This window comes from Helobdella robusta (assembly GCF_000326865.2).
Source record: "Helobdella robusta unplaced genomic scaffold HELROscaffold_6, whole genome shotgun sequence".
Lineage (NCBI taxonomy): Eukaryota > Metazoa > Annelida > Clitellata > Rhynchobdellida > Glossiphoniidae > Helobdella > Helobdella robusta.
In genome coordinates this window covers 62,569-125,538 of record NW_008705330.1, presented here as the reverse complement: position 1 = coordinate 125,538, position 62,970 = coordinate 62,569, and the positions used below count along the sequence as shown (strand labels likewise).

The 62,970-nt window shown below is 32.7% G+C and overlaps 5 protein-coding genes across 5 annotated transcripts; 3 read left to right on the top strand and 2 right to left on the bottom strand.

Annotated features, from left to right (window-relative positions):
- Positions 1–647: 647 nt before the first annotated feature.
- On the top strand, positions 648–4,422 carry HELRODRAFT_163938 (hypothetical protein; the record flags this gene model as incomplete). Its single annotated transcript, XM_009029029.1, has 6 exons — positions 648–779; positions 1,532–1,613; positions 2,573–2,679; positions 3,086–3,184; positions 3,449–3,533; positions 4,268–4,422. The coding sequence occupies 6 exons, from the start codon at positions 648–650 to the stop codon at positions 4,420–4,422; spliced, it is 660 nt and encodes a 219-aa protein (XP_009027277.1).
- Positions 4,423–16,329: 11,907 nt separating this feature from the next.
- Positions 16,330–36,522, top strand: HELRODRAFT_139567 (hypothetical protein; the record flags this gene model as incomplete). Its single annotated transcript, XM_009029028.1, has 7 exons — positions 16,330–16,462; positions 18,661–18,736; positions 19,821–19,946; positions 34,890–35,007; positions 35,145–35,149; positions 35,211–35,397; positions 36,181–36,522. Coding segments are annotated over 7 exons (987 nt in total), but the record flags the coding sequence as incomplete, so codon positions are not given.
- An 8,875-nt stretch (positions 36,523–45,397) lies between these two features.
- On the top strand, positions 45,398–48,314 carry HELRODRAFT_163935 (hypothetical protein; the record flags this gene model as incomplete). Its single annotated transcript, XM_009029027.1, has 4 exons — positions 45,398–45,466; positions 45,795–46,027; positions 47,479–47,543; positions 48,244–48,314. 4 exons carry the CDS (start codon positions 45,398–45,400, stop codon positions 48,312–48,314), a joined length of 438 nt encoding a protein of 145 aa, XP_009027275.1.
- A 1,850-nt stretch (positions 48,315–50,164) lies between these two features.
- HELRODRAFT_189361 (hypothetical protein) lies at positions 50,165–56,757 on the bottom strand. The gene is made up of 9 exons (XM_009029026.1): positions 56,604–56,757; positions 55,975–56,278; positions 55,718–55,856; positions 55,362–55,486; positions 55,039–55,248; positions 52,596–52,705; positions 52,230–52,375; positions 50,741–51,464; positions 50,165–50,714 (listed from the first exon to the last, which is right to left on the bottom strand). The coding sequence occupies exons 2-7, from the start codon at positions 56,239–56,241 to the stop codon at positions 52,237–52,239; spliced, it is 990 nt and encodes a 329-aa protein (XP_009027274.1). The 5' UTR covers positions 56,242–56,278; positions 56,604–56,757; the 3' UTR covers positions 50,165–50,714; positions 50,741–51,464; positions 52,230–52,236.
- Positions 56,758–58,378: 1,621 nt separating this feature from the next.
- On the bottom strand, positions 58,379–61,434 carry HELRODRAFT_185098 (hypothetical protein). Its single transcript, XM_009029025.1, has 6 exons — positions 61,145–61,434; positions 60,693–60,765; positions 60,445–60,525; positions 60,157–60,278; positions 59,516–59,619; positions 58,379–58,777 (listed from the first exon to the last, which is right to left on the bottom strand). The coding sequence occupies exons 1-6, from the start codon at positions 61,209–61,211 to the stop codon at positions 58,640–58,642; spliced, it is 585 nt and encodes a 194-aa protein (XP_009027273.1). The 5' UTR covers positions 61,212–61,434; the 3' UTR covers positions 58,379–58,639.
- Positions 61,435–62,970: the final 1,536 nt, after the last annotated feature.

Below are 62,970 nucleotides of genomic sequence, written 5' to 3'. Positions count from 1 at the left end.
CCGTTAACCTATTGTATTAATTCATACTTATTTTCTAGGATGTTTTCAGAATGCCTTAAAATCATGAAAGTTATCCCAGTTTATAAAAGTAGACAATCAGACATTATGGAATCCATGGCTTAGTCTGGAATTGGTGTCAGAATTATCTAAGAAACTGATATCAATATGTTATCAACAAAAATATCAAATCTAACCTGCTACCTGTCAGTTGTGGAGTTCCTCAGGGATCCATACTGGGAACCTCGTTCTTTAACGTATTCACTAATAATTTGTTATGTATGCAGATTGCAGATGATACTACAATACTGGCGAGTGGTAAGTCAAACTTTGAGGTGGAAAATCTTTTAAACTCTGAACTTGTTCATGTGTCTTTTTGGCTGAATCGTAACTTTTTAAAACTGGATATTTCAAAAACTAATGTTATTTTATTTGGACCCAAGACCGTAAATAAATTACAATTTTTTTCAATAATTTATAATAATTTGTCATAAATAGAGTTGAGTTTATCAAATTTCGAGGTGTTATTTTTACAATAACTTAAACTGGAAAGACCACATTTTATCAAAAAAAAAAAATATCGGCTGAATAAAGAACCAACAAGATTTTTGTGACGGAATTTGTTTGGTTTTTTTAATTAAAAAAAGTAAATGAGCAGCGTTTACGTTCAAAGGTTTCAAAAAATTCAACGGGCTGAATTGAAGATTAATGACGAAGAAAGTGCAAAACAAACTCGAATATGGTTGAGAAATGCCGCTGAAACTTACTTTTATCTAAAAATGGTTTGTTCTCTTTCAACAAGTTTTTTTTTGTTTCATTTTTTTATTTCAAGAGTTTCAAAAAATGTTACAGCATCACCGCGATTGCATTGCACTTACTAAACAAAATAAATGTTTGTAACAAAAAAACTGTACTGATTGTAACTCAACTAACAAAATCCTTTGTTCGGTGCTTATCCTTTCGAAGTTAGTGAATGGTGACCATTGATTTCCACAAAATATTTTTTGAGTTTTTGTAGTATCGGATACGTAAAACCATCCATTAAAAACCACAGAGTCTCTGCCGACCACAGTTTTGATTAATTTCACAATTCATCTTCAAAATATTTTAATTTGCATGTATTATCAATTTCTAAAATGACTCGCTCGTGTTTTCGCTAGTGCGGTCATTAATGTAACAACTAATAAATTAAAGATCGCAATATTTTTAATATTTTCTGAATTTAATCTTATAATGATGAGTTGTCAAAATGATTAGAAACGTATTCAATAGTATATTTGAAGGGACGATGTAGTAAATGGTGAATGACAGCAGAACATAAACAACCCGACATCACCTGTCTGCTGAATCATGCCGGATCATTCAATTATTACTGCCATGCACAAATCATATAACGTCAAATTGAAAAGCAGACATAAATACCCCCATTATTGAAATTCATACAAAGGCGTATAGACATACAAAATAAGATTGACAGAACATAAATTGGTAATACATTTAACACACACATACACACACCCACTTCATATATCAGTGCATTTTATTATGCAGTAGAGATGATCATGTATGTATGAAGTTGGGAGTCGTCGTGAACTCGCCATCTCTTTTAAAGCAAGGTAACAGGACCGATCCTCAATTTTCCTCGAATTCAAAATTCAAATGATCAGTTACGTCAGTTGCATACTTTTCTGACGATAGATATATCTTTGCAAGGAAACATTTTAATCATTGTTTATATGTATATATATATATAATATATAATATATATATATATATATATATATATATATATATATATATATATATTCAGAATAGCAATGTTTACAAGAGACAGTTTGATGGGGCTTGGTCCTCGATACCTTCAACAGCTGATCGTGCCTGTCCCTACGCTGCCGGGGGGCGAAAACTCAGATCCTCTGCCAAAAAGAAACTCGTTGTTCTTAGGTTCAGGACAGAAAATTATGGACGGCGTCGTTTCTCCGTGGCTGCAGCGGAGGTTTTGGAATAAACTGCCCGATGATGTCGTTGATAGTATGGATGAAAGAGATATGTTCCGAAAACGACTTAAACATCACTTTTTTGACCGGCAGCTTCTCGAACGGCGCCTCTGAGTTTTACATAGAGGGGCGCTATAAAAATTCTCCATGCCATGCCATATATATATATTAGGGTGGGTCGAATTTTTTTATTTTTCCTGTACACGAACAAAAAGTTGTCTTGGCATCAGTACAGTATGAAAATAATATTTAAAGATTTTTTATGAAACGTTTAGGGGTCCCAACTTTTGATTAAAGTCTTACCTTATTTGGTGTATTTTAACCATTTCTTTGGTACAATCTAAATACGTACCAACTATAAATCATTGACTAAAATGCATTGGCAAATGGCTTAGCACCTAACTACAAGTGCTAAAAAAGAAATAGAGTAAATTTTATAACGTTATTTGCATGTGACGTCACCAACATTAACAACAAACCATGTGCTGGATTTTTTAGAAACAAGCAAAATATCTAATATATTATTTTGTAATTTTATTTTCTTCTTTGCAATAATAGATCTAATAATTCAATAATAGACCATTACAGTGGTTGGTATGCCTTCCACACTGTAACGAGCTGCCATTTAGAAGGTTTTTGGCAGGCGTGGATTTTGCTCGAACTACAGGACCTTCCACATCGACAGGTACAATTAGCTCAGCTCTAGATCCAAATGTGATATGATCCAAATGAATTGCCTGTCGTTAATTATTTGCCAATTACTGGTAAGGTGACTGATTGTGATGAAGCTGTCAAGAAGGATCTTAGCACAGACCAACTGTAGTTTTTGAAAGCATGTCTAGCAGTACAGCGTGGACGTCAGGCTTCTAGAGATATTGATTTTCTCGAGAAGAGTTTACCTGGAAATTTAAGTCATGCTCGATGGTTGACGAAAGCCAACAGGATTTTGCGTCTTTACTTGTCTAGAGAAGTGGCATCTGAACCTCTCAGAAGAGTAACGCATTTCATTTTGAACTTTTACGGACCCTCTTGGTCCAAAATTAAATTCTTCTTGCCGAAATGGTGCTAACAACTTCTTTTACTTAGTTCAGTTGTTTCGGGAACTTGATGCTTTAGATCAGGCTGTGGTTCGTCCTGTTCTCAAAAATAACTGCTACTTTGCGCATGCTGAAAACATTTTTTTAGCTGCAGTTAGTGATAGTGATATGGAAATTCGTCGTTTTTCAGTAGAACAAATAATAAGAGCAAGAGAGAAGCAGACTAATAGTAACATACCGGTTCGCGTCTTTGATAAGAAGGATATAACATTAAATCTGGCTGCGACATCGTTCATTAACATGATTGACTGAGACCAGAGTAATGTTACGTCTCCTCCGATGCTATCACACCTTTCAAATGATCAACTTACTTACACACATCCAATACTACTGCCCGATGTTCCATGTCATTCACAGGCAGTAGAGAGAACAATTAAAGACGTTAGCGCTGCCAGATGTAAAGTTTATGGGAGAAAGTCCCGTCATGGCATGGTGTTACAGAGTAAGAAATCCAGATTAGAGATACCAAAAATAGACAGCAAGAAAGATTTTATTAACAGTTTTATAAACAACTTTGTATTGTTGCTGTTTAACATTGATTCGTTACAGTTTACATTCTTTTTAATTTGTAATACATTGCAATACATTACACTAACATTGGGTATTTATGTAGTCTTTCTAGTCAGAGTTGGGACCTGTAGACACTGTCCATAAAATAAAAAGTGAGGTTTTTTCAAACGAGTACATTAAAAAGCAACTTTTTAGACATGTACAGGATCTCCAACTTAATATTTTTTACATTTCGACTCACCTTAATATATATATATATATATATATATATAAACCTCTACTGAAAACAGCCTTGATGGCCGTGTCATTGACATCTATGAAATGTTGTAGGAAAATTGAGAACTGGAAACTTCTGAAGTGAACGGATGATTGAAACATTCACCAACCTACACAGCACATCCCACACCACACACTTGCAAAAAGAGAAATGACTTTTTAAATTGTTCCACGAACATTTTTTGGTGAATATTTTTAATCAGAGGCGAATGTGGAAGAAGAAAATTTTTTACCCATCAATCTCTGTTTTTTGACGGTAAAATTTTATGAGATAGATTAACTTTGTTTTTCATATTTTTGCTTAATAATGAAAAACCAGCCTTACAAACACTCAAATTACAAGCGCTCATACGAGAAGTGACTCATCATACACATCTGCAATCAAAACAGTTAGCTCAGCGCTGGACATTATTTTAAAAAGTTCACCGGAAATGAATTTTGTTTTGGAAAATCCGGAAATGTGTGTGGGTTTAGCCGCCGCAACGTATTGTGACCATACTGAATTTAGTGACAACAAAAAATTATCCTCTTTGAAAAATAGTTGATTAAAAAAATTTTAATTTTATTTTCATTCAAAGTATTGAGTTTTTTTCGTTTTTCCTCTGAACAATTTTGATTTTTAAAATAAAAATTAAATTAAAAAAATTGAATTAAATGGAAATGAAAATTATTAAATTTGTGAAAAAGGTATATAGTGTATATGGAAAGCTTGAAATGTCATTATCATGTTTGTTTGTGGTTTTGGTGGAAGGTGTTACGTTTGAAGAAACAAAATCAGAAGAAGCAAGCATTGAAATAAATTTCTTGCCTGGCAACACATTATTTTCATCGCTATTTTTGTCATCATGTCCATTCTTCGCCATGTTTCCAACAGAACTCCACGTCAGCCATCATCAATCTACTCTCTCTTTCTCTCCCTTTCTTTCTCTCTCACTTTTTCTTTTTTTCTTTTTGTTTGCTTAATTTTTTGTGGTGTGAAAACGAATCTTTTACAAATGAAATTAACAGCCCACTTTTCAGTTGCAGCAAGTTTTAGCAGTTTTTCATAACAACGACAATGCAATAAGAAGTATTCTCATGCATTCATTCACGCTTAATGTGAATCGATTTTGAATGTTGTTCACGATGTGTTGAGAGTTGAGATTATTTTCACTACAACTTTCAGCATGAAACCCATAAATATTGTAATGTTGTTTGTATCCAACTTGTACGTAAAAAAACTGCACAACTAAAATTCAATTAAAAAATATAAAAATAAATAAAAATATGAATTAGAATAGAACATGTATTTTGCAATATTTTTGACACAGGTGTAAAAATAATTGTGGCCCGCGCACTCGTTAGGTACGCATCATTCGAGATGCACATGTAGGTACACGCCGCTGCCAACCGCTGCAACATTTGTGGGCACGGGGCATGTCAGTGGGATTTCCTAATTTGATTTTTTGTAAAACTATTGGAGGGGCAAAAATGTTTGCATGTAAATTTTATTCAAATAATTTCCGAGAAAACCGTTTATGATTAGTGTTGTGCTTGCCCACCTTCTTCGTTATTATTTTTATTTCGTTGATTTGATTTGAATAACCAAATGCGGATGTGACATGCAACTCCGTAGGCAGGCAGGTGCACTGTTGTGATTTGCAACGAATCACGCAAATTAATTTAAATTTTGGTAAATAAAAACATTATTAATATTTAAATAATCAATACGATATTAAATAACCACAGAAAGACAAAGTTCAATGTTATTGCAATTCTAGCATCGAACGGCCTGATAGTGTAACGGTTAAAGGTGCAAATCCTGTTATGTTGAGTCCTGCTTTGCAATGACCAGGTTCGAATGCAAACAAAATTTCATGCAATGAGTGTGATGCGTGGTTGAGCATGATTTCTTGCATGTTGTGCCGGGTTGTGCATGTCACTGATATGTCTAAATGATAAAGAAAAAAAATTTTTTTTTTGCTTGCGTTGTTGTTGTCGTCGTCGTCGTTGTTGTTTTCCTTCTTCTTTTTCTTCTTTTTTTCTTCTTCTTCTTTTTCTTCTTCTTTTTCTTAAAAACGTGTTTCATTGCAACAACTGCCATTTTCAGTTTGCATGACACTTTATTTCAAATCTTCCAACATCTATTTTTTCTATACAACTTTACATTGTAACCGCTGCAAATCAATTACCATTACCACATAATCACTACGGTGACAACATATTCATCAAAATAATCACCAGCATTATCATCTTCATCCTCATTGTTACCATTATCCTCATGATCATCGTCGTAGTCGTCATCATCAACATCGTCGTCATGGATGCGTTAATGTATCTAACAAATGAAAATTTATTTTCAAACGAGTAGGTATTCAGAGCAAAACCAAACAATCTCTCCTTCCTTTTTTTCATTTCTTCATTATCTCCGTCCATCCATCCATCCATCCATTCATCCATCCTGTCGATTCTTCAATATTTTGTAATTTGAGAGCTCAGCACAAGCGGACGCAGATTGCGAGGTGAATTCCTCCGCAGCACAAACGCGGTTTGTGTGGTGTTGGTGGTGTTGAGATACAATTGAATACAATTAGGGAAGAGATGATCCAACACACCCTACCTCGACGTCTGGAAACAGTGGCGGCGACATGTGCCACAATGAAAAATGAACTGCACACTGCTGCCTGTCCTTTCTAAAAATTTTATGCATTCAAAAAAGCATTTCAGCTCACCTGTATCGAGCGTTGTTGCCGCCTGTGATTTGAATTCGTTACATTGCCTCCTGCTTTGAATGAGTCATTTGAAATCATTTCCACCTAAACTGAAGTATTTCAGAAATGAATATGTCAGGATGGGATATTAACTTTTGCTTTGCAATTTCAAAGAATATTTACAAGTTGAATCGTTTACAAGTTTCAAAGCAACATAAACCAATTTTAAATTTTAGTTAATATTTTGAAAAGTTTCAATAAAAACTAAATGTTTAAAATAGCAAAAATAATTAATAAATTTGAAAATGAATTTTAAATTCCATTCAAAATTCTGCCTACAAGAAATTTTTAGCTGCAAGCCTAGGATAGAAAGTCAATGAAAAAGTCAGTCGAGCCAGTCGTCTGCACGTCTGAATTGTCTGAATTACAAAGACGAACGTGTGGAAGAATAAGCGCGCGTGTGGCTGCTGTCCTGTTTGCATGCTGCTCCGTGCCACACGCGTCCTTTCACAATCCTTTCAACGTTTGAATGAAAAATTTCAAAAGTTCAATAAGCTGCTTGGTTGACTTTTTCACATTTCAGTATTTCAACATTTTTTATAAAAAAAATGGTTTTTCAACATTTTTTATTAAAAATGGTTTTAGAAATTCAAAAAGATTTTGCCTACGCCTGCAGAGGAACGAGAGGAAGCGAGGCATGTTATTTAAAAAAGTCAGTTGAGGTAGTAAAATATTTCGTTCACGGCAGCGATTAAATTTTTTATATTCAGCCATGTCTGCATGGCTCAAGTATCTTAAACATTTTTTAAACAACAAAGTTGACATTCAAAACAATTAAACAGACACAATTGGAAAAAAGTTTGGATAAAATATAAATAGGCGAATTTGAGCTTTGAAATTAAAATAAAGTAAGAGTGAACGCAAATGAATTTTTTAATTCTTACTCGAATGAAGAACAATCTGTACTGAATTTAACAAAACTTCACTGACAAACCGATTCGTTTATTTATCAACTGGACAGAATTTTATTTACTTGTTTGAAACAGTCAGCATGTTTAAGAACAAGGGAACATTTTTTCATTAATTCCCTCCTAAGATTTACAATCGAATGAACCATAAAAGTTTCATCGCACATTCGCTCCCCTCATCATAAAATAATTTACGAAAAACTTGAAGAGTTCAGTTAAGAAGAATTGCAATTTGATTGACGTCATCATGTTTTTAATATTTAACAATGATGAAAAAAGTTAAAATTATTGTCATTAATAATTTACGGAGCGTGGATTCAAAATACTTCCGATGATGGTGATAATGATCATCATCATCCTTGTGGATTCCAACGTGACTGTTGACTCCAATGCTATCATTATCATCACCAACATTGCGTGTTGTGGGTGATGATGATGATGACCTTTTTTGAATTCAAATTCAGTCATCTCAGCTGCAGAAACAAGCGCCTCAACCGCCACTCCACCCACCACACCACCCACCACACCACCCACCACTCCACCCACCACACCATCCACCACTCCACCCACCCCTCTCTATCAACTTTATCATCCAATCAGCATAATCAACATTTTCATTATCATCACACAGAATCATCACATTCAGCGATCAGCGTCATCATCATCATCACGTACAACATCATCATCCTTGCCTCTTGCACTATCATAAAACGCTAGAAAGCAATTTTAAATTCATCATAAGCCAAACCACAAACAAAATCAATCTCGTCTCCATCATCATCATTAACGTCAGCCTCATCGTCGTCGTCGTCATTATCATCATCGTCTTCATTAACATCATCATCATCTTTACCAGCATGAATATAATCTTCTCCTTCTTCTTCTTCTTCTTCTTCATCATCATCAATCTCATCATCTTCATCATCATTATCATCATTGCCATTACGGTTTCTATGCGCACAATGAGATGAATATTTTACTATCAATCCTGCCACCCCCGTTAAAAATACACGTAACCAGGGCAACAATTATTAATTAACTAATTAATTAATTAGTTAATTAATTAGTTAATTTATTTATTTGTCATCGACATTTTGATGATATGCTGTTAAAATCAAGCATCTAAACAGAATTTTAGGAAAACATTTTGTAAACTTAACTTGAGGAAGTTACTTCTTTTCACCTGATCTATTAATATGACGCTGTGCTTCAAAACTTCATTAACTAACACAGCTAAGTTTGTTCTTTCGGCAGAAAGTCTTCAACCTCAATTAACATTTTAAAAATTTTGTGACAGGTTGTTGCTGTAACTGTATTGAATGCTAACAGACGTGCACAAATAATTGATCCACCTCTGTTAAACACAAACTTCCGGTCAGCTCTGTAGCTGATGATGAGGAGATTTCCAGGAAGGAAGGAAAGCAGCAAGCAGCTGATGACTTTCCAGCGGAGAAACAACGCGGTTTGAAGATTTCAAAGAGAGAGGCAGGCAACGCCTCATTATAATTAAGTTTGTGAATTTCAGAAAATCAGTTTTGAATGTCAAAATCTGAAATCATTCAGATTAGATTCACTTGGCGAATGAATGTGTGATGCCAAATCAAATGATACTCTCGACATATTTTGTAAAATAAAAACGGAAAAATTTTAAAATTTGAAGTTTGTAGAACCCTTAGTTAAAATCATAAACTACATTTGCATAACATTTTATGCACACGTTAACATTCAGTAGCAGCAGACATTATTATTACATACAAAATTACTTATATATAAAACAATTACACACATATATCAGACATACATACGCGCGCCTGCAAACACACATCTACACGCACGCACGCACGTACACACACACGCACATACGATTTAAAGACAAATGGTGCATCAATGTTTTCAAGATAAGCAGATTATACAAGCATTCTTTTTAATTTTTGTAATATGTACATTTTAACAAAATTTTCAAGAGTTGATCCATATTTCCTGAAACAGAATAAGCGCACATCCGAGCAAACGATTGGAATTAGAAGGTAACGTAAAAGTGAAACAATTTCGTGACTCTCCACGCTCGTTTGTTGATGACACCAACATGCTTCAAAGCCTTTATGCAGACGATGATGAGGATGATGGGGTAATTGCGATGATGATGATGTAGAAATGTGTGATGATGCTCTAAAATAAGATGGTAGTGTAGTTACAATGATGTGAAAATAACAAAACTGCGGTGATCGTTGTTTGAGCCAGGAATCTGCTGTGGAGAATGTTTGGAGGTTTCATGACTGTTGGGGCCGATGTTTTGCTTCGTCATGTAATAATTTTTTATAGTTACTGTGAACAAAGGTTAACTATCACTTTTAAAAGCAAATTTAAACACAAATAATCACAAAACTCTACTTGGCATGTTGCTGCAGCTTTCGAGCTCCCCCAAACACGTTGCTATGTCGTTATGAGGGTGGGGGTGGCGAGGTGATAACGATAATAAAACGAGGGTTGTTGATGTGTCCATAAAATTATGATTATGAACTTTTCATTGCTCTCTCATGCTGGCATCCCGTGTCTATTTAAATTTTTACAAAGTAGTCAAGGAAAATGAAATAATATTCAAGCCATCGTTGTATTTATGGAGGACATTTCGTCGGAATTATTTTATCGCAAAAATAAAATAATAATTAAGTGGATCATTAAGTTACGCAAATATTATTCTCTCTTAATTTTAGTCAAAAATAATCGGTAATCATAATATTTAACTAGAATTTTATTGTAAATTATTATTGCATATTGAGAATAAAATGTTTGAAAGGAAATTTCATTAGATTTAATTCTTTTTAAAAAGTATTTGTGAATGTTTATTTTTCTATAAATTACTTTATATACTTATAACTTATTTCATCCTACTTGGAATTTTTTTAGCGGTTCTAGGACAAATATTCCTTTCAAAAATTCCTTCGGAAAAACCCAGACAAAATATTCCCTGAGCTAAAAATACTCCCCAGACAATAACCTCCGGACGAAAATTCTAAGGTCAAACTACAATTTAATAGTCTGAAAGTATTATGCATCCAACAACGGGAAAATACATTCGAGCACTTTAAAATACACGTAAGATCTTGAAAGAACATTCATAAGATTGCCATTATTTGCTCAAAAACTTTCAAGATGCGAATTGTTTTACTGCGAGAAAAATTGGTTTATCGACGGAAATAATATTTGTTTGAGTACATCAGCTTTCGTAGATAGATTGCTGGAGGTGAATTTTTCTTGATAATTCTATTTTTTTATAAAGGAAAAATGAATTGAAGCTGACGAATGAGGGTTGTCAATAAAAGCTTCCAATTTGCAACATTAAATAACATTTTTTTACATGAAATGTTGAATAGAATATTGTATTAATGTCTTGTTATTTTTCCAAGATAAGATGGATCAAGCGGAACTTTGTAACTACAACTTTTGACAACGAATTAGTTCAGACGGTCAGAATGGCATGTTTCAAGCCGTAGTTATCCCACGCTGACCTGGTTCGAATCTTGTCAGCACAAACTCCAAAACTCGGACAAGCCTTGGGTAGGTAATGCGGTGCTATGATGTACAAGTGCATGCAAATGTGCATGTCCGTTGTTGAGATGGAAGTACGTAGTACACATTCTTGACGACATTTGCACAAAACTGTTGTAACTGTTGTTTCCTGGAAATGTGATGAGACCCATCTTGTGCTGAACGTTGGTGCCAATGCGATGGTTATTTTACATTTGTAAATAATGGCCTTTCTACTGTGAGATTTACAAAAATGCAAATATCATCAAAAGCTCTAAACTTCAAATGTTATATGATGAAATGTTGTCTTAAATATTTACAACAAATTGACTACATAGACTATAAAACAAGACACACCCAAAAACAGAAAGAGAGAAAAAACGTGGGGGAAAAAGAAAGAGAAAACGGGGGAAAAAGTGAGAGAGAGAAAGAGAGAGAGAGAGAGAGAGAGAGAGAGAGAGAGAAGATGATTAGAGTTGAGATGATTGGTATGAAGTTGCCCAGATCGAACGCTGATTTTTTATTAATAATTATTTCATTAATAATACGCCGACTCAAGAACGTACGTGATGAGCAAAATGCTGCCTGAATTTCCTCCTGTGCATCTTTGTAATGCGGTTGTGGTTGCGCTTGCAGTTGCATGCACGACTGCTTCATACATCTAAAAAAAAGCTTCCCAGTCATCAGAGCGTTTCATGGCAACATAAATTAGTACATATCCGACGCATCAATCAATTCTTTGCAGTATAACTAAAGGTGCTTTTTTACAAACTTATTAAAAATAAAATTTTGACAAAAAACTTTTGATTTTTGTAACTTAGTTATCAATAATTTAAACTTTTGTTTAATTTCGACATAATTTAATGCAACAAAACCACATAGCAGTAACATAGATGAGATTCCACCTCTAAACATTCAATCAATTTACTAAACTATCTTGAATTTAAAAAATCTTAATTGGTTTTTTTAGCGGGAGTAATAAATAGATAGCGCGTATGTACATGCTTAACTTAACAATTTGTAATCTGAAGTGGAGGGAGGTGAGCTGAATGGTGATTAACGATCGGATGCTTGGAAATGAACTCCATCATAACTCCTGCCATCCTGACTGCAACAAACATCATCATCATCCCTATCGCCATCTTCGACAACTGCCCGTCAACGAAGGCGGGGTTATCTCTAAAGACTTCCTGCTCTTCTGTACGAGCAAAACATGACGAGGCTGAGTTTTTTCAAGAATTTTCAAAATCATTCTTTAAAATTTTTTTGGTATTCTATAAAAATTGGTTCTCATTTGAAGTATAGTAAACATATAAATAATATTTACAACCATTTTTAAAATTTTCAATCGTACAATATTAAGCATTATACTTAAGAGCAACGCCAAACGCAAATTTTTTCATTTGATTTTAATAGTGATCAAATAGAGAAAATAGCTTCAAAATAAAAATGTTGGACGAATATTTGTAAAAAAATAAATTTTAAAAAAGTTGAAAAAACATCAAAAATGACAAGAAAGTGGCAGAGTTAAGCTGAACACGGAAGATTCAGCCACACATATAAGCATGTAAGTTCCAACTAATGTAATAACGTTATTATCTATCATTCAAATAACCGCCATTATGATGTCGTTGTTCTCAAACAGAAAGACTCTAAAAACATTTTTTGGATAGCAGACATTTTAAAATTGTTCCTTTATAAACAACTGCCATTATCAATACATTTTTAAAGGCGCTTTATTTCATAATATTAAAAAATTCCACTCAAACATGTCTCGTTTTCAACGTTCTTCCATTCTTTTTACGTGCATGTCTTTCCGCCACGTTCCATTTGACAACTTTGCCTCTTTTTGACTTTACGAGCTCACCTGGAGTAATTATGTGATAAAAAACGTAAAATTTGAAAATGTGGTGTTTTTTTAATAAAATGCTTTAGCGAGTAAATTACAAATATTTACAAAAAAGTGGCGAGTTAAAATTTCTGATGACGAAGCAATTAATTAACAGAATTAATTAATAAAAGTAAATATTAAATGGAGACAAAAAATTTCAAGGATAAATAAATAATTTTTAATGGAAAGGAGTGTTTTTTTTTTATTTTTTCAAAGAGTATTGTTAATAAAATTGGTATTCTGTATTTTCAGGCGATCACATGTTTCAAATAATTTAAATTTAATTTAATTTGTACCTCAAATTGCTGAGAATGAAGAAATGAATTATTCAATGGGGCTGGCTAAACATTTTTTTTCATTTGTTTTATCATGAAAATTTTCAATATTTGTATTCTATTTTTCATAAAAATTAGTTTCTAAACAATTTTTTTCCACAAATATTATAAGAAGTAGAAAGTTAAAATTCACAGCCAACACAATTATTTGAAAGTCACAAATGGAACAAAAATCATTAAAAAAATAATATCACCGAGCGTGCAAACATCATCCACACACGCTGGACTGTGGAAGAAAACAGGAAACCGAGAGAGAAAAGAGTTTAATTAATCATAATATCAGAGTAACACGTTCGATAAACCCCGCACGTTCCTCCTTAATACCAACCTCACCACTCTCCACATTGAATAAAAAATCCAGTTAAGCTAATAAAAATTAAGGTGGGAAAGTTTGTATAAAATTAAGCAGTCAATAAAAATCAATTATCATTTTCATCTAATAATTAAGTATAATTCGCCGATGTATTTTTAATTTAGTTTCAACGCTTTTGGTGAATAATTACAAATATTCATATTTAAATATAATAAAATAAGCAGAAAAACTCACACTCACACCAAAAGCTTTAATAATTCATAATTCGCGCGCACACACACCAACAAACTCATATCAACTCGCTCTTACCAAGTCACACTCCACAATGAGAACAAATCTATAAACACCCGAAATGTGACTTTTGTTGGAAAAATTTTTTGCTCTTTTCAAACCGACAAATCTAACAGCATTAAAAAAGAAAGATTGTTTTACATAAAGTTTACAAAGTTATAATTTGTTTTATAAAGTTCTGCTTTACCAGTTAATAAATTTTATCCAATTTCACAATTTCATTCAAGGTTCAATTTGCAGCTTCATTTGGTTCGACCTTTGCGAGCATAATTAATTTTTATTGTTTCTCATTTCATATGCTGGGCGTCCATTTTTGTGGTGGAATCTGTAGAAATTAACTCCAAGAGTTTTAAGCGTCGGCTGAAATTGTCGGCATGGAAGGTGAAGATCTGATGATTGCAGAGAAATTTGCATTGGAACAAAACAAACAGAAATACAGAGTTGTCGTTTAACCAAACAACCTCACCTCAGATTCCTAAACGGAGGAAATTTCACAAAAATGTTGCTTCAACTGTTGGACCGACTCCCTTCAAACAGTTACTTCCAACACGAAATTATTTCAAATTTTGAAAAATCTTCACAATTTCAATGAACATTTGAAACTACACAAGTAGATGTGTAACGACCAGCGTACAATGTGATAATTTCTCTTTTTTAATTATAAACATTGGAAACAAAAACATGGCATTAAATATTTAAAACATTGTTGTTGTTGTAGTTTTTGTAATAATAGTAGTTGTCTTTGATGTTGTTGTTGTTGTTGTTGTTATCATCATGTTGTCGAGCACATTCTGTTAGGAAATAAATATAAATTGGTTTAAGATGCATAAACATCAGTTTGCTCTTTATTTGCACATTCGTCAATATTAATTTTGTAGCTGCAGGCTGATTGTTGATGTCATGCTGAGGCAGGTTGATGTTCGCGTGCTGTATGACATTTATTTATTTAAACCTATCCAGAAGTGGTTACATTGCAAAGATGTTTTCAAACAATTGAGCAATCAATTACTTCAATTTGTGTAGCGGCGAACTTTCAGTGTATAAGCGCGCGTTTTGATATTTGGCTGCTGGGCAACGTGCACATTAACAAAAATTTAAACATGCCATATGTTGTATAACCTTTGCTAGAGAACCTAGAGAACCAGGCCACAGCCCTGCAGGTTTTCTTGCTCTAATCGTTGGGCCACACATTCTTACGTTTTAAATTAAAAGAAAGATTGTTTTACCTGGTCTCAATTTAATTTTATATTTGCCTTTTATTTTGCATTTTGTAAGCATGAATTTATTTCGAAAGATGACCGGTGGTTATTTGGAACTGCTGCCTGCAATCGTTACAGATGATTTTGATGGTTTCATCATTCAATGGAGTTATATTACATTGAAACGCACATTTTTCTGAAAAAAATTCAGTTATTTTTTCCAAAAAAGATCGATTGCGCATTTCTTTTTCATATGAATGCCAAAATGATTTATGACAAAATATATTAGCAACTGTTTTTAGTGATTAAGTTTCGTTTAAAGATCGTGGCAAGAATGTATATTGTGGATTACTTTCAGTTAGTATCCTGTAAATAAATTATCAAATTGCAACGACCAACTTCAACTTTTTCCAATCAGCACTCAAGCGGAGATCAAACAAAATGAAAACAGCATGGAATGATCGCAGTGACGTCATCCATCCTCTCATCAAGCTCTTTGACGTGTGTTGACTTGAACATGCCCGCAAGAGCATAAACAACAGAGTTTTCATGAACAACAGCATGAACAAGATGTCGAGAACGTTGGCGCTTATGAAAACATCACGAAAACTACAAACATATCGAAATTTCTAAACTGGTGCAAATTATATAATGCGATTTTTCAACGCTTTCAACAATTTTGAAAATTATACCTCTACTGCAACTTGACAAAAAAATTAAAAAGTTGCAGAAAAAATGAATAAAATAAACAAACAAGCTGTTTTATTGCAAGAATAAAACATGAAAAGCAGCATAAAAATTAAACTGTTGAAAAATAATAAATCATCTGGACTATTAAACTTCATTTGAACTTCACTCGCGTTCATTCAAATTGTTTCTTCAAGTGGAAAGAAGCAATGAAAGGAAAAGTCTATTCAACGCATTCATTCAATTTACTTTACGTACATTTTATAGGGAAAATTATTTGGAAACGTTTTTCTTAATTTTTATACAAATATGTGAAGAATAAAATTTATGGCGAAACTAAATGGATACGAATTCGACAATGCAACAATTTGAATACCTCATTCAACCAGCATCACCATCTTTCCCAGAATTGTCATCGTTGTCTCCAACCTTTCCAACGTCACCTGCATCATCATCTACATCGTCATCATCCTCCTCTCCCTCACACCACTACATGACTGCCCAGAGTTCTACCATTTATTCTTCATTCCTATTCTCTCCACGCTATCCGAACACTGCCTCGCTCATATGTGTGGCCATCATTCTGACGGTCATTGTGGTTGTCATGGTGCTCGGAAACTTGCTGGTCATCATTTCACTGGCCAGGTTTAAACATCTCAGGACTGTCTCCAACTCGCTCATCGGTTAGATCAAATGTTCATTCTCATAATTTATGAGTATTTGAAACATAAATGATTATCATTTTTGAATAGGACGTATGATAACAATAGAAAATGAACACACCATAGTGCTTCAAGTGAAACAAAACACACCAAAATCTAAAAACAAAACGTAAAACTAACATACAAAAGCGTTCAGTAATTTTCAAATGTTAGCAACCCTACCATATTCACGCACAATTGATACTATAGATCCGCAATTGATAACTTACTGTATGTTTTTTTCTCTTCTTTTCTCTCTCTCCCTTTCTCTCTTTCTTTCTCTCTCTCTCTCTCTCTTTCTTTCTCTCTCTCTCTCTTTCTCTCTCTCTCTCTCTCTCTCTCTCTCTCTCTCTCTCTCTCTTTCTCTATCGTACAGAACACGCGCTTAAACTCAGTGTATGCATTGTAAGAGGCTGTACTAGACATCCGACAAGAAAGCATGCAAGACATTAGTGCATGTGAGAATTTCAAATTTTAAAAAATTTGTGAAAAACTTGTCTTCTCGTAAAATGTTCAAAAATAAACCAACTTGTTCACGTTCTCTAACACAACGATGACTTATTTTCAATGCAACAATGAAAAGTTCAAACATTAATATTAAAAAAGAAAGTAAATGAAATGAATTTATTACGTGAATATGCAGCGGCATATAAATGGGGCGGTCTACAATTTTCCGCTTCAAAGGTTATTTTTTTTAATGAGTTCTTAAAATGTGGACAAGTTCAGCATTGTAATTAAGTATTTATTTCTCTTGTTTTGTTTCTTTGTTCAAAAAAGTTTTAAATTTTGTTTTTTAAACCGTCAGTTATTTTCTTACATCTAGCAGTTTTTAGCAATATAACAATATTTGAGTTTTCTAACCAATGTTTTTGAACAAGAGTATAATTATTAAGCAAGAAATTGTTTTCCATCACAGTCGGCAGAACCATTAGCTTCCATTAATTGATTGGGACGGTATCCAACGGTGTAATGATGTGGGACCATGGGCCATACGCACCGCTGTTCAAAGACGCCCTGAACCTGCGTGCACATAGAAGAGATTTGTTTTTGGTCCTTTGTTAAGAAAGATTGAGCACAGAGAATTGTTTCACCTCGACAGGCAACTCATTTCAAACCCTTGGTAGGGCATGATGGCGTTTGGGAATGTGGTAAGGAGTTTGCCAACGATCCGCGAATCATTTTGACGCCTTTATGGCGGGATTTGAGGTAGCGTAAAAGGTTAGAACAAAAATTGTGAAAATGATTTGATTAAAAACAGGAATCCAGTGAAAAATTGGAGTGAGAAGGAACCTTGAAACGAGAATTTCAGCAACTGCTAACGTGTTTCGACAAGCAGTTTATTTTTTTTATGATTCTGTCTAGTGACTTGAACATTTTTTTTCTTTTTTTTAATTTTTCTAGTGCGATATACAACAGAAATATAACTTCATTTGCAAGTTACGTGTGTTATAAGTGCAAGTAAATATATATAGTAATCAAATTCACCTTTTACACTAACAAATTGTTATGATTTATCTCTTGGCTAGTTATCAACTTTTCTTTAAAAATGAGAAAACATAATAAAAGCAAGTAAGAAGTGAAAATAATATCTTCATGCAAATATACAAAACATAATAAAAGAAAGTAAGTAGTGATAATAATATCTTTATGCAAATATACAAAATATAATAAAAACAAGTAAGAAGTGATAATAATATCTTCACGAGATGAACTCACCAAAAAACTGCCTTCCCCGATATAAGCTCCTGCCAGCAATAGGAAACAATTAGAAGAACATTTAGGAAAGCAAACAAATTCCCCCACGTCAGCCATCCATTTTTAAGGAATGGAACGTTGCACTAATGAGCAACAATTTGCAACAGGCAAGTCAGATGAATCTTTCTAGCATGTTTGATTTACGCAGAAGAAAATGTAAATTTCAGTTGAACTGAAGTTAGTGCTGGTAACAAAAAAGCATCCCCGTGCGGAATGTTATTACAAATTGAGCATGAAGAACAGATGCATAACTGAATAGTAAGAAGACACCCCGGCGATAATATCAATTCAAACGTAGACGTTATCTTTGAGAAGTTTTTGGATATTAATTGAAAAAAAAAATGAAAAAAACAATTTTGTAAAATTTGTTGTAATAATTTTGTAAAATTTTGTTTAATTAAAAACTTTGAATGAAAAATAAACAGGAAACTTGGCTGCCAGCGACTTCCTCCTGGCCATCACCGTTCTGCCATTCTCTTCTGTCAACGAATGCCTCGGAAGGTTGGTGCCTGTGCATTACAACGTCCTTCACATCGCACGCAACACCTCCTTAGTGCTAGCCATTTCTACAACTTTTATATCACGTTTTTGTAATTTTAAATAAAATGTTCTGGTAAGGTGTGGTTTTACAGTTTCCAGCTTTTGAATTTTAAATATATTTGAGACGATTCTCGGAAAGATACATTTTCACTTCATCATACCCCTTATCAGTTTGAAAAATGTTTACGGCTGTTACGATATCATGTGTGTGCGTGCGTGTGTGTCTGTGTTTGTGCGTGTGTGTGTGCGTGTGTGTGTGTGTGGCTGTAATTGTACGTGTGTGTTGTTTATATTTTATAAAGTTTTGTAACATTCATCCGAATTTAACGAAAAAAATTGTTGAGCCGTTATATTAAGAGTCGTCATTACTTTTTATGGTGTTAAAATGTTTTTTTTCTCTTTTCATCAATTTTTATATTGTTCAATTATTTTACTTAACAACAACTAACCATCAAACAAGAAGCGAACTGAACGCTGCTCAGTAAAACCAGCCAGCCAATCAAACGTGAATGGAGAATCCAAAAAAGTTATTTGCAAATAAAGAAATTAGTAAAAGTATGCAAAGTAAACAAGCAGCTGAACCGCCATAAACTGCCATCCTCATTTGTCAATTTCTTTACTTACGCTCGACTGAAACTTATATACTTATAACTTTTTTATTTGTATTTTTATATGAAAAAAACCTTTTCTTCAGTCAGTCTGAAAGAAATTGTCTTATAATACGAAATAGTTTTCACAAAGTCCACCTCTCAATCAATTAAACGTCTTCCTTACTCTGGATGGATATGGAATGCCACAGGTTCAATAGAGACCTCAGTATGAACTACACAGCACACGTCTGCTCTCAAAACAAATATGAGAAAGAAACAATGTAACTGACAGACAATAGTTATTCGGTTAATAAATCACAAGTTGGACATAAAACACGATTTGATAGCGTTTAAACATGTCAGAAAACATGCGTGACAGCATAAAATGTGTACCTATTTGGGTACCTATATTTGAAAAGCTGGGAACTGACATTGATTTCAATTCTTTGTTTCAGGTGGGTTTTTGGCAGAATAACGTGCAACTTCTGGTTGATGGCGGACGTGATGTACTGCACTGCCTCCATCTGGAACATCTGCGTCATTGCCCTTGACAGGTACACGGCCACCCTCTTCCCTCTCTGGTTCGTTTCTTCTTCCAAGTCTCGTTTTTTATTTATTTATTAGTTTTATTTAAATTTTTTTAATTGTTTCATTTTAAGTCTTATTTATTTACTTTTTAGATACTATTTTCTAATTTTTCACCCCATCTGTGTATAATTTGATAAAACTTAAAACCTTCTAACCATTTCATTTTTATAGATTCATATTATTGCCAAATTATATATTTCATATTTAGATATTTTTAAAAATTAATTTTATTCAAATTAAACATTAATTCGAACAAAATTAATTCAATAAACATGTTTAATTTTATGTGTACGACCTGGACTATTGCATTTTTGCGGTCCACCGATTTACCGCGTTGATGTTTTGAAGGCGATGAAACTTTCGCACGCTTTCATGCATCTTGTTTTCATTGAAATCACAGCTGCACCTTGGCAGAAAATTGTTTAAGTTTGTTAACTTTTATTCATTTGAGCTAGAACAAACTTTTCTTTTTTTCATTGCATTTAACCAGTTATTTAATCAAGTAGGTGAGTCGAGTAGGTTTAGCATGCGTTTGACATGCCAGTTTTAAAGGCCAATTAACAGAGTACGGCCAAATAGTGGATCAAGTATTCGGCCATTCGGTTTTTGTTCAAATTTACTACTCATTGTGTCATCAGTTTATGATCATTTGTGCTTGCATGAGCAGCACTTTAACTCTCTAAATCATGCAAAAAAAACTTTGCAAGTTATCACTATTACAATTTGTTTATTTTTATAAAATTATGTTTAGTCTATAAAATTTGAAATAGTTTCAACCTTTTAACTTATAATAAAAAATTTTAAATAATTTTGAAATTTTTTATTATATATTATATATATATATAAATATATAAATGTATAAATATATATATATATATATATATATTATTGATCAATCAATCAATCAATCAACCTATCTATTTAATTTATTGCCTCATAATTTATGTTTAACGGTGCTCTCTGATAAATTTTATATTTAGATATGGTTAATATTTCCTTCGAGCTAAGCGAGTGAATGTGAAGTAGTTAGAGAAGAAGATTGTAAGATTCAGAAAAAGGATTGGAGTAGGTTATGATGCAAAACTTTATTTTCCTAAACGCCGATTCATCTTGGGATGAATACTGAAATGAATACTGAAATGATTGTGCCACTGGTTAAGGGAAAGAGACAAGAATGCCACTTGAGAACTGTTATAAAACACATTAAAAGTAAAAAGCCAGGCCCAAGTGAAATAATGTACGGCCTGTCAAACCTATAAACTGTATAGATTGGAGGCCTCGTAAACAACGCAACTCCGCCCTGCGTTCGTTTGTACACTGTACAGAAGCTGCTGACATTTTTAAAATGCTTCAATTGTTTCCAGTTTGAACGTTGCTGATAATGAAAATCAAATCTGGTGATGCATTATTTTGGAACATTAGTGTGGGGTAAGTTATGAATCGCGGTCAGTTGTTTAATAAAATTTTAAATATAATTTGTATTGAGATTTTACAAAGTTTTTAATGTTTATTTGGGAACAAGTATTCATTTTTTTTTTGTTTTCAAATAAACCCTCGGTTCTGTTGTGAAGATAGAAAACATAATGACTTTACATAACCATGAAAAAAATGCTAATAAATCATGAGAATGGATGAAAAGTTGTTTGCTGCCTTCGACTAATGACTTTTTCGATACTTTTTCATTTATGGATGTGAGCAGGTCCCTCGTTTAATTGATTGACGCATGGCATGACTGAAACTACTTCACCTCGCAGATCGTAATTATTTTAAAAATATCACATCCATTAAGAAACACTAGGTGAACATTTTTATACAAATTAATTATTAAAATAAAGTTCTTAAACTATATATATCTTTAGTATTCATTAAAGTTCATGAAAAAATATTTAGAATGATACAAATTCGGCCAGTTAGTGGGCTCAAAAGGATTTCCAACCTGATTAATTTGTATGGGATTAGATATATACAGTTATTTTAAACATTTAACATTTTTAATTAGTTTTATTATTAATATTAATATCTATGTTTAAATTTAATTTATTATTATTACTACTTCTTTGCTTTACTTTTCCCTTTCTCTTTTTACGTTAGTACAAATTATTTCTATTCGTTTTAAATTGTCCGATTTATAATCCGACAACAAAAGCGAAATAATATTAAATCGAATATCCCTCAACAAATTACCGAAAATGATTGGAAAATGTTAAGCAAGAATGTTCACAGCGTAACGAAATTGAAACAATACAATTACTACTAATTTTAAATATAATAGTAACAACAACATCAATAATAATAATAACATCAACAATAATAATAACAATAGTAAAAAGAGCAATTCATTTGAATTAAAAAGTTTTTCCTACTATGAATAGAAATGTTTTTATTGCTTTTGAATTATTAGATTCATGTATAATTATGCATATATAAGTACAAATATGAATATATATATAGCAACTAAATATATATATTTAATTATCTATTTATTCATTCATTCATCCATTTACTTTTTTATTCAACAATATATATATATATATATATACATATATATATTGTACGTTATAAAATTGATTTTTGTATATCACAAACAAAGTAAAACTGGTTACAATAGCAAACATTCAGAGACCAGCAATCACACATACAACTTATCTCTCGTAGAATACAGCCAGTGGTGGCGGATCTAGACAACTTTGAAGGGGAAGGGGCCAAAAATATGGAAATCTTTAAATTTTCGCGGGGGAAACCAAGAGTTGCGGTAGTGTGGCTGAAGAACTTTTATTGCTTATCAAGTTCAATTTTTGGCCGATTTCACACATAAAACGGTCCTTCTTCGGACTTTAATTAAAAATATGCTCACAACGTGGGGGGGAGGCAGTGGTCTTCTCGGCCCCAATAGATCCGCCACTAAATACAACAGCCCATTCAATTGTATTGTGCTTCCACCAGCACTAACACATATTTTGAGAGTAGGTTGAATCAAGTAACTTATTGATCCTCATGGGAATACTAACAGATTTAATTGGAATACAAAATGCCTCCTTCATGAGCTATAAAATTATCTGAATTATATTTACAGGATTTGTTTTATAAAGTTTAAATTTAAAATATTTATAGATAATATATTTGTTGTTCACCAAGATTTTCTTGGTGCAGAAAATAGTTTAATATTTTCTACACCATAAAGTACTATTCTTATTATTCAAAATATTCCAAATATTAAACAATATTCACCGTCCTCACTCAGAACTTTTCAGTGATTTGCCACTTCACGGCTGACGTTCAACTGAACTCGACGACTTGTTGAAGCAGTGATGCGTTCAAACATTTATAACCGACAATACAAACAACGTATGTCACACCATCTCCGTGTTACATGCTTGAAACACTAAAAAATATGTTAATTAAATAATAACAAAAACAATAAATAAATAGATCAGTTATATAACATAACATTTTAAAACGTAAATAATAACGACAATATTCATCATAACTATAATTACAATAATAATAATAATAATATGACGAAAATAGCAATGTTTAACTCCAACAGACCACCATTTTCATAGAATTGTGGGGGAATGATTACTTTTAGGAACTTGTCGTTCCAAATATAGTTCTCGAGTTGACGTCTTTTGATAGTTTGATGTGAACTGACGAACATTGCGCGGAGGGACAGCTTGTACAGTTACGAATATTGATGTTGCAGAATGGCAGACAGATAGTGAGATATGAAAATTAAAAGCAGTTCAAAAATTTGTATCGAGTGATTTTTGTTCATTTGGAAAGATGAAGATGAAGTAGCTATAAAAATGTAAGTAAAATTCGTCATCACCAGAAAAACATGCAAACCATCTCACGCAATTATTGAAGAATGTGTGAAAGTAATTTGGTGCGAAGTGCATCGAAATAATTAAAATGTGCAGGTGAAAACTTAAAATAAAATCAGATTTTAAAATATTGAAAATGTAACGTGAAAGTAAGGTTATACGAATTAAAAATACCCGAAAAAACAGAATTTAAATGGAGTAGGTGGAGAATTTTTCAAAAGAAATATCATAACATACCTATAACACAATGAAATTAATGCTGAAAAAAATCAAAATATACATTCAAGTGAAGGAAATGTGAGGCTTAAGAAAATGGCCAATTTAAAAAAATTTGTTATTGCGTTTATGTCGATATTTTAATAATAATAATAATTATTATTATTATAACAAGCATCAGAAGCCCTGATAAGGTTCCTGTCTTATGATTTTGAGCATTCAATTGTTAGGTGCATAAAAAACATGTTTACCTGCTGTTATTAAAGATCTGTCAGTCAAACCACGTCTGCAAAATGCGGCTTTTAAAGTTTGAAAGTTCAATACTAATTCATTCTTCATCTGTCAAACAGGTTTCATAAAACAAAAGCCAGTTAGTCTACTGGGGCTGTTGGGATTTTATAAAATTGTCAATGAAACATTTTCCGTTTTTCCAATGTGCATTGACTGCTGCTGAATTAGACGCGCGTGCGTGCGTGTGTGTGTGCGTGCGTGCATGTGTGTTCATGTATAAGTAAGCTAGACGTGCAAGTTATATACCAATCAATAATAGTTTCTTCATAACTTTACATAATGTAGTTGGCCTTCATCATTAAATAGATGGCGAAAGGATTGCAACAGCAATGACCTCAATTATGAATTTATTGCCTCTATCTCTCATGACAACATAGCTGTGAACTCTTCTATCTAATCACAATTCAAATTATTTGTCCTCTACTTTATTAGTTTGCTTCTTACAAATCGATTCCATTAGAAAACTCTCTATTATTTATTCCACCAATTTAATTCAGCCTTCATTCTTCGGGGATTTGACAATAAGTTAATATTTCTTTCTGAATTATTCAGAGATATCAAATGCGCCTCAATGAACAAGAACGTGAATCTAACGGTTAACACATGCGTTTGTGAAATTGTACAATTTTTTGTGGTAATAATGATCGATTTCATTCGCATTCAAACCCGGTCACAGCAACTCATAACTTACTATTGTCACGTTGCCGTCCATGTAATGCCTTGTTATAAATAAATATTTACATATACGTTAGAAACTTTCCATGGTGAGGCAGTGGAGCCCCCGAAGAATAAAAAAAATGTTTAGCAAATTTCTGTATAAAATTAATATTGTATTTTATACTTATGATTAATTCAATATCTCTGATAAAACGTTAATATAATCTTTGATTTGTTTTATGTATAACTGCTCTAAATTGTATTCTCTTCTATGATTCATAATTTTATAGTTTTTGGTTCTTACGGTTAGATTCGTTTTTCATTTATATTTCGTTATTGTCGGCGTCGGTTAGATTGAAGCCTTTTATGCATAGAAAAAGATCGATTTTCAGAGATTGAAAGTGCCGAAATTATAACAACACGAAAGCATGTATTCAACGGTATATAACTACTAACAATGATTGTTCGGTTTAATTTAACTAAAAACTAAGCAAACTATTTTAGTTGCAATTTTGTTTATAGCCCCAATCTAATTTTTTGAACCCGGGTCTTCACAGTCTAGCTACGCCACTGTGGATGTGGAGGGGCCTGGGCTTTTTATCCTCAAACTATGCCTCGGTGCTATGCCTTAAATACTGTTGTCAGGATATTTTCCTTTCTACCAAATTAAAATATTTATTACATTTATTTTTTTCATTTATCTTCAACTATTTTCTATTAAGTTATAACTTGTTAATTGTTCTCACTTTGAATCACTTTCTGTACAACAGAGGACCCATCACACATTGTCTGCACAGGCCTTCAGGTAAGCTAAATGGAACGTGACATGCACAGGGCATTCCTTTTTCTATGAAGAGTTTTGGGGTTTGGTCTAGGTTGCGTTTGAACCAAGACAGTGCGTCACTCTTTTCGTTAATAAATGACGCAATACATGATCCTCTACATTCTGAGCTGACTGGCATTCAATTTTCGAAATTGCTGATTTCAATTAAATTTACTTTTCATTGCCATATAGACAATCTTTTTTTATAAATTTTTTTATTTTTGAAAAAAAAAATATTAAAAAAATTAAAAAATATGAAAATTAACGTTTTTGGAAATTAAAAATTTTTTGATTTGTTTGATCAATTTTGAATTTGAATATAATTTATATTTTTATTTATATATTTATATTTTACTTTTAAATATAAGTTAATAACAACATTGTTTTATTTTTATTTTAACAGATCAAGTGACTGATCTATATTGTTTTGTATATAAAATTAAAAAACTAACTTGTTTAAATAATTTTTGGAAAAAAATATGTTGTTGTTATTCAAAAACTACTTAACCTGGCAAGTGTGAATGATTGAATGTTAAATCAAACAATATTATCTTAAAAAAAAACTTAACGTAGAACCGCCTCGTAAACAACACCAATGTATGAAGAATCTGATATTTGTCTCTTCCGTGTGCACCTTGGTTTACTAAATTTTATTTAATACCACTTGTTACTAACACCTCACATTTTATTTTTTGTTTCATCTTTGTTAGTTAGTTATTTTGTTTATATATTTTTGTTCTGTTCATCCGTTGTTTGTCCTTATAAACGTTGAAGTTTTGTATTTGTATAACGTGTTGTTGATAATAGCGCATGTTTTAAATTCTCAACGCTTGCATCGTGTTCAATCAGGCTGAAATCTGGTTTAAGAAAAAATATTTAAAAAATCATATCCCGACTGTAAGTTTATTTCTGCTCGTTTTTTTGACTGAAATTTTTGTTGTCAAAATAATTTTTACTTCGACAAATTGATTGATTTATATGAATAAAAAAAATCATTGGATCACTTATTGAATGTTGTTAGGTTTCCTCCTTTCGATAAATTAGATGCCGTCCGTTTTTATCACAAATTGTTGCCCAATAAAAGTTGTTTCAGCTCAGTTAGGCTGTCATACATCAGCATCTTGCAAAGCACGCTCCATTCAACTCAGCACGGAACAACAATTTGATCACTCTTTATCGGCCTACTTCTCTAATTCCTAATTTACTAATCTTTCCGTCTTGTTTCATTCTCTTCGACGCGATTGGTTTATAGATGGTCTATTAGTGTTTTAAGTAAATTATAACTTGCTCGGCATAACAATGATTTGAATGCATTTACCATTGCCGCGTTATTAGGATCTTATTTTGGTTTAATTGTCGTTTCCATTTAAATGACTGTCAAAACACTTCAATCATAATTTATAAATTTTACGCTAAATGCATTAAAACGTTCTAATTTTTAATTTTTGTTCAAATTTCTATTGCTAATACGTGACCATCCGCTCTTTGTTGAAAGTGTAACTTAGATTTAAAAAATTGGTTCATGATATTATTATTGATAATTTTTCCTCGTATTTAAAGTTACATATTTCAATCAAATATTATCATATATTAGGCAGAAAGCTTCATTTCATAATGTGATGCATTGCTGATAAGTGTTTCTTATTTCCCCTATGTATAGTTTATCATTTTATCATTTGGTTTGATGTTGCTAGGATAAACTTTATTGAGTTTTGTGTTTCTCAGCTTTTTTAAGTAAACTAAAAATTATATTAATCAATGATAGAATCGAACGAAAAAGTTGTGAATATTTTCCTCAATGAAAAGCTTTTGACTAACACAGCCAAGACTAATACGATCAAAAGTGTCAAAATCAACAGCGTTTCTTGTGCCACAATCCTTGACTAAACTACATTGGACATTTGAAATATATCAGATCTGATTTGGCTGTTATAATTAGAATTCTAAAGAAAAGTTTTGTAAGTTTTGACTGATGCTGATTGTTCGATGAAGTTCACAGTCGGTTGCATTATGTTTTTTGGGCAATGCAATAAATATTTATTTGGATAAATCTACATAAATTTTGATGCTGTTATTTATCTAATTCAAAATTTATGTTACTTTTTCAATGTCAAATTCATCAAGGCATTTAATATCTTTAACACTTTCTCAATCGAACTCGGCGCTTTATTTGATTTCGTTTTGAAAAGAGCGGCACGAACTTCAGATCAAAGTATTTTTGGTCTTTCTACGTCTATTTTTGTTAGGAAGATTTTTATCACGGATATCATCGAAAAGATTGTCAATGTATTCAGCTCTATCTTTCAAGTACTTTTTTTACTCTAAGATTACTTTACCGAATTTAACTTTCATGCATCCAAAAATGCATCAAAAATTTCAGTGATTTTTTTTGATGTTTTATACATTACATTTGTATTACTGTTTTTCATCTTTTGAATGATTTCGCAATTTGTCATTTAACCATTTCTTTTTTGTCTCTAAGCACATTTTTTTGATTGTTTTAATCAGCTTTTCACTTTCCTTCATTCACTCATCAGAGAGACGATGCCATCTGTTATCTATTTCTGACCTCTTTTTTGCTCTTTCACAGGAATGACCTCCCTTGCTGATTCTGTGAGGGCATCTCAAAATATTCATATTTAGATTTAATTACTTTTTCCGTCATTAACTGAAAACGATTCCGTGCTTCAATTTACAAAATTTTCGTAATGCATTATTTAATTTTTCATATCACAATTATTTAAACATGAATTACATACACTTCTTCAAGCTCAATAATTTTGTTATTCGTTACAAATTTGTTAGATTTTTTTCAAAATATATTTGCATTGATCTATTCCCCCGCACGCAACAGTATTCCATTGTCATATAACATGATTTCATTTCCAAATTTTTGTTTGAAAACTTTATCTCAGAAATATGCAAAGATCAAAAATAAAATAATAATAAAGATTTAAGGTGGACTCATTTGTTTTCAGAATTAGTCATCAGTTAGAAATTAAAGTTACCACAAAAACTGGAACAACACTCCAATAACTTTTATATTCAGATTTTAAAACAAATTAGTTAAGTCATCCGTACCATATTCTAATTATTTTTTTATTTATGAAACAAAATTTTAAAAAATGTTTTAATGGAATGTTTTTGATAACGTCGACTTTTCACTTGCAATTTTAGTTTAAATATTTTTCCCAATAGATTGCCACATATTGTTTATTTGTCTGTTTAATTGCCAATCACGTTGTTTCATCATCACGCCAATGCAATGCAATAAGTTAATTAAGCGCTACGTAAATTTGTTACGATGTAAACACGTCACAGTCATATCCTCGTAACGTGATCATTCCGCAGCGGTCATTGGCACCACCGTCATAGATATAAAGATATCTTCACAGACGAACGAGGGAGGTAATGAGATGACGTTATGACATCATCAGTCTGCAGTAGTGACGCCGACACGTACAAACATCGCAGCACCATCAGCCAGAAGGAACGTGACCTAATCCGATGTAACGGTGGATAACTCATCTACCTTCAGTACATGTTGTTGGCCTAGCAAATTTTAAACATTCCACGTTTGATTTCACGTTTTGTTGTTGCTTCTGTTTACAACTTTAAAAGTTCCACATTCCAGAAAAGAAGAACTTGATAAATGGATAAAATATAAATGGATCAGGGAGGCCATGTGCTCTCTTTCTATTCTTCATCCTAGCATCCTGGTCACGCAAAACTACTTAAGAAAGATGAATTATTACTTTGTAACCTATTTAAATATAGGTAATATTATAACTATGACAAAACTGTTGTGATATGCGGTTGAAAAAAAAGTTTCGGCAATAATATTAAAAGCCACGAAGGCTCCGTGTTAAACACTGCTAGATCTCTATTACGGGAACAATATAATTTTCGTTTATCTGAAATCAAACTGAAACATTCTGTTTTCATTAATTTGTTGATCTTCACTAAGTTAAAAATTTTCGTTCATCTGAATAGTAATTTGGTTATAATTTCTATTTTTTCAGCCTGATTGATTTTCGATGGGCTGCTGTCTTATGTTCTTTGATAGTTTTGTTGTTGTTGGAACTTTGGAGTGTTCCTGTATGGAGTGTTTGGCTTGATATTTTGTGATATATATTTTGCTGGATATATTCGAGTGTTGAATCAGAAAAACTTGTTTTCTTGTTTTTTACTGATTTTGTTGAAGCTTATGATTATTTAATTTGTTGGCAGTGGGTTCGTTTCAATAAGTAGTTATAAAATGGAGCAAGCGATTCCTGCTTGCAATTGAGGAAATCAGATAATAAGAATGGGGAATTATTAACAAATATTCATAAAGTTGTTTTTGATTTTATTTTTTAAAATCATTTGTTTTTATCTATGCTTGTTCTTTTATAAGCAAATTTCATTCAAGCTCATCTTGTTTATTTAGCAAAATCTTTCACTAATCATCCATCAACCAGCCTGCATCCGTTATGTACAGAAACCATTCTGTTAGTTTAACAAATTGAATCAAAAATTTGTTGCTGGTTTTTGCGGTACTTTAAATATTCTTACAATATTTCCAGCGTTTTTGAAATTGATAATTTTTGAGAACTAATTTTATTAACAATGACTGGCCCCGTGTTACTTATAACGGATGTTGGGGTGTTCTAGAAATAAATGTTAAATAATGGAACAAAAATCAGCAACATCATCATCATTATATTAATAACAGCACAATTTCTACAACCACATCACAACAACAATGTAACAACACAAAAATAACAACAAAGTTAAGTCGATGTATGACAAATTGAGCTTCTGAGCTCCCCAGAGATATATGCTGACCTATACAACCTTAATAACCCAACAAATCAGTTCTGCAAAATGATTTGTTCACCGTTTCCTTACGATGAAATTCTCTGATGACTATTTTTTCTATAATAAAAGAATATTCAAAATATCTAGAACATTGGGAGTTTTTTTAAACTTCATTCAATAAACTAATGTAATGATTCTCTTTGAAGTAAAATTTTAGTAATTTACGACCATCAATCACACTTTTTCTACTTTTTGCTTTTTTGAAAAACAACCAAATTTATCCATTTTGAAAAAATTATGTATGGAAACCATGGAATTATTTGAAAAAATGGATTAATATCTTGTTTTAATGAAAAATATTTTAGAGGAATAAGGATGACCCAATGGCAGACGGAAATCATCAACGGAAATTGGGTAATCTTAACAAAGGGTCTCAATTTTTAAAAATCGTCAACAAATTCATACTTTTAGAAACTTTAATGAAATTTCTTCTGCAATAACTATTCTAGCACGATGCAATCTATAAAACAACATAAATTGTCAACAAATATTTTATTCTATCTCAATGAAATGTAACCGTTTGATGAGAAAATAGTATATAAAATTCTTATGTTTGTGCACAGCAGCAACCACAGTAGCTTTGCAAACAAGTTCTTAACGTTGCAATTGTAATATTGAAAAACTAATGTTAGTGTGATAACGAGGCTAATATTGTCTTGTTTAAAAACAGTTAAATTTGCATAAAAATAATGCAACTTGTAATTGAGTTTTTGATTCACATGAATCATTGTGTGAGGTAAAATGCTTCTAAAAAAAAGTAATCAGTGACAATGAGGGAACGAGAGAGGTTAGGGAATGTCTTATTGGGAATGGGAGGAAAACTTGAATTCACCACTGAAAAACAGGGTAAATGGGGAAAATGGAAACCGTTAATTGGAATAGAAAGGAATTGGGGCCAATTTGCCACTCCAGTCACCGTGAACTGTAGCTGAAACTTCCTTTAGCAGCCAAAATGTAGTCATGTCCGTGCGCCTATGCATGTTCGTCTGCCTGTATAACTCTTCGTTGTTTTCGTGTTCATGTTGCTTTGTGTTTATTTACATTCTAAATTTCGGTGAGTAGTGTACGTGAGTTTCTAATTCGAGTATAAATGGTAAGTAATGTTCAATGAATGTTGAACAATCGCTCCACTGACTTCTCTTAATTACATTGTACGTGACATTTATTTCATGTCTATTATTTCGTTTTATAAAGATTTTACAAAATTAAAATTTTTTTCCAATTGTTTTTGCGATGTAATTATCCAAAAACAAGCATAGATCTCATAGAAAATTTTCTTACTACTACTTAAACTTTCTATATTGAAGATTTAATGTATTAAACTTTCTGCGGAGAGGCTCACCCGAACAAATATGAAGAGTAGATGAAAAATTCTCCTGAAATATCATGCACTTTTGTTACTCAGTGTTTGCTTTCTTAATGAGCAAGAAAGAGAACAGCAACACAGGCGGAAACGTGGAAAGAGACGGACGGCGATGCTGGCGCCAACGTGCATAATGTGAATATTTAAGTAAATACAACTCTAGGGCAGATATAAATGTGTAAATAAAATGATCATTGGATGCGTTTCTCTATTACATTACACACACACACAAATTACGCGCGCACACACACACACTACTTGTTTACAAAATATTTATCTTTTATTAGGAAGGCACTATTTTGAAGAGTTTGTTCTGTAGTTTACTGGGATGGATCGGTGTAATTATCGCTGCTAGCATTAAGTGTGTCTAACATTGAGAGCTTATTATGCTTCAGCGTCATGCTCGATTGAAAGTCAATCAATGAAAGCAATTTAAAAAAGCATTAAAAGCCGTTCAAATTAACAACTCTCACCTAAAATTTAACTTTAAGAAAGAAAGAATAATAATATTACTAATAATAATAGTAATAACAATAATATTATTATTATTGATGTTGTTGTTTTTAATATTAATATTTGCCATAAACGTGCCAAAGTTTTCAGCGTGTTGAGCGGTGGCAGGCAGAATGTAGGCAGGTGGGCAGAGTACTTGCTGGCTGGTTGCTTCCACATCTTGCCTGTTCATGAACATTTTCAATGTATGACTATGAAGACATTTCGTACAATTAAAATAGAAGTTTAAACTTTTATGTGAATTGTCTGCTGCTGTTTTCAAATTTTCCGAAGGTAATACTTAAAATTGTATAAGCATAAAAATATAAGTTTTTGTAAGTAAGAGATGATGTAAGCGTTTTCTATACAAAAAGTTAACGGGTGAGTTTTAATAGATCGAAAGTTGATGTGGTCGGATTATGGGTCATAAATGAGTGTGCATGAAGATGAGGAGTGATGGATGGATGGATGGATGGATGGATGGATGGATGGATGGATGGATGGATGGATGGATGGATGGATGGATGGATGGATGGATGGATGGATGGATGGATGGAAGGATGGATGGATGGATGGATGGATGGATGGATGGATGGATGGAAGGAGGGAGGAAGGATACAAGTGCATAAGAGATGTTTAGCATCATCATTTATTTATTAATTCATTCATTCATTCTTTTATCCATTCATTTATCCATTTATTTATTTACTCATTTTTCCATCTGTCATTCATTCATTTATTCATTTATCCATTCTTCCATTTATTCATTCATTCATCTATTTATTCATTCATTTGTTCGTTCATACATTCATCCATTCATTTGTTTATTTATAATCTGTCTTACATGATGTTGCCGACATAACATAAGTCATTAAAAGAAAGTATAAAATGAAAACAATCTACAAAGGATTGCGATTGGAATGAAAAAAAGTCATTTTGAAATAGTTAAAAAAGCTAACGCTTTGATGATAAATCAACCTTTTATTTGATGGTTAATGTTAATAATTGATAGTTTCAACCAAAACAAATTTAATTGACGTGATTGATTGGAGACTTTCTCTGAATAAAAACCTTTGCACATAGATGATCATGTGATTAGTACAGGTATCAACAACCATGTATCCATATATATCCATATATGTATATGTATATCTACGTAGTTATATGTATCAAAGTTTGCAAACAAATGCGTAATATGGGATTGGAAGAGAGTGGATGAGTTTACTTCAATTGCATTCTCGGTCGGGATATTGACCGCAAAATGGTTTAATTATAGAGTAAATAATTCAATGAATTTCAATGGTCTTTTTATAAAAGTTTGTCGTAAAAATTGAAATGGTTTCTATGAACAATCTAAGAAGAACATTCGGGTGTTGTGGTTGGTGTTGTGTAAATTTGAGTTATTAGTCATTTGTTTCATGTGTTGAACTTATTGAATTAACACAAACTCATCAGTTATAATGAATGTTTAACGAAAACACCATTGGAAATATTTGGTAATATGCTGCTCTATTGAGTCTCCATGACCCCCCACAGCAGCAACTCGTTCCCCACTCACTCCTCACCAATGATTCTGTAGTTGCTAGAGGTTCAATGCCTAAGCATGGATGCGTGTTCGTGGAAAAATCAATTATGCAGGTACAAGCTTCCAAATGTTTTCAAATGAAACTCATGTACGACCTTTTCGAAATTTTGCGATTTCAGATCGACTTGCTTAAAAAGCCGATTTGACGCCATTAATTTATTTTATAAAATGTACAGGTTCAATTTGAAATTATGTGTTTAGAATGTAGAGGAAGAATAAAACATTGATAGATACTTAAAATGTGGGTTGAATGACTGAAAGAAATTTTTATTTAGAGTTGTTTTCCCAAACTTACCAAACAGATTCGCAATTATTACTACTCTTCTTATGTGGATGGGTCACTTCAGGTGTTCCATCTTTGGAATTGTGTAAATTTTAACCATGTTTTTAACGTTGTTAATTTTATGAGTTTTCATGGCGTTGAGTGCACTGATGAAAAAGATAGACCATCACGAGTGGAGAGGATGTCTGTTGGTGGTGTTGGTGGTCAGGGAGAACCAATAAAGCAGCATGTTGCAGAATATTTCCATTGGTGTTTTCATTTAACATTCACTATACACATTCATTATGACGGATGAGTTTGTGTTAGTTCAAAAAATTCGCCACGTGAAACGTATATGATTAATAACTCAAACTCACACAACGCCAACCACATCATCCTAATGTCCTTCTTAGATTTTTTTACAAAATCATTTGTAATATTAATATGCAAATTAATAAACATAAATTTTAATTTAAAAATTTATTAATATTTCATTAACAAAAAACAACACAGCACTTATAAAAATGCAACAACATCAAATGAAACTTGTTATTCACCCGAAGGTACCGTGAGAGGCGTTCGAACAAGCAAGCCTGTTTGTATGTGGGAGCCATCTGGATGATTGCCGTCGTCACGTGCGCACCTCCCCTCTTCGGCTGGAACGACCTCTCAAAGAACTACGTGAAACAACCGCTGAACTTGAACGACGATGACGTGAAACACAAATCTGAAAATATTTTCCTAGACATGAAAGTGAATTACAGCTTATTGAATGCGGGTCTGCAGAACATCACTGAAATATTGTTTGCACGAGATAGCAGGGGTCAGGTCGAACATTTAATGGTGAACCCAATAAACGGCTCTTTCGATTTCACTGGCAACAGCCTGGACAATTTGACTGGCCACATATACGTCTGCCTTCTCTTCGACACACCCAGTTACGTCATCTATTCTGCTTGCGTCAGTTTCTACATCCCCTTCCTGCTCACTGTTTTGTTGTACGTTCAAATCTTCATTGTCCTCAGAAAACGTTTGAAATTAATAAGAGAGAAGAACTCCAAACGCAAGGCGGTGACGGCCAGCGGTAGCAACAAAAATAACTACTTCGCCAGCGGACAGGAGTGTGGCGCAAAGTCATGTAACGAAAACAACAAGCTGCACAATCACAACGCTGAACAGAATGTAAAAATTAATAACATTTCTAAATTTAAAGTTGAGACCGTGTTAGCATCATCGTCAACTGATGACCAGGCAGCGGACGATGTGAATGATGAAATGTCCAAACCTAATCAACAGCAACATTTTTCTCAACGACGTATTCAGCAACAACAACCCTCTCAACATCATGTTCATGTTCAACCGCAGCATGATGTTGTTGACATCGTTCAACCAGAAGTTGAACGATGTCAACAACAACAACAACAGTTTCATTTTACATTCCTTCAAAGCGATGCACCAAAAAACGAGCCAATTGTTGCTACACCAGCCAACATTCTCAGCAAGGAGAAATTAAAATTGTTGCCGCTGACTGAAATGAACGACGTTGTACCTCGCGAGAACGATGCACGAGAGCAACAAACATTTTTGTTGGAAGCACCAACAACTAAGATCCAGACGTTGAATGATTGTCGCCTGAGCAACAACAATCCAAGCAGCACCAGCAACCTATCAATTCTCAGTTTAAACAGCGATACAAACAAACCGCTTGACAACACAAAAAATAATAATAACAATAACGTTGAAAATAACAATGGTGGTTATAATCAAAATAAGAACACCGGCGGCAACAACCCTACAACAATTTCCACGTTACCAACTGACAACCTGCAGCTGCCGGACCCCCAGAACAGGAAGGTCGGCATGATGGCCTGGGTCCAGCGAAGACCCACCAAATTAAATCTCACTGGTGCCCCGAAAGTCATTTCAAACATCAGAATCGACAAAAGACAGAGAGCCGACAAGAGAGAGATTCGAGCGACAATTCGAATGGCAGTGGTCATCGCGGCATTCTGCACCATGTGGATTGGCTTCTTCACGTTGTACCTGATCGAAGGAGTCTGCAAAGCATGCATTGTGCCGAAGACTGTTGGAGCGTTTGTCTTCTGGCTAGGCTACACGAATTCTGCCATCAATCCTATTCTCTACGCTATTTTCAACGTGGAATTCAGAAAAGCGTTTAAGAAGGTGTTGGGAATAAAGGACAAGAGGAAAAGAAGAAGATGACCAGTTTGTCGGGCGCCGATTGTTTTTTTTGGAGGGAATGAATATTCAATGTTTAAAGTTAACTTCTGTGCAATGACTTTAAATGGTTTCATTTTTTTGACAATTTCTGATGAAAGTTTTAGTAATGAATTTGTCAATTTTTAAAAATTACTTCCAACAATGATGTGACAATAAGTATCAAAAAACAATCAAGTGGTATTATTAAACTTTAATTATAGTCAAACAATTTAAGATTATTCATCCACATTCACTCCAAAATAATAAGTTGAACATCAGATTAAATCTCAAAAAGTCAATTTGTGGCATTGATGTTTTTCAGCTGTGTTAAAATTAATTAAACTGCGCGCGTACATTCATTTGTTTTTCAACAAGTTCAACGGGGCGTACAACACATGCCACGTCCACAAAATGTTACTTTTACAACAAACCTTGCAAGCATTAATTATTTCAATTCCATGATTTTAGAAATTATTCAGTTGAGTTGCAGCGCTAATAAAATATGTTTATTGTAGACCTGTCTGCTTACGAAATTGCAAACAAAGCGAGCGTACAAGTGCGACAGCTTCTCATCATTCTGCGAACATTCACACGCACCACCGTCATCATCATCTCCTTTCTGTAATATCAACACGGCTTCAGGTATGCAACAAACAGTCACTGGTTACATCAATTATTTAAATGGAATTAAAAAGTGCACGTACATAAAATATGCAAGTGAACCGTTATTTATTTTAAATGTTGCATTATGCATACGCACTTTAACACGGTCGGCCACACACATGTGATATTTTGTCAAAGTCAGTTAAGTATTTGTGCGAATCGTTTGAACAGTTTTTTGAAATGTAAAAAGGATGAACAAAAACGTTCGGTAGTCAGAGCGTGGATGTCATTCATGCGGAATAATTATTGATCCCCGCTGTCTCCATTCCTACTTGCGTTTTTGTCCGACCATTCTAACAATAGTTAGTAGCGCAAAAATATTTTTCATTACTTGCCATTGTTACGCTGCGATCCCACACACGTTCAAACTCACTCATGAATGCTTCGCCACACACGCACACAAACACACAAATACACACGTTTTTGTTATCTATATATTTAAGTATTGTACATACATGGGCGCGTATATATATATATATATGTATATATATATGTATATATATATATATATATGTATATATATATATATATATATATGGTGGGTACGCTAACTGTGTTGTATATATTATACACTTTATAGTTATCTTTACAATAAATATGCACGTTGGCGCATATGTGTGTGTGATGTGTGTGTGAGTGACGGAATGGGAGTGAGAGAGAGAGAGAGAGAGAGAGAGAGAGAGAGGATGTGTATATAACTTTTATAATTGTTTTCAAACTGACCGTTTTTGCTTACAAGACCAAAAAACATTGATGTCTACATCAGCTGACTAATTAATTAAACACGTTTTTATTTTTCGTTTGTTTATTGAATGTATCTTCTTGAAATGCTGTGTTATATTTTTAATGGTTTCATTGTTCGATGTTCCAATGAAGTAACAAGTGCAACATGTTGGTGTTATTTTCTGAAATTTTCTGTTCCCAGCAGAGCTGAAAAAGTCGAAAGTATCTGGCCAAAATTGGAGAGGTAGTTATCAAGGTTGCAAGTGCTGTTATCACCTAACCCTAACTTCAACCATAAAATTAAGATTAATCATAATTACAAGCCAACCAATGTCGATCCTAGATTTGCAAGAATTGAACATCGAGGTAATAAATTGAAATTTTTTGTTCACAAAGAGGGCCACCACATCCGAGCTGGAGTGAAAAAAAAGATGGAACATCTAGTTTAAATGCTCCTACACTCTCCATCAGATGGCGATTTTTGTCAGGGTATATGTATTATATATATGTCACATTATATACAAAATTAAATTTAGGTACCACGAAACCCTCCTACAAATTATATAAAATAGGTTAATGGCGTCAAATCGGCTTTTTAAGCAAGTCGATCTGAAATCGCAAAATTTCGAAAAGGTCATATATGAGTTTCATTTGAAAAAATTTGGAAGCTTGTACCTGCATAATTGATTTTTCCACGAACACGCATCCATGCTTACATGAATGACGACATCTTCACACAATCACAAACTCACTTGCATGTTGTGGCCATGATGCAGATTTGCGAAATGGAAAACTTCCAGTGAATGACTGTGAATGACTTGCCAGTTTTTATGGTGTGTCGGTTAAGGTTGAATAAATCCTATTCTAGGTTTCTACGCATAATTATAAAAAAAGTGTTGATAGAGAGTACGAATTGTTTTTATACAATGTGACCAATGTGTATTAAACATCGAGATTGCTCGTGCAACAGCCATGAAACGTTCCCTAACAAAATGCACTCGGTCTGACCACGCACTCCCATGTTAACGGAAGATTGCCGAATGTTATAAATATTTAATCGCGCTCACATACACTTGTGTGACTTGAATGCACTGACATACAATCACAGTGATCCATGTGTGCTTCCCAATCTGCTGCGGGAACGTGTGTGCGCTATTTATTCAGATCCATCAGATCGTGATCGTCCGCTTCTGCGGCGTGTGTCTGCAAACGTATTGAAAACAAAAACATTGGCATGCAATTAATGGCGGCAAGAATAATGCAAACAAGGAAGGATGAACGCAGATCGTGGCATCATAGATGACCAATAAAAGCAACATAACACCACCTTACTGCTGCTTCTTTCACGTTCATTTGGTTTGCTTGTTTATTTGGTTCGTTTGTTCGTCGTTCGTTCGTTCGTTCGTGCAGAACACATCTGCAATAATGTGGGACCTGTCAGAAAACTTCATTAACGCTCGCAGCGTCACTGTCGTAATGCCAGGGAGCTTGCTGGAAAACACGAATAATTGCGAAGCGAAACGTAAAAATGTACACCATTCAATGGAACAAAGTATGGAAAGCTACGTTGAACTATTTTTAACAAACTAATAATTTTTAATGTTATTATGTGCCAGCTGAGACATGATGGAACTTAAAAAATAATTGACACTAACATAGAAAGGAAGCTGACGCAGTGAATGGAAGCCGAAAGTTGCACGCGAGTATTCATACATTTCCTGCGACGTGCCGATTGACATTGATTATCATTGTACAACATTGTTCGCGCAGGATTTTTATTGCAGTGTCATTGCAAAGATATTATTGCCTCCAAAATAAAACATTCTTCTGGAAATATATGATAATCCAAAAACGAAACATAACTTTTATACAGAAAATAAATTTGTAACACTACATAAAAAATAAAACATAATACTATGAACATTATGTGAGAAATGTGGCTCTGTGAGAAAATGCATTGTAGGCAGAACGTTGTCGTCCTCGCGACCAATCGGCAGCAGTGTTGAATGTTTCAGACGGTGAATGAATTGACGGCATTTTTGGTTTTAACTTCTTATTGCGTATGATTATATTTCCCTTACAGTCCTCAACTTCTTTCAGTTCAGTTTGCAAACAAAAATGTTGCAGTATCTCATACTCTGTGGAAAAAATGCTGTTCAGTTCCTCTCGTAAATTTTAAAGTTCTTAAAAGTAATTTAAAACAACATTCTGTCATTGTTTGTTAAAAATATTATTTAAAATTGCAGTAATTAGCAGTGTATAACTGAAAAGTTTCAACCAACCATCTCCCATGGCAAAAGTTTTTTGTCAATTAATTTTTAAAAGTTTAAGAGCTATTGCTATATTTAGTTGCAAGAATTTTACTGAGAATTTAAATTTTTTCATTTAAAATATCATAAAACAAAACAATTTATTTTTTCATTCTTCTCACTTTTTTGATTGTAAATAAAAAACTTTTAAATAATTATTTCCTTTTTTTCAACTTTTATTTCAATCAATTATTTTTTGGACAAATCAAAATTTTAATCGGAAAGCAGTCTGTCTTTTATTTATATTTTTGTTGCTAATGATATTTAAAAAAAAGTGCAACTCGATACTAGAGCTAAGACATTCAGGAGGTGAAGCCAGTGTGAACCAAAACCTAAACCTTTTATGACCAGGGAGATATGATGCTGCTGAAACCATCAAACAACACAACACAATTTATTTTGCATTCCAATATTGTTTTGTTGTCAATTTCACCAAACGCCCTATCATTCACTTATTAAATTTTCTTTTCATTTACATAATTGATGCATTTATATGAAATGATTTAGTCAATCATCAACGAATTTATCAAGGCACTTGTTATCTTGTTATAAAATAGTCCAAAGACAGTTACCAATTCAGAGTTCATCTGTGTATCCATGAATATATTAATTCATGCGCTAATTCATTCATTCATTCATTCATTCATTCATTCACTCATTCATTCACTCATCAATTCATTCGTTCATTTATTTCTTTAATCAACATTTATAACATCTATCTATTTACACATCCATTCATCTATCCATGCGCTCATGCATCCATCCATGTGCTCTTCTATCTATTCACCATTGCATCAATGCATCCATCCATGTGCTCTTCTATTTATTCACCATTGCATCAATGCATCCATCCATTAGTCCATTCATGCGTTTATCCATCTAGCCATCCATTCGTGAGCCCATTTATTCATCCATGCGTCAATCCATTTATGCAAGCATGCATCCATCTATCTATCCATGCATCAATTAATCTATCTGGTTCATTCATCCATTCATCCATCCATGTTTTTATCCATCCATCCATCCAGCCAACCAACTTTCCATCCACTCATGCGCCCATTCATCCAACAATCCAAGCATGCACCTATCAGCGCGTCCATCCATCTACTTATCTGCTTATCGAACAACTTAGTGACAGGCACATCTGCCCGGACAGTCACGTGTTCGCTGCTCCCACCAGCCACGGCAGCAGGCCTTTTCAATTGATTTTTCTTCTTCAAGGAATTCTTTCGAATTACGGAGCGGTTAGGAGGAGAATGGATTGTTCTAGTAACATTGGGCATTTGTTAGATCTGCTGCGTTAGGAATCATCTGCATTTGTTTTTGTTTTCTTCATTTTTTCAGTATTAATTATTTTTTTAGAAAAAAAAACTTGAAAAATGTTTTTTACGAATAAAGCACATCCGCAGATACTTTAAAATTTAAAATTAAGTAAAAATTATCTAGCTATTTATTTAATTTTATTTATTCAATATTATATTTGTTTATCCGTTCAATTCACTCCTAAAACCAGTTCTCAGAGGATAATTAAATAAACACAAAAAATTTGAATAAACATTGCACTACAGACAGATCATGACAATACAATTGTAACAAACCGCGCACACACACACACCACACACACACACAAACCAGCCCATGACACAAAAAAAAAGAAAAGAAAGGGATTAACACACACACACACACACAAATATATATAAATATATATATAATAATTCCTAATCCTAAAGATGTTTTCTTTGCAATTTCTGTATTATGTCCTTTCCAACTCGTGTTGCTGGAAACTACTACACCCAAAAAACTTGATAGATGTTACATTTGGTGTCAAAACGCCATTTAAATAAACTTCAATATTGTGTAGATTGTAACAATTTTGGACCAAATAATAAGCATTTCGTCTTTGAAGTGTTAACGCTTAAACCATTTAAAAACATCCACAAAGAAACAGTTTCTAACTCCGCATTTTGTAGATCAACCCAATTAGCTAATGATTTTTCAGTAAATAAAATTGTCGTGTCACCTGCGTATGAGATAAACTTTAACATGTTAGATGAAGCAGTTTGATCGTTAATGGGCAAATTAAACAATAAGAGTCCCAGGATTGATCCTTGCGTTACTCCGTTTGCGACTGATGACAGTGAGGACCTGCAACCACCCAGTGAGGCATATTGTGTTCTTCCAAGCAGATGACTTGAGAACCAGTCGCATAAAACACCCCTAACGCCTGCACTGTACAGTTTATATAATAATAAGTCGAAAACACCTGTAGCAAAAGCACCAGAGTTGATATTTTCCACAACCACTTGACATAAATTTAAATCTGCTAATTCAGTTGAGCTATCTTTGCGAAAACCAAGTTGATTTTGACAAATTATATAATTATCGTTGAAAAAAATTGTTTAACGTGTATGGACAAAGTTTTCAATAATTTTAGAAAGAGTGGATACTAAGGAGATCGGTCGGTAGTTTGATAAATTATATATATATATGTGTGTGTGTGTGTGTGTGTGTGTGAGTGTGTGTGTGTGTGTGTTTGTGTGTGTACAAATAAAAAAAACGTAATATTGTATCAATATATTCAAATATATTCATAAAAGTTTATAAGTTTATGTAAGTCAAATCGTGGAAATGTATATAAAAAAAACGAAACAGGCAAGCTTTGAGCGGCAGAACAGAACATCTGTGAAAGCAAGCATTGAGCAAACAACATCCCGCAAGAATTCATATGTAAGGAATTGTTGTAAATCAAGCATACCAATACAACCTCGCTACAATGTGATGAAAAACATATCGAAATCAACGAAAATGTCACAAAAAATTCCGCTTTAGTCCTCTCTTTCTAATAAAGTGAACATCAAGAGCGGCGTGCTTCTGAAAACTGCAGAAATTTACTGCACCGAAACGTTCCAGCCGACACAATGTGTGAAATTGAATTTAACGAACATCGTAATTCACGCAATGAAGCAGGCACATTAATGAGAAATAAGAGCTGACGCAGGGCGAAACGTGGAGAGAGATGGTGAGAAACAATTACATTAGTTGGCAGGTCAGAGTTCAACATGAAACTCCATGAAACATTTCGTATGCATGAAGTTGGTGAACGCTTGTAATACTTGGTTGCTCTTTTGAAAGTTTTATTTTGCAGATTCTCAAAACATTTCCAAAATCAATTTATTAAGTCAGTTCATTTTGATTGTTTATTTTTTGTTTATCCGTTATTTTTCCATCTTAACGCAGAATTTGGGAGAACAGCAAATAGTTTTAAATATTTAACATTCAATAAACTGGACATTTAAAAAAACAAAATTTTTAATTAAAAGAAATATCCCAGATAGCAATTTTCTTTTTCAGCTCGTTTTAATTTTTGCGTGCGTGCTTCAAGCTGCAAATATAAAAAACATGAAAAATTGACAGGCCTCGCAATCTTCAGTCATTCTATTTTAATTTTTCGCTGACAGCTTTTTCAAATTTGTAATTCCGTCATCATCATCCGTTATCAACATCGACATTTTTATGCCAAATTCAACTTATGAGAATCCTATATTTTTATTTATTTTAAAGTTTATTGCAATGTTTAGCCCTGAATAACAACTGCATTTACTTTTTCAAGTTTTTATTTGTAAAAAATATTAAAAGGCAAAAAACTGTTTCTGTTATTTTTGAACAAAAGCTCAACGATTGAAAGTTGTATTGTATTTGTTATGATGAGATTATGTATTTGCCCAAATGTGCTGCATATTTTCAATGGCATCATACAAAAAATTTATGTAACATGTTTACATTGCAACATTTAACACCCAGCAACCTAGCGCACAAATTAAGTTGCAAACGTCAAGAGATATGTAAAATCTAAATATCTCTAATTTCTACGACCAGCGGAAAGTAAGCCTAATGATGATCGTCAACAGCAGTTCCAAGCCATAAATATGCAACACTGAATCGCAGTCATCTTCACCTCCAGTTAACAATCCGTCCCGTCACAATTGCTACCCAACAATTTAATGGTACACCACCACCAGCACACAGGAGCAACCACCTTCATACAGGCCACAACATCCTGCGATAACAAATGTCCAATTTGAACAAACGTTGTTAACCGCCTCCGGCTCCCGATTCTGAAATCATTTTTATACTTTCATTATAACTCTTCAGAAAGTACCAGATACTCTACACAAGCCGTTTTTGCAAATTTTATTTAAAATTAGTAAAGTGTAACTTCTTCTTTGTTGATATAATAAGTAAACGTAATATATTATATTATATTATTATTATAAGGCCTGGGCACTAGTCCTTTGCCCCAACTAAAAAAAATATAATAGTATGGAAAGAACGATTTCAAAATGAAACAACTAGGATAAAATATTAAGATAAAAATTATTTTTCAATTTTTCACCGATGCAAAATAACTATACAATACCTATCTAAAAACATATCTATATTAACGTTTAATAAATACTAAAAAATAGTGATTAATTTTATGTAGTTCTGTTTTGAACTGGAACCACTAACTTTAACACTTTACCATTTACAGATTTAGTGATTTATTTGATGAATTGCTATGAAAAATGTCTGAATTCATTAATTAACCTTCAATTTCCGTTGAGCGCATTTTCGAAACACATTTATATTGGTCAAAATAAGTCAAATTGAACAGATTACAAATGTGTTTTTGCTTGAAATCAATGGAAATTCATCAAATCGTATTCTCAACTTGATACTAACGATGGTATTACAAATAATTAACAATAAAGATAAAATATAAAAAGTACGGACAATCACTGAACACTTGCAGAAAATTCCAGAATGTTGCAATAAATCGCCACATTTTCGTTGATTAGCAGACTGTACCTTTTAAAGGTAGGTCACCACTGAAGCAGTACATTCTATACACTCACACAAGTGGCTAGTGGTGTAAGTACAAACTGTTTTTGCTAGCAGATATTAGTGGTCTTACACATTACATTGCCGTATAAAAAGTGAGATTGAACTCTAACCATATTTCAAACACCTTGGTACATCGGCTAACATATTGTTCATGAGTCAGCAAAAATTCTGCGCCATTCAATAAGCCATTTAGTATTTTAAGCTGGTTTGCTAACCAGCCTCTAATAACTGAGCTTAATAATTATTGCAAATATTCATTATAAACATGAACAATGCAGTTAAATTGCATCAACCACAAAAAACGATTAGTGATAAAACATTATAATGAGAAAAAGTTGTGGGTCAGATAAAAAGGATGCACCAATGGGATAACTTTTAGGGTTTTAAAATTGTTTGACAACCATTCTGTTATAATAGGAACCAAATTTACAACGTCAAAACTAGCTAAAGATGTTTGAAAGTGGAATCGGAAAGAAAAAAAGAAAATAAATGTTACATGCCCAGACGCAATAAATAAATACAACAAATTCCTGTATGGAATCGATACACTCAATTCATTAAACTCATATTATCAAGTTTTTTCAAATAAAAAAATACTGTCTGTTTTTTTATGTTACTGACATTGCCAACGTCTCCTCACGGCTGCTGTACTTATTACGAATTCCACAGATGCCAATGATAGCCTTCAGCGCCAGTTTTGAAGGTCTTTGTAAGCTTAAAACATGTATCAAGCAAAAAAATGGAAGGCTGCCATTTAAATGGAGTATTAAATTCAAACCTCGCGACGTCGTAGGTCTTGAAGCAGTTCATGCAAAAAGCACTGATGGCATCTGCCTGAAAGGCAGCGTTTTAAAATGCCGAATTGCAGAGAAGTTTCCCAAGTACAATGCTCAACATGCAAAGTACATTTATGCTTGAGACAAAATGCTAACTGCTTCACAAGTTTTCTGAGTGCATGAAGTTGTAAAATCTAAAAACTAGCTCATAGTGTGTTAAATATATAATAGGAATCAAATTGTTGTGACTAAATTATAATACATGCAGTTTTGAGATTATAATAGTTGTTGAAAACAAAACAAGAAACTATTCAGAGAAATGAAAAACAAAGGAAATTGTTGAATGACAAATGAAGTAACAAAAAACGTAATCACAACGAATAATAAAGCAGTGTTTGTCTACCCAATCTAAGATTTTAGTAGAGAACGAATTTGTGTCTCGCACTTTTGGCCGAAACAGAAACTGTTCAATAACATTAAAATTATGGAACAGTTAACATGCTATAGAACTTTTTTTAACTTTAACTTTTAGTTATGATGCGATATTACAAAATCAAATGGCAAGTTTTTTCATGAAAGGAATTTTTAAACAATAAATAACAAATCAAGATTAATAATAGAGAAATGAACCTGAAAATGAAGTGATGTTGAAGCTGGTTTCAATTTATTGATTTTACTAAAAAATTAATACAAAGTAAGATGTAAGTTTACGAAACATTACAAACTTTATAAAAAAAAATTAGCAATAAATAAAACAGATGAAATAAACGCGCCATGTAGAAAATAAAAGTAGAAAACGACGCTCCTTGAATGAGCACATACTGACCATAGAACCTTTTGCATATTCATGCATTGCCTATATCTGCATAAACTTTTTACACGTGCGTAAATATTTATTTTTGTACGAACTGTTTTGACGTGAAGTAAATTTCTCTGAAATATCGGTAAATTTCTGTTTTCAACAAAATGCATTTTATAAAATTAATGTTTATAAGTTAACAAGTTATTTTATTTTTGGAAATATTGAACGTGCAATTATAAGTTCAACAAATTGAATTTAAACAAATAAAAAATATTATGATCAACACAATAAAGAAGATAAGTGTAGCGGTTTATTTTTAATAACTCACAATTATTTAAGTAAGCCCGGGAGCGTTGGCAGGGCCAAAATCAAAACACTACACGAAATGTACAATTCCCTACCTCAGTGAAGTTAACGGATTCAACCAACCATTAAGCACTTTATAATGCCCATAAAAAAATTTTGTTATGGATTTATACATTAAAAACTCAATCGCTAATATAGTTACTTGCAAATATTTAACGAGAACAATTCCTGCCGACTTAGCAGCGAGGTAAATGAAAGGTTGGATTCCTTACACAGCATACTGTAAGCGTAATTATTGTTGTTTCTGACCGAGAATGTTTTAGTGAATTTGTAATTTACTTTTTCTTAGATTCTCAATGCTGTGGTAAGGGATCTGTAATGAATATGTTGGGAGAAGACTGCAAAAAAGGCTTCTTTTCAAATCTTTAAACATCATAGTTTAATTTTAATAACCATAACCTGAATTTAGCTCTTCCAAACAGAATCTAGTGTCTGTGACTGGTTTGATTGTTCAAGTTTTCTTCCATGCTTCAGGTCAGTAGCGTTTGTCTGATTTGGACTTGTTGGTCGTAAAAACGAGTTAGTCAAAACAATTAACTTGATGCCATTGAGAACTTTAAAAGTGCAACAACACAAAAAAATGCTTCTGAACATTTGTGAATCTAGACAACTTTGACAGAGGGGGCTACAACTTTGAAAATGTTCAAATTTTTACGGGAGGCCATAATTTTCACGGCGAAGCCAAAATTTTTGGTAGTGTAGCTAAAGACCATTTATTTGCTTATCACGCCCAATTTTGGGTTAATTTTCTACCGAAAACAGTCCTTTTTCTGACTTTTATTAAAAAACTGCTTTTCTAGATCCGCCACTGCTTTTATTTAGATATACGACTGTCGCTACTGAATGCTCCTTCCTTAAATTTGTTTTACATTTCTCGTGTGTTTTCCGTTGTTTACTGGTGACTATTTTTAGACAAAAATAGATTATGTACATTTTTGAAAATTAAGACGAAGGTGCCGACATGCTTTGCAGTCTTTGACGACAGTACCATCGGCGAGCCACTTATGTCAATAATTTTTTGATTGTTATTTTCATAAATAATCTGTAAACTGTTCCAGTTGAATTTTTAAGGCAAATGTTATTAAGGAGTTTATTAAAAGAGAAAGAAAGCATAAAGTAGTCTTCGGCATTGCGGACACTTTTATTTCATCACGTGATAACTTTCAAAATTAAGGGAAGTTTGTTGGAAGAGAAGATGAAAAGTTTTGGAGGGTAGGGGGTGAGGTGGGTGGACACAGCACTTAAGCGTCGCATAATAAATCGGTTAAGCCATGAATACTCAACAACGGAGCGATTTAAACTTAAAGTTTACGACTAATATCACATAGCGGTAAAATTTAAGAAAAAAATTTAGCGAAATTTCTGCGATTTTTTCAAACCATTGGTATTTGGAGGATAAGATTTCCAAAAAGATATTAATTTTCTACAGTTAAAACACATTTAGATATCCCAACAAAATAGAAATAATTACAAAAAACGTGCGTATCCAATGCTGAAGATTTTAAAAACCATCATCGCCGGTCTTCCACTTTGTATCTGCATGCTATTTAAAGTAAATTTGATGCACGAGACAGAGAGTTACACGGAAACAATTCTATGTGCAAAACGATTTATTACCGATAATTTAACAGTGATGATCCGCCGCTGATAGCAATGCATGCAAATTAATTTCAATGAATGAAACGACAAAGTGTTAATATCAAATTTTAATTCGCATTGGTCATCTTCCATTCAAGAAATTAGTACAATTATAACGGGGTTATGTTGCGTTTACCTTCAAATAACTGACGAGACTAAATGGAAATACAAGTCAATGTTGGATGTTTCTAAAATAGAAGAAATGAACGGAATATATGGCATTTTTCACGCACAAATGAAATCAACAGGAATCATCTGATGTTATATAATACAATCGTTCTTTGGATTAGCATATTATATATAAATTAAAAAAACTGATACTTAATAATTAGATAAACTACATTGTCTGAACCACTTTAAGATTTGAGATGATTGATCAATGAACAAATTTAAAATTATAATCAAGGTTATAAACAATTGATTGTAATTAAACTACAAAAACGTTTAGAATCATAAAAAAAATAAATGATCGAATGAATGAAAGAGTGAATGAATAGACAATCAATCAAAAAACGAACAAATGATGAACACACGACAATACTGATCACGTAAGTAACTTGATACAATTTTTTCAATTATTACAAAAACTTCTTTGAACGTCATCATCGAATATTCTGGTGCCAAAGTTAAAATAAATGTAATGAACAACCAAAAAATCTGAAAAAAATGAAACATTTGGGTCCAGCTTTAATACGTTAATATAAACAATAACGTGCGTTTGTTGTACAATTATGTTGCATTTTTATATTATATTATTATATATATATATATTCTATCATGCTTAAAATAAATAAAATTTTGGTTTTGAACTCAAGAAACTTGACGATGAAATGATTTACGATCTACCGTTAGAAAAATCGAAAAACTAAACAGGAAGCATGCTGTGATTTTCATCAATAATTGCATTTCTTACAGTCTTAATTCAATATACATATATAAGGAAAGTTATATATTAATATAATATATATACATATATTATATATAATATACACATATATTGGAAAACCATATTTTATACAGTATTGTATAAATTCTACCGAATTGTTGGCATTAATCAGTTTAAAGTTTGTTCTTTCAACTTTCCTTACTAAAATTTTCTGGAAATTGTTCAATTTATTGAAAATAAAAATATTATCCAAGTTCGTCATGGAAATGTAATGAAACTGTTGTTATCCAAATTCATCATGCAGATTGGCCTTATTTCGATTTTTCACAAATCATCTTCAGTGCAGGTTTGGTTTAAATATATTATATATATATCATATATATATTTAATTACTTATGTGTAGACAGAATGAATAAATTCAACATAACATTAAAGATAATTTATTAGCGAACATTATGTTAGCTGCGTCAGTCCGAGCATCGTTCACACGTGAGCAGCTCATCAAATGTTCGCCTCATAACAAAATTTATATATTAAATATGAAAACTTTAAAAAAAGAGCCTGAACATTTAATTCAAATTCGTTATTTTGTTTTTCAAAATCAGCGAAAAATAAAATAAAATATGAAACCAAAATAATAAAAAATTTGCACATATGGTCGATCATCAACGAAACTGTCATATATTAATAACAATACATAAAGATCATATCAGATTGAAATACAAACATTCATGGACGTATCAAAAGTAAAATGTGAGAAACATGATGAGTTTATTTATTTATAAATCTTTCGTATTGTCAGTTAACAAAACACTGATAAAATAGATGAAAATTTCAAAAAAAAAAACTCCCTAGAGAAGTTGAAATGAAGATTCAGCCCATGCTCACTGCGGATAACATAGCAGCACTGATTGGCACGCAACACCACACAACAACGTTACCTCAACTCAGACTGCTTCCTTAAATTACAGAGATATAGAGATGATCAGTGGAATAGACTTAATCACTTGGTGTGGGTGGATGTGTTGTAAAACAATGGAAACACGATTATTTCAACAGTTCGTTCGGGCAATAATTAATAGTATTATGTATTATTATCATTCGAACATCATCATCATCATCATTCAATCATTATCATCATCATCATTCAATCATTATCATCATCATCATCATTCAATCATTATCATCATCATCATTCAATCATCATCATCATTCAATTCTCATGAGAGCAATAAAATGAATAACTTGTCAAAACCCTTTTAGAAGTGATGTCAAGAAACTGAACACAAATGAAATAAAAACATTCATACAAAAAAATTTGAACATCATACAATCTATGCAATTTCAATTTGATACAAACTATGCTGATTGGAGGCTTGAGATATTTCTTCTTCACTTCTTCAAACACATTTAATCAAAAAAAAAACTTCAAAATTATTCACCAAAAATTCAAAAATATTTGCCAAAAGCAACTGATGACTGACTATATCTCTAACGTTCAAGTTTGAAAAAATTACAAATTTGAAAAACTTACAAAACCGTGTAAAAAACAAACAAACAAAAATACAAAAGAATATCAGAGAGGGCTCCGTTTGAAATATGAGGACTGCGATGATGATGATGATGTTGACGATGATGAGAACGACGATGATGATGGTGGTGGTGGTGATGATGTTACTCTGGCAATGCTGTGTCGTCGGTCTGTTGACAAACTTTGAGTGAGATGATGATGCGGTGACGAAGGGAATGACGATGACGATGACGTCATCACTCTGTTGGGGCCTCCCTTCGCTGATGCTGATATTGATGTCCGCGATGACAGAGAAGATGACGATGGTGACGATTTTAATGAGGTTAACAAATTTCGGAAACTGAAAAGTGAATAAATAAAAAAAGTGAATCGATTTAAAAAAAAAAATGAATATAACTAGATGAAAAATTAAACAAAATTAATTAAAAACAGCAAAAAGGTAAACTTAAAACTGTAAACTAAAAAAAAACAATGAATTTTAAATGCTTGTCAAAGAAAATAAACAATTAAAAATAAAAAGTCGCGAAGAACTATGGAGCCAGAAAATACTGATGTGTATAATGGATATAACATGAAGCATGTCTTAAGTCGCTGAACATTTATCAGTTAGGATGAATTGATATTCTTATTCGCCTTATTTGGGGTTATCATCATCACAGATACTTTTGCCATTGGACAGGTTGTTGCTATTATTAATACTATTATTATTGTTGTCGTTGCTGTTGTTTTTGTTGTTGTTATGTTCCTTTCTTTGTTCGAGAATGGTAATGAAGTGAGTGAACCTTAAAGATAGCAGAGAGAAGAATTAATTGGTTGACGGCAATAATTGTCATCCAACCAATCAGAAGATCATGCAAAACGTCCAGTATATGATTGAGTACAGTACAATGTTAAATTTGCATATTGAAATAAAATGGAATGTTTAAAGAAACCTGTATCACAAACAAATGAATGGTCATTGAATGGCCAGTGGGTGGTCAATGATGGTCAGTGAACGGTCAGTGAATGGTCCGTTGGTAGTCAGTGAATAGTCAGTGGTTGGTCAGTAAATGGTTAGCGGGTTGCCAGTAAATAGTCAGTGAATGGTCAGTGGATGGTCACTTACAATCTCCTTATGCCGGACTGCTTCTTGAACCTCTCTGGGAACAACTTCTCATCAGGCTCCCTGTTGATTGGACCCTGCACTGGAGCATCGTCATCATGACCATCGTCGTCGTCGTTGGTGGTGGTGGTAGATGTGTCGTTGTTTTCGTTTGATCTTTTTGTTGTCGTTAGTTGTTGTCACATTAATCAATTAAATAATAACTTTACAGCAACGACAATGAACAAGAGATATAACAAAACGCACCAACAAACTACACACAAATGTTTGACAAATTTTGAAAACATGTAGAAAATTATAAAAATATTTATATGACGTAGAGACGTGCATGTAGAAATGTGAAGATGACGTAGCAATGAGCCGACCAACCTCTGAAGTTTGAGGAGGTGAAGTTCTTCTTGGAGGGCGTGCACCTTAATTATCAGGTCGTCTCTCTCTCTCACCACTGACTCATACTCAAATACACTCATCCTCTCCAACTGTCAGCATAAAAAATTTCATAAAATCTTCATCAATAACACTGAACAAAAAAAAACTTTTTTGCGGATATCTTGGCACACAGTAATCTATCAAAGTAAATTTAAACATGCTGATTTCAAATATTCAAACCGTTTTTTTCTATCAGGTCCGTTTTGGAAATAACTCAAATTTTGAATTTTGAATTTTACACATAATAGATTTATTATTCACGCAAAACTTTTATTCAAATGATATTTTAACATGAGTTTTTAATATAAACCTGAACATGGCTTTGAATACTAAAATAATAATACTTATATGATAATAGAAATTTAATTCTAAGTCTAATTTATGTAAAAGTTTGTTAAACTTGTTTATGGTGTAAATTTCTAGGCTGTGGACATTCTCTTGTATTGATGAATTGACAAATCATGTGGAAGGATCCAACGACAGTCTACCAACATTGCTGCCCTCCATCAATTTGATAGCGTGACTCCACCAAAATGCCTTGGTGGAAGCGCTCGCCATGTTCGTCACTTATCGCACCTAGATTTTCTGGGAAGAAGTCTAGATGGAAATGGAGCGAATGAATTTTCAGAGACAAATTATACCCAAGATCTTTGCAGGCACTAATGCATTTTTTTACAATATCCACTAAGTTGGCACTTTTCTTATTTCTAAGAAAATTAAATACAACTGCCTCTTTTATTTGGACTAAGCAAAATCTTCAGTGTTCATCAGCTATCATTTCTCTTATTTGTGGGCCGATGAATACACCCTCTTTTACCTTGGCATAACTAAATCCTGGAAACATGTTGTGCAAGTACTGAAATGCATCTCTAATTTTTTGACAAAATTTTTCATAAACCCAACTTTATATGAAGTGGTGGCATAAGAAATTGTCAAGGTCAACCAACGGTGGATGTTGAACATTTTTATGAGCAGAATAGCCGACTGGTATAGATGCATATGTTTCCATTATGCAACGATACTGCCTTCAATTTTAACAAGTCTTTGACAAGTCGATGAACAGTCGCCATTCTTTAACAATATGTTTACCTCCCAGATGCGACATAAGGCCATCCACATCTGTGCAGAAGCAAATACTATCGCTCATTTTAAAGTACTGAACAAGAATTTTATGCCTGCGACGAAATTCACTGTTGCTGTATTCGGACCAAGGAAGTTAAACTCCTTCAAACGTGAACCAAGCAGCTCTGCTTGGGCTTTTGTTAGTGACCTCTTACAAGATCACAAAGTTCAGCATAGTTAATCAAATGATGTTCATCTGTGGCACCATTGTCTGAATCACCGGCAGAAAACGAAACATCACTTCTTTCATGCATATCTTCCTCAATGGTGAAGGTGGCAGGCAATTTGCGGTATTGGACAAGCTACAGGTTATGTGCAATTGATTTTGAAGCAGACGGAACGTCTGGATATCCAACAGATAAACGAATTTTGTATTTAATTCTGCTAACCATTTCCAAACAGAAATAACAATCTGTTAAGTGATTGCTTTGTTCACGCCATACCATAGGTACTCCAAATGCTATGCGATTGTTTCTCTTTGCATTCCTGACCCAACCACGCAGGCTGCATGAACACATCAAACAAATGAACTTTCGTGTCCAAGACTTACCACTATCTACCTTTGAATCTAAACACAATTCGTATGCTTTTTTTAGTAACGGCGTGAAATCTTCCGATGAGAGTTGTCTGTCACAAGACCGCACACATAGCAAAACCGATCAGGTGAATTTGCACATCCTCTGGTCGCCATATTTTTAAAAAAATAACCAGAATATCTAATCCAAGTTATATATTGCAGTTCACAAACTTATCTGCACACTGATTTGAATTAGCATGGGTTATAAAATATGACGTCATCAAATCAGACATCATCTCTTAAAAAATAATTCATCTGATAATACAAAACTCACGTATTACAAATAAATTGTTACACATTCTTATATATTATATATACATATTAATAGAAAATTCTTAAGTAATTTATATAAACATATATAGGGATTATAAAAATACACTCATGACGATAAATAAAATTTAATAAAATGATCATGTACTAGTCAACAGTCTTCTTCTTCAAGCAAACTTAATTTTACAATATCTCAACAATTTGACATGATAGAGCAAAACGGTTTTCAAATTTGAAATCATCATAAAATTCTGTTTATGAAACAATCAATGACATTTAAGATATCTACAACTTGTTTTTTTAGTGTAATTCCATAAAGGACAGGACAAAACATTAGAAGACATTCAGAAAACTTCAATAAAGCTCAGACATGCAATAATTTGATGCTAGCAAGTAATGCTCATGAACACAAACTTCAGCTTGTTGTTCACTGTTCCAACCGACAGATTCCTCAAGTCTCTTCATTTTCTCCTGTAACATCTTCACGAACCTGTCCCGCTCGTTCAGCTGCGACAAGAGAAGAGACTTTTCGAAGATGGTGTTCTGTGCTATCTTCTCCATCTGTGATGTCTTGCGGTTGCAATCACTGTTCTGACGAAACAGATGTCTCACCTTTGACTCCAACTTTCAGGAACATTTAAAACATGAACAATATTGTTTGGAAACATTTTAGAAAAAATTTGTTCAAAAACATCAGAATACAAAAAATGAAATATAATTTGAATTAAAACTTGTACCATTTCAGCATTGCTTGTCTGTTCGTCCAAATTTTTATCCAAGTTTTTTAATTCATCACGCTGCTTCTGAATTATCAGTTTCAAATTCTCAATTTCTCCTTGCAACTCTGCTTGCTCATCAACCACTGAAGTGAATTTTATTTTAAAAGTTTTAAGCAACAGCAGCAGACATTCTCAGCCCATTTCGTCATTTAAACACAAGAACATTTGAAAGTCAAATTTGTTTTGTTTTAAATCTGTAACCATATTAGACATTTAATGGCTTGAAGACCTCTTCTCAAAAATTGTTCAAAAAAAATCTTATAATATTTTCAAAAAACAACCAATTACATTATTAACACAAAAACTCAACCAACACTCAATATGTAAAGACTCGTTGATTTTATTTTGAACAATAATAGAATTCAGTCTCTGGTTTTCTTCTTGCAACTTGTTGATAAGATCCTGCTGATTCTGTGCATCTTTTTTCCATCTTTCCTCAATTTGTTCTAGCTCCTATAAGATGTTTATAAGCAATAATTATTTATATTGTTATTTTCAAATTTTTAAACAAATCAAAATTTAAAATTCAAGTTTTTAAAAGTTTAAACTTAAAAAAAATTAGGTATAAAACCATTTCATATTTCAATTTTTCTTCAGCTTTCAATTTTTTTTCCATTTGCAGACGTTCAACTGTAAACTTTAATTCAGAAACTTCTGCATTTTCACATTCCAGCCTGGCAGTCATTTCTTCAAGACATTCGAGAGCCCTGATAACTGGTGGCATGAGTTCGATGACGTAGTCCATTCCAGACTTGTCTATCATTTTCTCAAACTGGTTACCAATTTTGGCTGCCATTTCGTAGACATCCACGGTGGTCAGGTTGGTCACTGAGGCCATAGAACCATCCGGCCTCAGAATAAAAGTCAGATTGAAACTAAGAAGTTTTTAATAATTTAATAATTTAATTTAACTTTTATTTAAATTTTAACATTTTATTTTTAAACTTGGCAACTTGACTTGATGCTTTTATTTCATAAGTTGCTAAGAATATGACAATTTGAGTTTTTATCAAATTTATACAAAATACACACAAACAAAATATAAATAAAATACTAACTAATAAATAACTGATTACTGAACTAAACTGAAGTTTAAAAAATTAAAATTTATTTTATTTTTATCTTTGATAAGCATATGGTTATCAATATGATTATCATTATGATTATCATTATCATTATAATCATTGCAACTCAACTTACCTTCTTTTTTTACTTTAAGTTTCAATTTAATATACTTTCAGCATTAAATTTGACACGCTGATTTTAAATTTTTGCTAGAAATAAAAAACTACTTTATCAAATTTTAAAAAGTAAAAATTAAATAAAATAATCCCAAAAAAATAAAATAACAAATTAAGTAAATCACATCGCCAGCATTGGTCATACGGAGATTTTTTTCTAAACATAAACATAAACAAATGTCTGGAAATGGACGGGTTCCCGTATAATTATATAAATATTATTTTATTTATTTTATTTTAATTGTTATTTTAAATATTCTTAGACATATACCATATTATATATAAAATATATAGTTTGGTTGCACACAGTTGTACTTTTCACTAAACTTTCTTACACATCAGCACATCCCAAATTCCTACAACGTTAGACTCAGTGTACCTTTGGTGGGCCAGACTTTCCATGAAGACAGTAACAACGTTACTTATCTTGACAAAAAAACTGCATGTAAACGAAGGCACGGTACGTCTACAACCACTTGCAAAGTTTGATATCGTATATGGTGATCGTGAGAGAACTTCAGTTGCTAATGATGGAAGAGCTTGTAAAGCTTGTTGATGAAAGTGGAAGTTTTTTGATAAAAGCGATCGGGAGAAAGAGTTGGGTCGTTTACGACGACAGCAGATAATTTCAAATGAATCTAAAGTTGTGACAATTATAAAAAATCAAAAATTTGGAAAACGTTATTATTTTACGCCTAACAATTAAATTGATAATAATAATTGAATAAATAAAAATTACTATTGTTACAGGTGGTACATGCAAAGTGGGGTGATAGTTTCATGTACATACAATATGTTACTTAACATTCGTGCTACTTAAAATAAAACTCAGGATATACTATAATAATTGTAAGACATCACAATTGGTCTTTAAGAACAATTGAGCTCCTAAGATGATTCTACTTTAAAGAGTAATCATGTAATATATGAATTTAAATGCCCTATTGACCAATGTGCGAGTCGACAACATTTGTATATTGGTGTTACGACCACTTCACCATCAAGACGTCTCAAAGCATACACAAAGAAGAGTCATCAAATCTCACTTGCAATCAACACATGCAACACCAATAACCTGCCAAATTCTTGACAACAACACAAAAATAATTTTTCAAAATACCAACACAATACATTTAAAAATTGCAGAAACTGCCCTAATCACATAACTAGAATAAGCCCTAATATATATCATAAAAACCCCAAATAAACATCTAACAAAGAATGATAACATCATTACCAACTCGACGCTTTAATACTTACTTCAATAACAATTAAGAACAAAGGAATGATAACAACAAAAATGAAGAATACGACACTAACTAATAAACTTTTCTAAAGAACTTTGCTTTATTTAAAGAAACTATATAAACAAAATTTGCATCAATCCCATCCATCATTCCCAATTCTCGTCAAGTGACTCATCCCTACTCTTGAAATCCCCGTTATCGAAAATCTTAACTTGCCAATTTCATGGAAATGTCTATTCTAGTTTTCTACTGTGTAATATGTTCAATTGCAACTGACATATGCTCAAGGCGCAACAACAAAGACGCATGTTAAATCAACGCGCCACCACAATGCCTCCTGACGTGGCACTCCACACTCTGCTGAACCAAGTTTCAGTAAACAGCTTCACTTCAAGGTATTATTAATTCAAGCATTTCTAAATAAAATGGTTACGTTCAACAATTCCTTACAAATATTACATTTCGGTTTTCAAATGAAAATGTTTTTCACATAAATATTTTATTTTACCAAAAGTATTAAGATTAAAAATAATTGTTACAAAATATTACCAAAGATATGCCAATCGTCATTGTACAAAATATAAAAATTAATTTATAATGAAAATAATTGTTTCAAAAAAAGGGCAATAAACGTTCATTCAAGTTGCAAACGAATTTCACGAGCACGCTTTTGAAAAAAATCAAAATTAAGCAAATTTTATAATTCAAAGTTGAAAAACTTTTTAAACAAATTTAGCCTTAAAAAAAGTTATGTAAGTAGAAATCTCAGACTGAATTTTTCTTCAATAGGTATATGCTGGACCATTTGAACGAACTCCTCGTAGCTGACCATGCCGTCTTCGTCCTCGTCCACTTCCAGGATTGCCCTCTCTACGATGCTGCACAGCTGCAATTTTTCGGAAATAATTAAGAAAACATTAATCATAACAAAAAAAATTATGTTATAATTACTAACGCAAATTCTCTCTCTCTCTCTCTTTCTCTCTTTTATTTATTGCCATTTAACCATGTAGATAGTTATAGTTTGAAATTTTATTTGTCACATGTATTGTTGAATATTACAATTCATTTTAAGTTTAACAGTAAAAAAACCTCGCTTCATCACCAGATATAGGTGTATTTATGTTTCTTTTAATTAATTTTTCGTTTCAATTTTATCATGCCATTGCTGCTCCAAGCCACGAAACTGCCGTCAACCAATTTGGGTAGTTTTAAATGCGCCTCAACAAATGAAAATTGTGAATTAAAACAGCTGCGTGCAGTCCAAAACGTACTCAAAAACTTTTTAGACACAAAATGGCGCATAATATTCGACAACACGCACACACCCACACACACACAGACATATATAAATATATATATATATATATATATATATAAATATATATACATATATATATACATATATATCACACACACAGACGTATATAAATATATATATACATATGTGTGTGTATTTGTGTGTGTGTGTGCGTGTGTGTGCGTGTGTGTATACAATTACAAATACATGTTTTTATTTAAGTTTTGATTCATTTTCACGATGTAATTCATGAATAATTTCTCCACGGATGACATAAAAATTTGAAAGAGTCAAAAATATTGAAAGAGTTGGAGTATCAGCAACCTCCTCCTCGCTTATGTTCACGTGGATCATCGACTTGACAGCATCGAACAGTTCGAATCTGGAGATCTTGCCATCCTTGTCCACATCCAACATCCTGAACATCACTGCATAATTTTAAAGTTATTCGCTACAATCCACTTGTTAAATAATTTCTATAATATGTGATATGGTTTTGAAAATTAAATTAACTGATCAGATGACTGATTGAATGGATGAAAAAAGAATTTTGATTGATTGATTGGTTTCTTGATTGGTTTCTTGATTGGTTGGTTGATTGATTGGTTGGTTGGTTGATTGATTGGTTGGTTGGTTGGTTGGTTGGTTGATTGGTTGATTGATTGATTGTTTGGTTGGTTGGTTGTTGGTTGATTGGTTGGTTGATTGATTGAATGATTGATTGATTGATTGATTGATTGATTGATTGATTGATTGATTGATTGATTGATTGATTGATTGATTGATTGATTGATTGATTGATTGATTGATTGATTGATTGATTGATTGATTGATTGATTGATTGATTGATTGATTGATTGATTGATTGATTGATTGATTGATTGATTGATTGATTGATTGATTGATTGATTGATTGATTGATTGATTGATTGATTGATTGATTGATTGATTGATTGAGATTGAACCTTTTGTTTTGGACTCTCTGCTGTTGGGTTGATCCGGCGGAGTTTTGTTTTCGACGGCAGGTCTGAATGCAGCCAAAGTTTTCAAAAACTTGGGAAAAGTTACGCCTGTCAGCGTTTCGTTGCTGTTGAATTTAGTAACGTTTAACGTGATTTTTAAATTTGGTTACAAGTATTGATTAAATTGTAAACACGTTCAAATACCAATAGATTTCTTATTTAAAAATTGTAACGATAAAGTTTTTTTCATTTCCATAGACGAATATCAATTAATTAATTAATCATGCTTACTTCTCCTCAAAAAATAACTGCAGTATCCGGTCCCGAAATGGATTTTTGTGGAAGTGTCCCACTTTGAGAAAATCTTCTTGCCTGCGGAATAAAATTAATTAATTTTCAAAAATTTGTAAGCATTTTGTGAAAAATCCAAAAGCATTAGATAAAAGTTTATCCGTCTAGCAATCTTAAAATAGCAATTTATTTGTTAAACATCTTAATTAAAAAATTAACAACGATGAGTGTAAACACGAACGACTCACTCGAGACAGCCAGCAGATCTTCGGTCGAGAATTTTGAACCGCAAGTACAACCTTAGAACCAGTGCTTTCGAAACTGAATCAGGTTCGCATGTTATTTATTTTCAGTCTTTAATTGAACGAATCAGAACTTGTGCTTATTGCAATTTGCAGCAGAAAGAATGATAACATGACACAGAATTATAGAGCATAACATTTTAATGCAAAAACTGACAAATGTTTTTTTGGTGCACTTTAATTTTAGTTGTAAAAAAATATATATTTTAAAATTAAAAACTGTCAAAATATTTTTAAACTGATGGTAATATTTAATAACAGAAAAAAGTTGTAGGATATTTAAAATATTCAAATTACACGTAAAAAACCATTTAATTTTGAGCAATTGAAATCTGTCGCGATTAAAAATTTAATAAAAATTAAAAAAGTTCTCGAGGAATTTAAAAAAATGAGCTTACACCCTGTCTCCTTGCAAATGTTGGACATCTCCTCGCTGGACAGAGGCATCGAGCTCGATAGTCCCATGTTTGTGGTTGTAATGTCACACGGTCGTTGTGACGATGAGATTGATTTTGTGTGTTTGTTGTGTTGTGTTTGTTGTTGTATATGTCGTTGTGTTTGTTGTTGGGTTGTGTGTTTGTTGTTGTTGTGTTATGTGTTTGTTATTGTGTTGTGCTTGTTGTTGTGTTATATTTTGATGATGTTTGATAAATTGCTCGCATTTACAAACAAACCGTTCAGTAAAATAGATAAAGTTTACGTTGAAAGCGAATTTACACAGTCAAGGTGAATGAAGTATATATAGAAAGAAAGGAACATCAAGCAACATACATCATGCATACAGACTTGATTATATATACACACACAACAAAACGCATTGGCTCAGCGTCCAAAATGCACATGATGGGATGAATATTATAAAATGCATAATTAGATGTTTTACAATACAGATATAATAGTTATTAAATCATCTAAAATAGCATAACAGCATAAAATCGAGTGATTTGGTTAAATGTAAACATTGTATAATTAAATTAATTAATTAAATTAATTAATTAATCAAGGTACGGCAGATTGCTCGCTTCATTCATCACACCTTCCATGTCGGTGCGTGTGGGGTGTCGTCCTGTCCTGCGCTGCGTGTACGTGCAATGTACGCTTGTCTCTGCGTGCCTATGTGATTGTGTCGGAATTGTGTATTCTCCTGTGTGTGTGTGTGTGTGTGTGTGTGTGTGTGTGTGTATAAATGTGTATCTGGTGGTATACATCTGCGTGAATGCATTTATATATGTGCTGTGTGCTTGTGTATACACTTCGACTGGGCTGGGTATGAGCGTGATGTAGAAATATTTTATTTGTTTAATAACATTTTCATTTCTACATGCGGACCTTTTTTTATGGAAATTCTGTGATTAGCTAAAATTGCCGCAAACTGAACCAAAGCCATCAACAAGCTTATTAAACTTTGTGAGGCATACAAAACAAACACGTATCAGGTTTGTTATTGCCTTTGTACAAACATATTCATAAGTATACCAATGTATTTGATTGTTCACCTTGGGCACCTAATTTTCAGCTTATTTGAATCCTAACAATTGTCGAAACAAAAAATGTATTCACTACATTTATGGCACCAATTTTATCAACCAGCCTCCGACAATAAAACGATAAAAATAAATTTCCAGAGATTATCTGATTTTAATTCTTTGGAACAAAAGCTGTTGAGTTGAACATAATATATTTAAAAGCAAAAAACTTTTTTCAATGGTAATATTGATAATCAAAATCTAAGTAAACCGGCATTGACCTTCACATTCATTGGCGGATCTAGATTCTAAATATTTTTCAAAATCCTTGTCCCGCCCGTCAAATTTGTCTAGATCCGCCACTGCACACGGCTACTGTACACGTCAATCAGTTTCTGAGAAACCTGTTCATCAGAAAGATTTAAAAACAGGATCTGAATGTTTAATAACAGCTTCATTATGGAAGTTGTGCATTCTTTTATAAAATATTTGTAGTTTTTCTGATGAAATTCAACGAAATAAATATGACGGATGAACTCGGGTTCGCACGCATTCGCATGTCTCAATGCCTCCACATTTGTGTTATTGCATTGCTCTACGTACATGTTCGTGTGTGTGTTATTAATTCATCGCACAATCGTGCATTCCCACTGATGCAAATGTCTTTAATCAATCGTAACAACTCATCTACATTCCCATGAATAACAAACATCGTCCCATCATTTCCATAATCAATTTCAATTCAAACGCTTTAATTA

Bases quoted from the DNA above. Each gene is read 5' to 3' on its own strand.
- HELRODRAFT_185098 (XM_009029025.1), bottom strand. From the start codon at position 61,211: ATGGGACTATCGAGCTCGATGCCTCTGTCCAGCGAGGAGATGTCCAAC. The intron at 60,526-60,692 runs GTGAGTCGTTCG...TTTATTCCGCAG, and splicing joins AGATCTGCTGGCTGTCTCGA to GCAAGAAGATTTTCTCAAAG. The intron at 58,778-59,515 runs GTTGCTGATACT...GAAAAATTGCAG, and splicing joins TGAACATAAGCGAGGAGGAG to CTGTGCAGCATCGTAGAGAG.
- HELRODRAFT_189361 (XM_009029026.1), bottom strand. From the start codon at position 56,241: ATGGCCTCAGTGACCAACCTGACCACCGTGGATGTCTACGAAATGGCA. The intron at 55,487-55,717 runs GTTGGTTGAGTT...AATTCACTTCAG, and splicing joins CGAGTCTTTACATATTGAGT to TGGTTGATGAGCAAGCAGAG. The intron at 52,706-55,038 runs GTTTGTGTTCAT...TTATGCTGACAG, and splicing joins ACAGTGAACAACAAGCTGAA to TTGGAGAGGATGAGTGTATT.